The sequence below is a fragment of the Lissotriton helveticus genome, chromosome 2_2 (genome assembly GCF_964261635.1).
Source record: "Lissotriton helveticus chromosome 2_2, aLisHel1.1, whole genome shotgun sequence".
Lineage (NCBI taxonomy): Eukaryota > Metazoa > Chordata > Amphibia > Caudata > Salamandridae > Lissotriton > Lissotriton helveticus.
This window is the reverse complement of record NC_136060.1, coordinates 377396852-377468940: the sequence shown is the minus strand read 5'-3', so window position 1 is coordinate 377468940 and position 72089 is coordinate 377396852.

The window sequence follows — 72089 nt, the reverse complement described above, 5'->3', positions numbered from 1 at the left end:
CGGGGGACAACCTTGGGGGCAAGATCATCGAGCCGATCGGTAAGCCAACGCTGCAGAGTCTCCGTGTCGCTGTCCAGGTCACCCGAGAGAAGACAAGGGTGCTCCAGCAGCGCCTGCTCGAGCAAGTCGGGTGTTACTCTATGAAGCGCTCTCGAGGCCGGTCTGAGCAAGGTAGGCGCTCTGTAATCCGGACGCGCACATTCCAGCACCAAAAAACTAATCAACCAGTGGTCGGTCCAGAGCATCTGCAGGGTATCAACCTCCATAAGTGGAACAGATGAAAACACCTGATCCAGGGTGTGCCCCTTCTCATGTGTTGGCCCTGACACGCATGGAATGAGACCAAGCGGAGATGTAACATCCAGCAGTTTGGCCGCATCAGGGTCATCCGCCACATCCAGGTGGAAATTGAAATCACCGGCCACAATGCAGTGCTGGGTGGTCAGCGCCAACTCAGAGACGACTGTCTGTAGATCCTCCAAAAAGGAACCCACAGGACCTGGTGGTCTGTAGACCAGCAACCCCTTCAGGGCCTGACCCGGCCCTTTGCACTGGGTTCTACTATGAAAGACATCTGGCTAGAGTTGGAGGAATGGAAGCTAGTTAAAAGCCTGACAGACATGCTTCGTCCTTTTGAGGTCTTCACGCGTGAAGTCAGAAGGGAGGACTGTACTTTGGGCAAAGCTATCCCATTGTTGGGCATGCTAGAGCACCAACTGAAGGCGGTATCTTCAACGTTCCGAGATGATGCTGAAAAGCAAGACGCATATCAGTTGGGGGAGAGGTTATTAAGCCGCCTAGTTGACAATGAAAGGCTTAAAAAAATACATACAGAACAATATTACATTTGTGCCACTATTCTGGATCCATGGTACAAAAAGGCCGTGGCCAGCAAAGCATTCATTCCTTTTAATGGAGCAGATGTTTCAAAGTACAAACATTGGCTGGCCCTGTCAGCCACTCGGTTCGAAAAAGAGCGGCAGAAAATTGAAGGAACCGGCAGAAGTACTATAGAATCAGCAGGCCATCCGGCATCAAGTTCCACTTCTGAATCTGTGGCCGAAGGGAGTCACTTTCCCTCACAGCTGTTAACGACACCAGCAACCGTATCATCATCCTCACCTGCACCAGGCCCAGCCATAACATTGTCGGAAGCAGATTGGCTAACTTATCAAGGGTTTGCTCGTTCCAGTGATGCAAAGGCCACAGATGGTACGCAAAGTGGAGCAGCCCTGGAGAACCTTGAGTCGATGGTGCAGGCCTATCTGGATGACCCAACAGAGGTCTTTGTTAATCAGAACCCATTGCTGTATTGGTATGGGAAAAGGCCTCTATGGCGACTGGTCACCAACCTGGCTCTAAATTATTTGTCTTGCCCACTCGCAAGCGTGTCTTCTGAACGTGTTTTCAGTGCTGCTGGTGCCATTGTAACTTCAAAAAGGACCCGCCTCTCGCCCAAAAATGTGGAGAGGTTAATAATGATCAAGATGAATCAGCACTTCATACCACCAGATTACAAAATATGTGAATGCACGCAGGAAGAAGAGGACACCGACTTAGGTGACGGAAGTTCTTCTCTGTTAGCTGACCTACTCCCGTCTCAATTCACAGAGTTTGAGGACGAGCTCTACTTCCCTGACACCGAGCCCTGAAAATGACTTCCTTTTTTTCGTCCTTATTCACTTTTATTCCTGTGTGTCTTTCTTTGTTTTGCAATTTTTACCACAACACAATTCTAATCACCTAATCACAACAAGTCCATCAGCAGCACTGTCTTCATATTATTTCCTTATTGATTTGAAGGTGCCGCAGTCTGCATTCCTGAGGTTCACAAGTTCACAACTCAATCATGCTCCTCTATCCTCCTCCTCCAGACTGCCCCTATCCATTTCCCTCAAGGCAGATGGGTGGATTACGCAGAATCAAGAAACTTTGTCTTCGTAGACGAGTCCCCTCAAGTGGGACTGGAATTACTGACTACATGCTTGCTGATTGCTGACAGTTACCTCTGAAATTGACAGGAGAGGCTGCCCTGTGGGTCCTCACTTTCAGAAGAAGATGCGGACAAAAAGTGGAACAGGTAATGAATAATGGGAAGATGGCATGCAGTGGACAGCAATGGCTGTCTGGCTCTGATGAAAGCATTTGCTGTTTGTTTGTTGTGCATGAAATGAATCATATGTCTTCTGTTATTATTTAATCTTTTACACACTAAATGTAACTCAAGTCTACTCTGCTTTTTTCTACCTTGTTCAATTCAAATTGTACTTCAACTGCAGGGGCCACTACGTTGCATTTTCCAATATGCAAAATGTCCTTGGACTCACTGTTTGCCAATATACCATGATGATTGATTAAATAATATATATTTTTTAGGTCTCGCCTATCCCATTCCGCAAGGAATGGATAGGGGAGAATTTTAGTAGGCAAAATAAGTTCTCAAACCATCGGCGGATTTCCAACAGTTCACGTGAACACAAGCACACGCTTTTCCCCTACAAGAGCTTTCATTGGCTCTTCACTTTGTGCAACGCAGCTGCCTAGTCCTCCCACCCCCTCTCTCTCCAGCGCGCGCTCCACTCGCATCTGCCTGCTGCTCCCCCGCCCACCCCGCCACCCCCCACACAGCAATGCCGAGAAGCTTGTTTCTTTAACTGCCTGCCTCCGAGAGCTTGGCCTCGCACACCACATCACCACATCAAAGGCTTCTTCTCCCCTCACTCACACCTCATCCCCATATGCTCGCTCCTTCCCTCCCTCCCACTCTTTGAAATTACTTTGACGCCACATGCCGTGCCTTTCACGCGCACAACATGCCATGCCCGCTTTCACTTTCTCCTCCCCCCCACAGCAATGCCAAGAGCTTGTTTTAATTGTTAGTCGTGTATTTCATGGTTTTGTTTGTCCACTCTGAGATCAAGAGCCTTCAGCGATAGCCTTTCCGAGGGCACCCCAACCCAGCGATGAACCATTCCACTGCCCTGTAAACACTGAGCACGGAGCGGGAAAGGCAAAGCGTTGAGACAGAAAGCTAACATGGTTAATTAAGCCCCTGCGAGGTAGTCTATACACGGCCAGCATTCTTTGAAGGATGCATAACAATAGCCCTCCGTGCACTTCCTATTCGCTCAGGTCCCTCGTTCGTGCAAAGCGCGTGCTTGCTCGTTGGTGTCTGTAGTTTCTCATCCCAAACTGAGAAGGGCTTTTTAAATCCCTTACTGAATTTAGAAGCGTGCCTTCCTTCCCTTGTGTAACCAGAGACGTGGCTTTTAAAATAGATGGCTGTGTCTTATGGCTGTGGGAGGGCAGGAAGTGCGTGTCGTCATGCACCGAGATGAACTGCTGGCATGAATATACACTGCTCAAGTCCAATGAATCCGCGAGCCAATGGGCAAGGCGGTTTAATTCATTTTCTGCATTATGGGCAGTTTTCACACAACTCTTCACAACGCACACGTTGAAGTTCTCACACAGAGCAAGGGTGGAGGTTCTGGTATATTATGTCGGGTCACGTCATGCTTTGTAATAGTAACCTATACAATATATTTTCCCACCTTCATAATTTCATTTTTTCTTTTTATTTATTGAATCAAATCTTTCACAGCAACATAATGAGCAAACCATAGAAGCGGCAAAATAATACTTTAGTAATCATAAAAATACACAAAAATAACTTGTTTATGTTCCTTGGTGCCTCATGGCGCTTCACGGAGCAACTGCGCTGTGTGTGCTGCGGAGAGAATGTGCCTGAAGGAGTCACCCACATAGATATTCAATGACTGACTGGAAAATTGGGCTGCAGGGCTCAGGTGCAGTGCGTAATTTGTGACAATATACGTGTCAGGAGGGCACTTCTGCATGCATCACTCATTGGCCCTTGCCAGCGCTGCAGGCTGCAGTAGCAACACAACTACTACTAACCATCACACTCCTACAAGTGTGTCAATTCTGACTACTCCAGCCTCCCAAGATATAAGAGCAGGTATTAGTAATTTTTACTTTATACTGAATGAATAAACAACTGTTATGCATTTCTATAAATGAGTCAAACATGGCCACCATGTGGCAGACTGCCAGAAGGGCCGGTGTTGCAAATGAAGTGCCGGTGTGGAGCACCGGAAACCATCTGCTCAAATTAAACACTGCTCCGGTGCCTGTTTTCCTACCAGATGCAATACCTGTACCCCCTGCGTGGACGTCACAGTATGCATCTCTCTGGGCCCCCTTCCTGTACCATAACATAAGGCTTTCAAATAACTGCACGTTGCCAATGACGCGGTGCTCAATGTTTGGGTTTTCTTAAAGCTAACCCAATGCTTTCTGGGAGTTGTAGTCCTGGTTCACTTCATTTGTTACACTTGAAGTGACACCTAAAACAATGATTTGTGAAAGGGAAGTCTAGGGCCGGAGCTGCCCGATTGATGACCTGGGGTCATCTGATAATGGTAATCACACAGGGTGCAGCGCCTGGAGTTCTATTCACAAGCCTCAAAGCGGCAACATCACAGAGGTTGTGTCCCTGACGACCGCAGTTCACCAAAGGCTAGTGTCCCTTACCCCCCCACACACACACTCTAAGCCTCCTTCCCCCAACTAACCGACACCTCCCCCCCTTCAACTATTCGAGGTTTACTCTAAGGTGCGCGCACCATTAGTCCGCCTGCAGCTTTGGGAGCAATTTCGCGGCCGCTTTGATGTTCTCAGTGAGCTGCGCGGCCACTGATAACATCAAAGCGGCCGCAAAATGCTCACCATTTGCTTCCCCCTCTATTCTGTTTTGTTTTGCTTGGCCTCGAAATCTCCTCCCCTCGGTTTCACTTTCTCGTTATAACAACTGACCATCTTTCTTTGCCAAACGGTTTCCCATTTACTGTTTAAGAGTATATCTTTGTTCCACACTAAACTGCCCAAACACGTTCAAATACGGACTACTACGCTTTATTTACTGTATCCTCTCTCGCCTAAGGTTAATTCGTGATAGACAAGTAAGTGTTGCTGCATTACTCCATGGCAGCCGCTCCTGCTAACATTTGTCGGACGTTTTTAAAAAAAACTTACTACTTTTCTTTGACAAACGTTTCTCATTCATTGCTTAAAGCGTATATCCTTGTTCCACACTAAACTGCTCAAACATGCTTAAATACCGACTATTACGGTTTGTTTTCTGCATCCTCTCTGGCCTAAGGTTAATTCGCAGTCTAGAGCGGTCGCGCTCCCTCACGCACTTCCTGGCTGATCAATTGATCTATCACAGTTCAGAAGTAGTGTCCTCCTTCTTATTAATTTTTTTCTTGATATGCCTTGTATATTGGGTTTGATAATGTAAACATACAGTAGGTTGATCCTTCTAAATGAATAGGTGATAACTGTCATGTTAAAACCAGTTGTTTATTTATATCTATTGCGTAAAATATATGCACTCTCTTTTTTTAAAGTTACAGTTTCACATATATGTATAAATTAACAAATGTATTGCTTCTGACTTCACTGCAATATTCATTGGAAAGAGAATTACATCGCTATGGATACTGTTTTGGGGGGACCACATAATTACACTCCACATAATTACACTGCGCACAATGCAACATACACTCCAAATCCCACTCAGTGCCACATAATTACACCACACATAATTACACTGCGCTCAATCCAACATACACTCCAAATCCCACTCAGTGCCACATAATTACACAGCACTCAATGCAACATACACTCCAAATCCCACTCAGTGCCAGATAATTACACTCCACATAATTACACTGCACTCAATGCAACAAACACTCCAAATATCACTCAGTGCCACATAATTACACGCCACATAATTACACTGCACTCAATGCAACATATACTCCAAATCCCACTCAGTGCCACATAATTACAAGCCACATAATTACACAGCACTCAATGCAACATACACTCCAAATACCACTCAGTGCCACATAATTAAACGCCACATAATTACACTACGCTCAATGCAACGTACACTCCAACTACCACTCAGTGCCATATAATTACACGCCACATAATTACACTGCGCTCAATGCAACATACACTCCGAATACCACTCAGTGCCACATAATTACACACCACACAATTACTCTACTGAATACAACATACACTCCAAATCCCACTCAGTGCCACATAATTACACGCCACATAATTACACAGCACTCAATGCAACATACACCAAATACCACTCATTGCCACATAATTACACGCCACATAATTACACTGCACTCAATGCAACATACACTCCAAATCCCACTCATTGCCACAAAATTACATGTCACATAATTACACTGCGCTTAATGCAACATACACTCCAAATCCCACTCAGTGCCACATAATTACACTCCACATAATTACACAGCACTCAATGCAACATACACTTCAAATACCACTCAGTGCCACATAATTACACGCCACATAATTACACTGCACTCAATGCAACATACACTCCAAATCCCACTCAGTGCCACATAATTACTCGCCACATAATTACACTGCACTCAATGCAACATACACTCCAAATACCACTCAGTGCCACATAATTACACGCCACATAATTACACTGCACTCAATGCAACATATACTCCAAATCCCACTCAGTGCCACATTACACGCCACATAATTACACAGCATTCAATGCAACATACACTCCAAATACCACTCAGTACCACATAATTAAACGCCACATAATTACACTACGGTCAATGCATCATACACTCCAACTACCACTCAGTGCCATATAATTACACACCACATAATTACACTGCGCTCAATGCAACATACACTCCAAATACCACTCAGTGCCACATAATTACACGCTACACAATTACTCTACTGAATACAACATACACTCCAAATCCCACTCAGTGCCACATAATTACACCCCACATAATTACACAGCACTCAATGCAACATACATTCCAAATCCCACTCAGTGCCACATAATTACACGCCACATAATTACACTGCACTCAATGCAACATACACTCCAAATACCACTCAGTGCCACATAATTACACGCCACATAATTACACTGCACTCAATGCAACATAGTCCAAATCCCACTCAGTGCCACATAATGACACGCCACATAATTACACAGCACTCAATGCAACATACACTCCAAATACCACTCAGTGCCACATAATTACATGCCACACAATTACTCTACTGAATACAACATACACTCCAAATCCCACTAAGTGCCACATAATTACACAGCACTCAATGCAACATACACTCCAAATACTACTCAGTGCCACATAATTACACGCCACAACATTATACTGCGCTCATTGCAACATACACTCCAAATGCCACTCAGTGTCACATAATTACACGCCACAAAATTACACTCTACTGACTACAACATACACTCCAAATGCCACTCAGTGCCACATAATTACACGCCACATAATTACACGGCACTCAAAGCAACATACTCCAAATCCCACTCAGTGCCTCACTCTATCTATGTATGGCCCTCTACCTATCTATCGCCCTCGCTCTATCTAGCTATCACCCTCCCTCCATCTATCTATCGCACTTACTATCTATCTATCTATCGCACTCACTCTATCTATCGCACCACCACAGCATCACTCAGCACCACCACAGCATCACTCAGGGGCTCCACAGCATCACTCAGGGGCACCACAACATCACTCAGGGGCACCACAACATCACTCAGGGGCACCACAACACCACGATGCGCTACCACAGCATCACTGAATGCCACAGCATCACTCGTCGCCACCACAACATCACTCAGCCCCACCACAGCATCAATCTGTGCAACCATTCAACAACAACTGGTTCAAATATGTTCTCTCAGTGGTTCAAGCTTTATTACCAATGTCTCAAAAAGATGTTAACATTTCACTTCTGTTCTTGGATTTTGGTCATAATAAAATACAATGAACATAATCTTCACAAAAGTTATTTACAAAAGTTTAAGCTATTGACATTATAATAAATTACAATAACTTTTTTTAAGTATAAATTATTTAAAAAATTACAAGCCATTGTTATTTGTAATATCAATAAATCTAAGTCATGTAAATACAACACATATTGCGTTAAAAATGCTATAGGTGTCACATTTGCGAAAGTTACTATTGGCATTGTAAATGACAAAGCTATTAATTTCGCTATTTTCAAAACCACCACATAAATAAAAAATGTGTCATTTAAAATACCAATAGCTCAAACTTTCCTAATGCGAGACCTATTGCATTGCAAATGCTTGTTTTTTACAGTCACTCACTGGATGGATGGATCATCAGTGTCGGTTTACGGAAGAACTATGGGCAATTCGTGAGTGGCAAACAGGTAAACCAGTCTACAACAACTACTACAGCAGAACTACATGTCTGTCTAGTCGTGGTATGGAGTGGTCGAGGCAGTGTAGTGTTGTTATGCCAGGCAGAGTCCAGACAGCAGTTCATCCAAAATTGGGGCTATGTGGCTTGCTGCATACAATTAGATATGCTTTGTCTGTCTGTGACAAAGAGCCTAGGTATGCTACATCAGGTTGCTTCACTCAGTGGTGCCTGCCTTGACCATCTGCATGGCCCTGCTGCAAGCATGGGCCACAAATCCGTTCCGCTCAAGAATTTGCAAATTTTCGGCAATTTCATGAGATTCGCGGATTGCGAATTTGCCGGCGAAAATCCGCAAATTTCACGAGCGGAATAGATTTTTGGCCCATGCTTGTGGCAGGGCCATGCAGACAGTCAAGGCAGGCACCACTGAGTGAAGCAACCTGATGACACAGACAGACAAAGCATATCTAGGGTTTAGGGCTGTTTTGGAGGTTCAGTGCGGTTTACTAGGGTTTTTGGGTTGAATTCGGTAGGGTTCCCGGAGACTAGGGCTCAGGGCCCGATGCAGGCTCGTTCATAATGATGTTGGCAAGGTTTTAGGGGGGTTTGGCGTTTATTGGTGCAGAATTGGCCGAATTTTGGCCTTTTTTGGTGTTTTGCGGGCGCGTGTGTTTGGGTGAAAAGTCGTACACCTTCCAGTGGATTGATTTTGTTTTGCCTTGCTGAGATTCTTGGGAATCACTGGAACAAGTGTCCTGGTAAGTTTCAAGAGGATCGAAGTAGTGGAAGTGCTGAAAACAGCACTTTTTTGTCAAGGGGCGATTTGCCATGTTATTCAATAGGCGGTTTGGGGGCGCAAGGAGAAAGTGTGTTTGCGGTGATCCAGTTGAGCTAGGGTAACGGGGCTTCTGTGAGTGGTAGGGGGGGGAATTGGTAGTTGTGCAGGAAATTTGGGAGGAATCGATTGATGGGAAGGGTGTGTTTAGGCAAAGTCGAGGAAGGGAAACCGCTGCCGTAGGCACCAATGTTAATTTTCGATTATTGCATGTTTTTAGGGTGCAATTGGAGTGTGTTGTAGGTGGTTCTTTGCTTAGCTGGGATGAGAGTTGGGAATGTCTAGTTTAGTTTTGATTGCAAGTGGTTTGAAGAAAATCCATGGTGGAAAAGGGGTGTTTTGGGCCTAGTTTCAGAGTGCGTTTTGGCACGATTTTAACTTAGGCCTCTGCAAGGTAGCAGTATTGCATGTTTTGGGGGGCTGTTTGGGGGTGTTCTATATTTTTGGGAGTGGGTTGAGGAGTCTGGGAGCACTGCTGGGAAGGTCTAATTTTGATTGCAAGTGGTTTGAAGAAAATCCATGGAGGAAAAGGGGGGGTATGGGCCTAGTTTCAGAGTGCGTTTTGGCACGATTTTAACTTAGGCCTCTGCAAGGTAGCAGTAATGCATGTTTTTGGGGGGCTGTTTGGGGGTGTCCTAGATTTTTGGGAATGGGTTTAGGGGTTTGGGAGGCACGGTGGGAAGGTCTAATTTTGATTGCAAGCGGTTTGAAGAAAATTCATGGTGTATAAGGGGTGTTTTTTAGCAGTATTGCATGTTTTTGGGGGGCTGTTTGGGGGTGTTCTAGATTTTTGGGAGTGGGTTTAGGGGTCTGGGAGCACTGCTGGGAAGGTCTAATTTTGATTGCAAGTGGTTTGAAGAAAATCCATAGTGGAAAAGGTGGGTTTGGGCCTAGGTTCAGAGTGCGTTTTGGCACGATTTTAACTTAGGCCTCTGCAAGGTAGCAGAATTGCATGTTTTTGGGGGGCTGTTTGGGGGTGTTCTAGATTTTTGGGGATGGGTTTAGGGGTTTGGGAGGCACGGTGGGAAGGTCTAATTTTGATTGCAAGTGGTTTGAAGAAAATCCATGGTAGAAAAGGGGTGTTTTGGGCCTAGTTTCAGGGTGCGTTTCAGCACTATTTTAACTTAGGCCTCTGCGAAGTAGCAGTATTGCATGTTTTTGGGGGCTATTTGGGGTGTTCTATATTTTTAAGAGTGGGTTTAGGGGTCTGGGAGCTCTGCTGGGAAGGTCTAATTTTGTGTAAAAGTAGCATAGCAGTTTGGTCGTAGGTTGAGGGGAAAGGGGAATTTGGCCCTGTTTCTGAGGTGCATTTCGGCGCATAGGCTAACATTGCCGGTAATGCGTTATTGGAGATGTCACTAGAGACAACTCTTCTGGCACTTTACGCAGCTGTAGTGTAGGAAAAGCACTATAGATTTACCCAATGAGGTAGCACTTACTGGATTAGCCAGTAGAAAGTACTCCAGTAATAGTTATGCAAATCACAAAAAAATCTGCGAGTTTGCAGGAAAATCCACTTTTGTGATTTCGCGCGAATTTGCGGATCGCAGATCCTCAAAATTCGCCCATGGTTACTAACTACTATCCTTGAAAAGGAGACTCAGGGTACGCACTTTCGAAATGATGCTTGTATGTAATACTGTCACCTCTGAAACTGTAAGTGTTATTTTTGCACTACACAGCGTACCTTATATTTTCTTTTCCTTGGTGTTTTAATATCACTTCCTGTTTTTCCATCAACAATTGCAGGCTGGCTTTTACCCTGTGCCATGGAACAAACGATTAACTCAGGCTTACCATTAGCGATCTGCAATTCCGCATCAGGCAGGCAGTGGACAGTGTGTCTGGTCACCAAGATTTATCGACGGAGCGTCAGATGGAATGGAGGAGTATCGCGAATAAGAGGAATGGCTGGATGCATGCAACTTCACAAATTCAATAGGACAACTACAACATACAGTTACAGTATCCTCTTCACTTCTCCTTATCTTTTAAATGTTATTGTTGTGAACTTGAACTTCTACGAGTGTGACTCTGTGCGTTTGTTTGCTCTCTGCTTCAAATTCTTCTCTCCAGCTATTTGATAAGTTTCTTTGCTATTTTTAAAACTAATTTAATGTACTAATAAGTGTTTATTCTCTCTGAGGGCAGAGAGGCAAGTGAAATTGAGTAATTACTGCAGCCCTGTACTGTCAAATTGTTTCTTCATAGTTACTAGTAAGTTGTAGTAAGTACTACTTTTCAGTAACCTAACCATCCATTTAGCAAACAACTTCATGCATGCAGTAGTGCACTTCCTTTATGTCCCTTAAAAGATTCATGGATATCTTCGAATCCAAAGATTTGTTTTTCTTCATTTGTTGTTTGTCCATGCTGTGTTTTTTTTCCTCTCTCCACAAAACTTTCCCAAAAACCCCCATTCCCATCCAATTTTCAAACCCTAACCCTCTTCCCCCGGGCTGTGTGGTTTTTTCATTGAGTTGTGACTAACTGACAACAATAATTCCACACACTTGCTGGGGAGGATAAGGTCAAGGCAACAGAAAAATCATTCAAATCAGAATTTCATGTGCGCCATCGTGGATTGATCATCAACAACATCCTCCTCCTAAGTGACTAATCGAATGCTTAATGCTTACGTCACTGTGTCCTTTGCCTTAATACTATTTCTTATAGTAGCCATACTCCACGCAACTAGTACTTATATTTTGAATACTTTAGCACTGCTAAGGCTACAATTTATGGCAATGTTCTCTACCGTACTATCTATCGTACTGTTTCTAATGCTACGCTTAGGCCACTCAATGTTTAATTTCCTTTTTTTTCATATGCTGCTACTGCCAGTGTGTACCACTACTACTACCAGCACAACGATGATATTTCATCCGTCCAGGATTCAAGTCAACACCCAACCTTAATCGCCATTTGCCATGCAGCCAGCCCTGTGCCTAGCCCTATTTTATTCTCAAACACGAATCACAGGTAAGATAAGCATTTTGGGAAGGTAGAATAATGGGCTAGGACTCGGAGGAGAGGAGAGACTGACAGTAGTACTATCAATCAATCAATCAATCAATCATAGCATTTATATGGCGCGCTACTCACCCGGAGGGTCTCAAGGCGCTTGGGGAGGAGGGGTCCGCTACTGCTCGAACAGCCAGGTCTTGAGCTGCTTCCTGAAGGCGAGGTGGTCTTGGGTCAGGCGGAGGTGGGTCGGGAGGGAGTTCCATGTCTTGGCGGCGAGGTAGGAGAAGGATCTTCCTCCTGTGGTGGCTCTTCGGATGCGGGGGACGGCGGCGAGGGCGTGGTTGGTTGATCGTAGCTGGCGTGTGGGAGTGTAGAAGTTGAGGCGGCTGTTGAGGAATCTTGGGCCTTGGTTGTGTAGGGCTTTGTGTGCGTGGGTGAGGAGTCAGAACATGATTCTCTTGTTGACCGGGAGCCAGTGCAGTTGTCTCAGGTGTCCGGAGATGTGGCTGTGTCGGGGGATGTCCAGGATGAGTCTTGCTGAGGCGTTCTGGATTCGCTGGAGTCTCTTCTGGAGTCTGGCAGTGGTTCCGGCGTAGAGGGAGTTGCCGTAGTCCAGTCAGCTGGTGACGAGGGCCTGCGTGACCATCTTCCTGGTCTCGATGGGGATCCACCGGACGATCTTACGTAGCATGCGCAGGGTGTTGAAGCATGACGAGGAGACGGCGTTGACTTGTCTGGTCATGGAGAGGGAGGAGTCCAGGATGAAGCCCAGGTTGCGTGCGTGGTCTGTTTGGTTTGGGTGCGCTGCCCAGGGTGGGGGGCCACCAGGAGTCGTCCCAGGCGGAGGGCGAAGATCCCAGGATGAGGACTACCTTCTTATCTGAGTTCAGTTTCAGGCGGCTGTTCTTCATCCACTCGGCTACGTCTGTCATCCCTTCGTGTAGGTTGGCTCTGGCGGTGTCGGGGTCATTGGTGAGGGAGAGGATCAGCTGGGTGTCATCGGCGTAGGAGATGATGTTGAGGTTGTGTTGGCGTGCGATGGCTGCGAGGGGGCTCATGTAGATGTTGAACAGCGTGGGGCTGATCCTTGTGGTACGCCGTAGATGAATTCGGTGGCCTCGGATCTGAACGGGGGGAGGCGGACTCTCTGAGTCCTTCCGGCGAGGAAGGAGATGATCCAGTCTAGTGCCTTCTCTTGGATTCCGACGTAGCTGAGGCGCTGCTCTAGGGTGCGGTGGCAGACAGTGTCGAAGGCCGCGGAAAGGTCCAGGAGGATGAGGGCCGCTGTTTCCCCGTTGTCGAGCAGGGCTCGGATGTCATCAGTGGCAGCGATGAGGGCGGTCTCGGTGCTGTTGTTGGCCCGGAAGCCGGACTGCGAGTGGTCGAGGGATCCATTAGTCTCGAGGAAGGCGGCCAGCTGCTTGTTGACGGTCTTCTCGATGACTTTACCGGAAACGGGAGGAGCGAGATGGGGCGGTAGTTTTTGAGTTCGGTGGGGTCCGCTGATGGTTTCTTCAAGTAGAGCGCTGAGTTCGGCATGCTTCCAGCTCTCCGGGAAGGTCGTTGTGTCGAAGGAGGTGTTGATGATGTCCCGCAGGTGGGGCGATGACGGAGTAGGTCTTGTTGAAGACGTGGTGAGGGCAGGGGTCGGTTGGAGATCCGGAGTGGATGGAGTTCATCGTGCGTAGGGTTTCCTCGGTGTTGATCGGGGTCCAGACGCGGAGGGTGGTGGTGGGGGGTGCAGGTGCTGTCGTGGGGTGCGTCGGCTGGTGCACAGACATAATATCGACTCCAAAATATCGTTTGGACAGAATATCGAGTTTGAAATATCGTTTGGACAAAATATCGACAGGACAGAATATAGACAGCCAAAATATTGTTTTTAAGGTAAGTGAAGTAATATCAACTGTAAATAATATAGAAAGTGAAAATATCCAAGTATATAATCTAGATAGTAAAAAATATCGTTTTTTAAATAATATTTAATTATTTATAGTGTTTTTTTATGTTATAATATGTGTGAAAAGTGTCATTTTATGTTATAATTATTTTTAATTAATGATTCTTTTAAATTATTGTGTAATTTTATTCTGTAGCGGGTTGTGGGTTTATAGGGGAATAGGGTGGGAAGTAATTTAATTATAATTAATTAAATATGTAAATGTATTAATTGGTAGTAATATTTAATTAATTGGTAATTAAATAATATTTGTTAATTATTTAAAATGTAATTGGTAATTAATTTAATTTAATTGATTAATTGCTAATTGTGTAAATTAAAATAATTTATTTCCTGTAGCGGGTTGTGGGTTTATAGGGGAATAGGGTGGGAAGTAATTTAATTATAATTGATTAAATATGTAAATTTAATAATTGGTAGTAATATTTAATTTATTGTTAATTAAAAAATATTTGTTAATTAATTAAAATGTAATTGGTAATTAATTTAATTTAATTGATTAATTGCTAATTATGTTAAATTAAAGGGGTATTTTTAGGGTTCAGGGTCACTTTTTGGTTTTTGGGTATAGGGGTATTTTTAGGGTTCAGGGTCATTTAAAGCGCGCTGAGGCGATAGTGCGCCGGTAATCGTTTTGTCCTCCTGAGGCACAGCCGGGAGTCTTGTTTTAGAACCACTCACTGTTTTTAGGAACTTTAAAAATTGTAATTTGATCTTCACTCATCCTTGCTACCTGCACACGACTGCTGTGTGCAGGCACCTGTCCCTGTGGCGAAACGAGCGCTGGGAAGGCTTCAATTCCACACTCGGAAACACCATTTTCCCCACCCGGAGCAGGACACGCCCACTCCGAGGCCACGCCCCCTAGCAGAACGTATTTAAAGCGCGCTGAGGCGATAGTGCGCCGGTAATCGTTTTGTCCTCCTGAGGCACAGCCGGGAGTCTTGTTTTAGAACCACTCACTGTTTTTAGGAACTTTAAAAATTGTAATTTGATCTTCACTCACCCTTGCTACCTGCACACGACTGCTGTGTGCAGGCACCTGTCCCTGTGGCGAAACGAGCGCTGGGAAGGCTTCAATTCCACACTTGGAAACACCATTTTCCCCGCCCGGAGCAGGACACGCCCACTCCGAGGCCACGCCCCCTAGCAGAACGTATTTAAAGCGCGCTGAGGCGATAGTGCGCCGGTAATCGTTTTGTCCTCCTGAGGCACAGCCGGGAGTCTTGTTTTAGAACCACTCACTGTTTTTAGGAACTTTAAAAATTGTAATTCGATCTTTACTCACCCTTGCTACCTGCACACGACTGCTGTGTGCAGGCACCTGTCCCTGTGGCGAAACGAGCGCTGGGAAGGCTTCAATTCCACACTTGGAAACACCATTTTCCCCGCCCGGAGCAGGACACGCCCACTCCGAGGCCACGCCCCCTAGCAGAACGTATTTAAAGCGCGCTGAGGCGATAGTGCGCCGGTAATCGTTTTGTCCTCCTGAGGCACAGCCGGGAGTCTTGTTTTAGAACCACTCACTGTTTTTAGGAACTTTAAAAATTGTAATTTGATCTTCACTCACCCTTGCTACCTGCACACGACTGCTGTGTGCAGGCACCTGTCCCTGTGGCGAAACGAGCGCTGGGAAGGCTTCAATTCCACACTTGGAAACACCATTTTCCCCGCCCGGAGCAGGACACGCCCACTCCGAGGCCACGCCCCCTAGCAGAACGTATTTAAAGCGCGCTGAGGCGATAGTGCGCCGGTAATCGTTTTGTCCTCCTGAGGCACAGCCGGGAGTCTTGTTTTAGAACCACTCACTGTTTTTAGGAACTTTAAAAATTGTAATTTGATCTTCACTCACCCTTGCTACCTGCACACGACTGCTGTGTGCAGGCACCTGTCCCTGTGGCGAAACGAGCGCTGGGAAGGCTTCAATTCCACACTTGGAAACACCATTTTTCCCGCCCGGAGCAGGACACGCCCACTCCGAGGCCACGCCCCCCTAGGATTTTCAGACTACAAAAATGTGCATGAACCGGAGGCGCAGCGGACGAGCGTAGCAGGCGCGACGATTGCGCGCCGAAGGCGCGCATAAGGCAAGCTCGTCTGCGCTCGTCCGCGCCGAGTCCGGGACTTGGGCCACCCCCCTTGCCCCTCAGCCGTCAGCACACAGATGCTACACGCTAGCGACCCTCCACAAGTTAAGGCCTCCTGTTAACTCTTGCCTTCGGCACTCCCTCCAAGCCATGGACCTTCCATCAACCTGTCCTACTTGTTCTGCGCCCCTTAAACCTAATCTGCGCACAACATCTACACAGGAATTCCATATGCTCCTACTAAACTGTCGCTCGTTACCCAAGCATAGCGCCGAAATGGCCTTATTGATAGAGGAGCACACCCCGGATATATTGTTCCTTACGGAAACCTGGCTTACCAGTGATTCCAACCCGGCGATAGTAGAGGCCCTCCCCACCGGCTATCAAGTAACACGGCAAGACCGGCCAAAAGGGAGAGGAGGAGGCCTTGCTATCATCCATAAGGAGCAATATCATTGTCGACTCTCGCCTGAGACCATCTCGGACTGTGAGAGCATGGGTTTTAACATCGACCTCTCTCCTAACATCTGCTTTTCAGGCACTCTTATCTATCGCCCGCCCGGCCTCCCGAAGCAGTTCCTTCAAACTCTGCCTTCGAATGTGGCCAACAGAGTCAGCACCTCCTCTAACTTTACCGTGTTGGGTGACTTGAATTTACATTTTGACTCCCCCTCGGACCACACAGCCGCTATCCTATTAGAGGATTTAGCAGCTCTACAACTCACTCAACTTGTCTCCTCTCCCACCCACGAAAAAGGCCATTTACTGGATCCAATTTTTTCAAATTGTTCTGAGATCATAGTGGACCCAGGCATCACCTTACCCTGGACTGACCACTTTTTAATCCCCTTTAAATGGACCACACTTAAACTCTCTCCACCTGCCCCCACCACCAAACTCAGGCGAGCTTGGCCACGCCTTGAAGTTGATAAGTGGTGCATCAAAATGGCTAGCTCACAACCAGAGATTCAGGAGGATCCTGCCCTAGCAAACCAGGCATATACCAACTGGAACTCTCACACTCTTGACTCTACTCTCCCAATGAGTAAGACTGTACTGAAGCGGCCCCAAAAAAACGCCCCTTGGTACACCCAGTCTCTTAGAGAAAAAAAGCGTCTTTGTAGAAGAGCGGAAAGACGCTGGCGTTTAGACAAATCGGCTGATAATAAAACCCGGTACCGTGAAACCGTTAACGAGTACAAAACTCAAATAAAAGCAGCTCAGTCGACGTATTTCGCCGATAAAATCCTGAATGCTAGATCTAAACCCAAAGAGATCTTCCAGATCATTAAAAAGTTAACGAACCCATCCCCTGCGATGCATGTCGAGAAATCTGTCACCCAATGTAATGACGTTGCCGAATTCTTTTATCAGAAAATCAACAAAATGTACTCAACTTTTTCTTCCCCAAACATTGGCCCGTCTGGTCAACCTAATAACTTTCCTAGCCTGCCACATTCCCCCACTCCGTACAGTTTAACTCACTTTCCCCCACTAGACCTCTCCACTTTAGAATCACTAGCCCTCAGTGTCAAATCAGGTTCTCCGGCCGACCCTGCCCCTCCTGACATCCTAATGGCAGCATCCCATACCATCCTGCCCGTCATCAGAGAGGTACTAAACTCTTCCATCTCCTCTGGCACCGTTCCAACCGTTTGGAAGCAGGCTATGGTTAGGTCACTGATCAAGAAACCCAATCTGGACCCGTCTGAGTTGGCCAACTACCGCCCTATTTCTCTGCTCCCTTGGTTGAGCAAGGTTTTGGAGAAATATGTGAACCAACAGTTAGTGAACTATCTAGAGGACCACCACATACTGGATCCCACTCAGACGGGTTTCAGACTTAAGCACGGGACAGAGACCGCCCTCCTCATGGTCATAGAGGAAACAAGAAAAATCTTGGATCAGGGAGGATGTGGCAGTGATCCTCCTTGATCTAAGTGCGGCTTTTGACACGGTCAGTCATGATACCTTACTGAGCCGCCTGTCCTGTGTGGGGATTAAGGATAAAGCTTGGGCATGGTTTGAATCCTTTCTGGGGAACAGATCCTTCAGGGTCTTTGATGGCGATTCAGTTTCCTCCAGCAGACCTCTAAATTGTGGAGTACCTCAAGGCTCCTCTCTGAGCCCTGCTTTATTCAACCTATATATGAGACCGCTAGCTAGTGTCGTCCGCCCATTTGGAGTCAAAATCATCTCATATGCGGACGACACGCAGCTGGTGGTCTCACTGGCGCAGGAAGCATCTCGAACCGCGCCAGGCGGGCTCAGAGAATGCCTGAAGGAAGTGAGGAACTGGATGTCATCATCATCCCTGAAACTGAACGGAGAAAAAACTGAGCTCATGCTCCTAGGACCATCAGAGCTGGCATTTCCCCCTGCCCTATGGCCCCCATGCCTAGGACCCCCTCCAGCCCCAAAAAACACCATCAAAAGCCTTGGTGTGTGGCTGGACAGTTCACTATCTTTCAATGTCCAAGCCACTAAACTGTCAGCCACCTGTTTTGGCATTTTGAGAGTGCTAAATAAAATCTTCCCCCTCCTTCCCATGGAAGCCAAACAGGCTGCCATTCAAGGTCTCATCCACTCTCGTCTTGATTTCAACAACGCACTTTATCTGGGTGCTCCAGAATACACCCTTCGTAGGTTGCAAACTGTGCAGAACTGCGCAGCTCGCCTTCTACTTAAAATCCCTTATAGACACTCAGTGAGGACCGGACTGACTAGCCTTCATTGGCTACCGGTCCGACAGAGAGTTCTGTTCAAGGCGCTATGTATAGCCCATCAAGCCTTCTGGGACATGGGACCAGTCATCGCCCGTGATCTGATCACCCACTACATCCCAAATCGTAGTCTTCGTTCCAGCCAGACTCTCTTAGCAGTAGTCCCAAGAATAAAAAGATCTAGAACCGGCGGAAGGACGTTCATGTACAACGCAGCCAAGGCCTGGAATACTCTGCCATTTCATATCAGAGCCACTCAGAACCTTACTATGTTTCGCAAGCAACTGAAGACTCACCTATTCACATCCGCTTGCTAAAACCGTTATTTTTCCCCCTCCTTGTTCTCTGTAGGTCACGGTTATCCTAGCGCTTGGACGCCTTCGGGCAACAACTGCGCTCTATAAATCCCCAAGTTTACAAGTTTTTCGTTTTTGGGTAAAGGGGTATTTTTAGGGTTCAGGGTCAGTTTTTAGTTTTTGGGTAAAGGGGTATTTTTAGGGTTCAGGGTCAGTTTTTAGTTTTTGGGTAAAGTGGTATTTTTAGGGTTCAGGGTCAGTTTTTAGTTTTTGGGTAAAGGGGTATTTTAAGGGTTCAGGGTCAGTTTTTAGTTTTTGGGTAAAGGGGTATTTTTAGGGTTCAGGGTCAGTTTTTAGTTTTTGGGTAAAGGGGTATTTTTAGGGTTCAGGGTCAGTTTTTAGTTTTTGGGTAAAGGGGTATTTTTAGGGTTCAGGGTCAGTTTTTAGTTTTGGGTAAAGGGGTATTTTTAGGGTTCAGGGTCAGTTTTGGGTTTTTGGGTAAAGGGTTTTTTTTAGGGTTCAGGGTCAGTTTTGGGTTTTTGGGGTACAGGGGTACAGTGTAAAAATAAAGTCAAATTAAATTTACATTAAATTAATTTAATGAAATGAAATTAAATTAAATTATATTAAATTATTTTTAAATAATTTAAATTAAAAAAATTATTATATACTTACCAATACTTACGTTGTAATGGTATGCGTTGTAAAGGTATCTGCGTTGTAAAAACATGCATTGTAAAAACATGCGTTGTAATAGTTTTTGCGTTGTAAAAAGTTCGTTGTAATGGTAGTGCGTTGTAAAAGTTGCGTTGTAACGTCATATATCCACTGTTGCACTCTTTGGAGTGGGAATAGTAATTTTAACCCCTACGCTATCCAACGCTTTCCCTACTGTTGCACCCACTGGAGTGGGAATAGTAATTTTTACTCTTTTGTATTTGTACGTTAATAATATTGGCTATTATTTAATTACATTTTGTTACTATATATATATGTATTAAGAAATATGATTAAAAAAATATTATTTTTTTACTTTCATTAATTATTTAATTATTAAAAGTTATTTTAACTATTGTTAAGTATATTTTAGTAATTCATTTTTATATTAATGTAATTAAACATTGTTTTTATTAAAGTCGATATTTTTTACAACTATATTTTTGTAAACGATATTTTTTTTTTATTTTTTTTTAAAACCTTTATTGAAAGACACGTAGAAGTACAAGCGCAGGCCTACAACCACAGGGGGCGGCCGCAAAAGCAGGAGAGTCAAAAAAGGGGCAACATCAATGCGTACAATAGAATGAATACAGGATAGACGTGAAATAAAGACGTTAAACAGTCAGCGCCAGGATAAGAAAGGTTTCATTTTACATTTTATAGAGGAGGCAGCAACCATATCTACCGGGCGTCACGCAACATATACAGAAAAAGAGGGGGGGGGCGGGAGGGAGACAGCCCCCCACGCAATCAAATTACCGTAGTAGGGCGAAGCCCAAAGACATCCCACGCCCAGCAAAGGTTCAAAAATAAAGGTCAAATGTCAGCAAACAAATAACGTGGACGCCACATGTACAGCCCTCCCGCCCCGGAAAAGGAGAAAGTGCGGACACGTACGAAACAAAGGAGTGAAAACAAAGGGACATAGCCCACCCCCTGAAAAAGGAAAAAGGGACCATAGAACAAAACAAACTAAAATAACAAACACCCCCCCACCCACATCACTGTAATGGCTACGGCCTACCCCACTAAACAGCGTGCCTGTCGCCCAGAGTCACCCGAAATATAGAAGAAAGAGAAAGGGAATAATAACAAAGAAAGAGAAAGAAGAAAGAGAGAGAAGGAGAGGAAAAAGAAGGACAGGAGAGGAGAGGAGCCAGCGATCGAAACATGGAATACTACCCCGCCCGGAACAACGGATCACCAATCGAGGTCAAAAAGGATATTGAAAAAAAGCCCACACAAGGATGAAAAACAAGAACTAACCAAAATAATGAGGCCTGGAGATGCCATTTAAAAGGGTCCCACAGGTACTCCGGCACAATCACCCCTGTCCACTTTTATGAAGAGTCGAGCTTCCAGACTCCGCCACGGCCGAAAAGCAGAATGATACAGTGGGTCCATACCAGTCCAGGAAGGCCAGTGGGATCTCCGCAAAACACCGTCCCGGCCAACAAGAAGCAACCAGGAGAACTCGGCAGCAGTCAGAATGCAAAAGTACCTCAACGATCCACGTGGCCAAGCACAATATCTGGGCTGTCCAGCACGAAGCAGAGAAATCAGGATGTAGGAAACACTGCAGCATCGGCACCGGGTCCACATGATCCCATAGAATCAAACACCCAGCTGGAGATCCCAGCACAGCATCCGGAGAAGTTTCAACCATCACAATTCGGGAAGACGACACCGCGTCACAAAATGGCGGAGCAGCCATGGCGGAGATCCGCGACTCCAAGTCTCGGCATTTCAAGGACAGGTCGATCCCCAGAGCAGCCAGGGCAGACAAGACAGCACTCCGAGTAGGGGCCGCCCGAATCAAACGAGGGCTGGAGAGGACAAATGCAGCAACTTCCCTGTCTCCAGGAGAAAGACTCTCCGAGGGGCCATCCGCCATCTTAAGCACAGCGCCCGCCGCCATCATCGTAGGCGCCTCCAAGTCCACCAGGAGCACCGGCGGCCCCAGGGCACACAACCGGTCCGCGGCGGATGGCGCTCGGCGGAGAAAGGAGAGTCACCAGAAGAACGGGCGTGCTCCCCACAACACTCGGGGGGAGCCCAGCACCGGACCCCGGGCGGGACAAGCAACAGGAGTGGGCTACCCACTTGAGGGGTGCCGGACAGCGCGGCTTCTCTTCTTCGGGCCGGCAGGCAATCGGACATACGGGGTGGCCCACCCGCGGGGGTGGGTCCGCTCCAGGGCTTCCGGCCCGCGGCTCTCAGGCTCCCAGCATCGGGTCTCTCCAGCGGTTCCGGACCGCCGGTACTCCGAACATCTCCGGGCAAGCACAGCACTCGAGGCCCCGGCGTCAGGGCCGGGAAGGCCAGCAAGGCAACAAGGGCAGAACGCCGAAATGACTGCACGCCAGAGCCCCGGACAAGGATGGTAAGTGAAGGCTTTTCCTTGGTGACCAAATTCGGAACACCCCGAACAGGATGAAATACAGGATAGGTGGCGGGGAGGAAGAAATCACGGAGCGAGGCGGTTATGCGACTGTTCCGATCGCCATCTTGGCTCCTCCCCGTAAACGATATTTTTAACTCGATATTTTTGTACTTACCTGTTTGTAGATAGAAACTCGATATTTTGTCTCTCGATATTTTGTCAACGATATTTTTGTTGGTCGATATTCTGTCCCTCGATAGTATTTCAGTGATCCGCGTCGGCTCTGTGCTGAAGCTGTTGTGTATGTCCGCGATCTTGTTATGGAAGTAGGAGGCGAGGGAGTTGTAGAGGTCTTGTGATGGGGTGATGTCGTTGTTTCCGGCGCTGGGGTTGGAGAGCTCTTTGACGATGTTGAAGAGTTCCTTGCTGTTGTGGGCGTTGTTGTCCAGTCGTTCCTTGAATGCGGTTTTCTTGGTGGTGTGGATCAGTTGGTGGTGTTTTCGAGTGGCGAGCTTGAGGGTGGTCATGTTGTCTGGTGTTGGGTCTCTGCGCCAGGCTCTCTCGAGGGCTCGGCAGTTCCTCTTGGAGCTCTTGAGTTCGTCGGTGAACCATGGTGCTTTCTTGCTGCCGGGTCTGTTGGGCGGGGTCCTCAGTGGGGCGAGGTCATCTGCGCAGTTGCTGATCCACTTCGTGAGGTTGTTGGCGGCCTGGCTGGGGTTCGCTGAGCTTGAGGGGGGGGGGTCCTGGCTCAGGGAGGCGGCGAGCTGGTCGGCTGTGATCTTGTTCCATCTTCTGCGTGCAACCTGTTGCTGGTGGTGGTGTTCTTTTTGTAGCTAAAGTGGACGCAGCTGTGGTCCGTCCAGTGGAATCCGGTGGCATGGCTGAAGGAGATGTCCTTGCTGGAGGAGAAGACGGGGTCGAGTGTGTGTCCGGCGTAGTGGGTGGGGGTGGTCACCAGCTGCTTGAGGCCGAGGGTGTCGAAGTTGTCCAGCAGGGTGTTGGTGTTGCGGTCGTTGTTGTTCTCCAGGTGGAAGTTGAGGTCCCCGAGGAGGATGTAGTCAGCGGAGGGGAGAGCGTGCGGGCTGATGAAGTCGGCGATGTCTTCGCTGAATTGTGTGTGTGGTCCCGGGGGTCTGTAGATGAGGGTGCCTCTGAGGGTGGTCTTGGGGTCGGTGTGGATCTGAAAGTGCAGGTGTTCGGCGGTTGTGAGGGTGTCGTCGGAGTTGCTCGTGATGCGGATGGTGTTCCTGTGGATGATGCCGATGCCTCCTCCGGTCTGGTTGCCGCGGTCCCTCCGGATGATCTTGTAGCCGTCTGGGATGGCGATGGCGATGGCGATGTCGGGCGCTGAGGAGGCGTTCATCCAGGTTTCCGTGAGGAAGGCGACGTCTGGTGATGTTGTGTCGAGGAGGTTCCAAAGCTCGATGGCGTGTCTGTGGACGGAGCGGGTGTTGAGCAGGATGCACTTCAGGTGGTTGCTGTTGGTTCTCGGCTTGGTGGGTGCGGGTGCGGTGCAGGTCCGGATGCAGGAGAACTTGCAGGAGTGGCAGCTGAAGGGTCCGTGGGTGCGCCTCGGGGTGGCTTGGTAGCATCCAGGGATCCCGCCGGAGTTCGGTGGCGTCGTAGGTCAATCGGGTCGTCTTCCGACGGTGGGGGCCAGGGGTCCTGGCACTGGGCGCGGTCCAGGCGCGGACGGGCGCAGACGGGCTTACCTTCGGCACGCCCGCTGCGCGTCAACGCTGCGCGTACGCACGGTCGCCATTTATGGCGAAGTGGGAGGGAGGGAGGAGGAGCTGGGAGCGGGGAGGGCACAGAAGGAAAAAGGGGGCGTGGCCGCCCGCAGGCGGCTGGAAGCAGGGAGCGGGGTGGGGGGCACAGGGGGAAAGAGGGAAACGGCACAGAGCAACAATATGGGAGACAATATGGGAAACAGGCAATCTAAACCAACAATATGGGGGACAGTACAGAATGATGCAAAAAACGAAAGAAAGCAGACAGAGTCAATCACAATCACGATATTACGGCGGAGTCTTCGGGGCGAGTTCAGCGAGGCTGAGGTCAGCAGCGGGGAGGAACACACACGCTACAGCTGGTGGCCGTGCGGCGCGGGGGTGTCCTGAGGGCAGGTCAGGTAAAGTACTAGTAGGACAATTGAATTCACTAACTCTGTTAGTGGCACTTTTGTACATTTTTGGATGTTTAGATAATTCATGCTGGTAAGTTTGAAGAAACCATACGTACAGTAATCCCGCCCACCACAACACAAAACAATATAAACGCGTATACTATGTTTAAGTATGTAAAATAAATAAATATATTTCCCCTAACATAAATAAACTATCCCAACTCACCCCCCTCCCTAACCCCAACCAATGTCCAAAGTCCCTTTCCCCAACGCCCAATTCCCCCCCCCTCCAACAGTCTTTAAAAAGGGGCAAGGGGCAGTCACTTCCTCCGGCTGTGTCCTGTGGACAGTTGGTCTCGCAGCTCTTTGCGGAGGTCCCGGAGCTGGCGCTGTTGCTTCTCTGCCAAGCATTCAAGGTAGTCCACTCTCTTTCAGAGGTGGCGCAGACGTGCCATCCAGGCTCTGGGGGGGGGGGGCAGCTGTTGTTTTTGCTGCTGTGCGGTGGCGGCGTGTGGCTGTCGGGCCACGGCACCATTTCGCGGGAGGCTGCTGGCTGGTGGCCCCGGGGGCACTGGAGGAGGATGCAGTAGTTGCCACCTCCTCCTCCTCCTGCTCCCGAGGCCACAGCCGCCGATATTCGGCACAAATGGCCTATAGCTTACGGGCCCTGACCCGGACAGCCATCTCCTTCCGGGTGAGCTTTTTTTGTTGCAGAGCATTTATATGAAGAAAGAAAGAAAAATACTGTAGCCAATAGTCTGTAACATTAACTCAAAATAATTCAACAGAAAGTTGTCTCACAGTAACACTAGCAACTTGCAAGCACAGTATAACATTTTGGCATGTATCTTTCCGCCATCTTTGTAGGCCTGTGACATTAGTGGGAGTTTCAGGAATTCTACTAGCAGCACTATGGACTCACTACTACATAGTCAGAGAGTCAGAGACTACACCAGTCTTTTTCTCTTGTTTTGCAAAAGAAATTACTTGTACGTGAACTTGTGGTAGCCGGCAAAATGCCAGCTCACTCAGCTTGCAACCAAGAAAAACAGACACAAGCCATGATGATGCAGGCTCCCATTACTTTAGGCAGTACATGCAGGTGGGGATAGGGAAGCTCTTACTATTCTATAGGGGTGGCACTGGCCATACTCGGTTACATCATGGCTTGGATAAGGCAATCTTGGTACAACGCTGCGCACTCTATGCATCAGGCGCCCTTAGTTAGTAAAACCGCGGAAGTACGTGCGTGTGTAAATTTGTTGTGTTAAATTTTAAATAACTCACTTTGCAGCCCCGTGTTTTTAATTGCAATTACTGTGCTTACTTGCACCATAATCGGCATTTTCACCGCTGTTTTAGCGGGTTACTTTCAGGAGCACACGTCTTGTAGCCATCTTGGGGGTAGACAGGGACGCCTAGCGCCGCCATCTTGGTGAGCGCTCTAGCGCTCAGGCGGGCAGACGAGTCCCCTATTTAAACCTGTCATGGGGATGCGCAGCGGGCGCGCCGCAGTCGTGCCAGAGTCGAGCCAGAGTCCTGCCCGTCTGCGCTCGTCAGCGTCGAGGCAGCGGTAGAGGCTAGGTACTACGCTCCATGTGTAAACGGGCAGGTTCAATCCAGGGAGTGGTTATACTCTCTTAACAAGTGTTCCTCCGATTGTCACGACTCCCTATTACCAGATACATGGGACGGCCCAGCTTGTTGCATCCACTGTAAGACGAAGTTTATTCCAGTGTCATCTGCCCTAGACGACACTCAGCCCACTGTGCTACGAGGGGGGCTTATTAATGCCAGGTCGATGTGCAAAAATGCACAGCACATTAACGACCTGATTGTAGAGATGAATCTGGACTGGCTTTTCGTTACAGAAACCTGGCTTCGTCCTTGGTGTAACCCGGATATAGCAGTGGCTCTTCCACAACATTTTTAATTCAGCGACTAGACAGGCCCCTGCAACGGGGAGGAGGTTTGGCAATAATATATCGCAATACATTGAAATGTACGACGTACGAGTTGCCAGGCATTAAGGGGGCAGAGGCTATGACTTTCTGCCTTGGTATCCACGACTACTTTTCCTTCTCTAGGGCACTGATTTATCGCCCACCTGGTTCACCCACTGATTTTCTGGAGAGCTTTGGAGATGCGCTGAGTGATCTCACGCTTAGGTTTGCCCATTGTACGGTATTGGGTGACCTTAATCTCCATTTAGACTCCCCTAAGGAGCCGGGGACAAGTTGTTTTATGGACATCATTAAAATCCTTGGTCTCACCCTGCTAACGCTGGAATCTACTCATATTGCAGGTCATGTGTTAGACTGTATCTGCTCTAATTCAGACAGTCTGATAGTTAGATTCCCGTGTGCCCAAATTTGGTCAGACCACAAATTCATTCCGTTTGATCTTTCTTTAAAACATATGGCCCCGGCAAAATGTTTGAGAACAAGTGCTGCCAGTCATAAACCTGATTGGAAAAATTCACTTACCCGGTCAGACCTCCTGGAGAAACTTAGAGACAGTAAACCTGTATTAACTGGCCACAATCAGACTGACAACCTGCAGCTCAATGAGTGGATGGCGACATTCGGCTCGTCCTTGTCTCTAGCGAAGAAGTATAATAACCCAAGCTGTGTTAAAAACAGAAAGAGCGCCCCGTGGTTCTCATTAGACACATATAAAGCTGCCCGTAGGAAGTACCACGCCGCTATTAAGTTGGCGAAAAAAGCACATTATTTAGAGGCTATCACCTCTTCTGGCAATGGACAGAAGGAGATTTTTAAGATCGTTACCAGTTTTATTAACCCTACATCCCTGTCTCAAAAAATTCCCCCCACGTTATCTCTTTGCAATGCCATTGCTAACTATTTTGAGAAGAAGATCTCTGACATCGTGAAGGATTTTCCTTCTGTGCCATCTAACCCGTTGAAGTCTGAAAAGGCGAGGTTGGGCTATGAATCAACCAATACCATCTACTTCGATTCATTCATGCCCATCTCTTTAGAGGAGTCTTACCAAGCCATCCTAGCAAGTAAATCTGGATCTCCATTTGATCCTTGTCCGCCTATGGTTTTGCGGGCGCTGGTTGAGGAGGTAAATCCAAGCATTAACAGCATCATTAATTCATCTCTTGCCACGGCAGAAATCCGAGCAATTGGAAGCTCGCAGCGGTTACACCACTTCAGAAAAAGGCTTTACCGGACTCAACCACTCTTTCCAACCTGCGTCCCATTTCCCTGCTCTCTGTGGTGTTCAAGCTGACCGAAAAATTCGTTAACATCCAACTTACGAACTTTTTCGAGGAGAATAACATCCTGCACGCAAATCAATCAGGGTTTAGATCCAAACATTCGACCAAATCTGCCCTCTTGTTTACGGCAGAGACCTTGCGAATGGCTATGGACCAAGGGAAGAAGGCCGTCTTGATTTTACTCGACCTATTGGCGGCCTTCGATACGGTCTCACATACAATCTTGATTGACCGTCTTTGTAACGCAGGTATGGGAGGAGTGGTATTGACGTGGTTCAGGAATTTCCTTAACCAGAGACGTCAAGTTACGGTATTAGGCGAATTTAAAGTCATCAGTCCAGGGGTCCCCCAGGGCTCTAGCTTGAGCCCTGTACTTTTTAACCTTTACATGGCACCCCTGATGGATCTAATCGCCTCCTACCAGATTAGTACAATATCATATGCTGACAATACGCAGCTGATTCTGGTATTGGACAGGGAGCTGCCTGGAGCAGAGGAAAACCTTAAAAACTGCCTCACGGCCACATTTGAGTGGATGAATAACAATCACCTCAAATGCAATTCCGGAAAGACGGAAATATTGCCTTTCGGCCCTCAAAATCTGTTTTCCCCTAAGCAATGGTGGCCCGAAGATGCTGAAGCCCCTCCAAATACTATTTTGTCTGCTCGCAACTTGGGCATCAAGTTTGATGACCAATTGTCTTTCAAGCAGCAAGCGGTAGGTGTGGCTTGCATGTGCTTTCACATTATTAGATCACTCAGGAAGTTTTTCGACCTCCTTCCTCTCGCAGCAAGGAAAACAGTGGCAGTGGCTTTGATAACATCCAGACTGGACTACTGCAATAGCCTGTATGCAGGAACCAACAAAGCAGTGCTTCACAGGCTGCAGCTAGTCCAGCATGCCACTGCCCGTCTAGTACTTCGGTGGCCAAGAAAGTCATCTGCTTCGGCCGCGCTAAAAACTCTCCATTGGCTACCAATACACAAGCGCGTATTATTTAAGGTGCTTGTTATCACCTTCAGAGCCTTTCAGTCACAAGGACCAGATATTTGTCCAAGGGCTTTAAACATTATCAGCCAGCACGTTGCTTGAGATCGGCTAACCAAAACCTTTTGGTAATTCCCAGATTTAGACTGGTCACTAAAGGTGGGTTCAAGGGCCTGGAACAAACTGCCACTTCAGCTTCGACTTATGTCCAAGGAGAGCCATTTCAGGAAATCCTTGAAGACTTGGATTTTCTCCCTTACTGACGCTGCATGTAGGGCTCTAGTGTAGAGTGTGTAATGTGCTTTGTGTTGGTTCAGTCCACCAACCTATTCGAGCCAAGTTTGCTTTGAGCGCCAAGATGCTCCTTGGAGTGGTAGCCGTAACCAAAACTGGGTCTGGGCTCACGGGCAATAAGGACAAGCCTCACTATAAACTATAAACCAAAACAAGCACCTGTATTGCCCACTAAGTAGAAAGGGGGGCCTAAAATGTGCCACACGACTTACTCAAAAAATCAGTAAGTCTTTGGAACCATTATTTATTCCACAACAAATCTGTTATTTTATTTTTCAATTTGTATCAAACCATCATTAAACAATATTCACATATTTATATATAACAATATTTACACTCCACATTAAACACAATCATTCTCATACTTGGTACCACTTTCCACCATACATACATACCCTCACAAACAAAAAAAACATTTGACATTTAGTTTTCACATAACAAATAATTTTAAATAAATTTGATTTAAAGGAAAACAACACGGGAAATCCTGTAGAACATTTTAGGAAATGAATTGTTATTTCTAGAAATTATCCTAGTGTTGTATGCAACGGTCTACGCGTTTCGAAAACCCAATGTTTTGAGGGAATTCTCATCAGGACCACGTAGCTGTGAATTAAAAAGACAAGAAACGGTCAGTCTCCAGAGACGACCACCTGTGTGTCACTGCTCAACCAAATGAAAAGATAGACTACTCCTACCTCAAGGTGCTTGTTTTCTTGTACCTCAAGAATTCTGAAATTGAAAAGCAACACCAAGCTTAGAGTGCACGTTTGCTGCTCAACAACACTGCTGTTGAAATCATAAATGCTGGCCACAATTCAATAATCAAGAAAATACTCACATTCATCCATTTGTACCGTATTAGTAAGTTGGAGTGTGGGAATCTGTATGACAGAAAGGCGGGGGTTAATTATGGGGTATGGCATTGTTTGGTTGTGTGCAAAAGACGATGGAAGTTTAGACGCTTACTTTAAGTTTTTTTTGGAAGCAGCGTATATTGGGCATCCGCCGAGGGGAACCGTCCCGGATTAGAATCAGTCCCTGTGTGGGAAAAAGCAGGGGAAGGCTTTTAGAATAAATTGGATATAGCGGCCGTATTGCTGAATGCTCCAGCGTGTCCTTGGACGTGTTCGGTCAGTTCCTTACCCGTTGAGACTGTATTTGGAGAACAGCCGCGTTCCTCAAGTTCAATGGCTGCGAGCATCCACCGCCTCCTTAGATGGAAGACGCCTGTGTGATGGCGTCAGTCCCCAATATCGTGGCGCGCGAGAGTCCTTCCTACTCTTTGGAATTATGGGAAGTGTAGTTTGCGGTGCAATTTGAAGATGGATCGAACGGTCCCGAACTGTAGGTTTCACATGCGGGTGGGACATCTTAAGTGGATGATTCCCATTCCAGCGCGAGCGCTATCTATGCAGCGCCTGTTTTCTGTGCAGCCTGTGTTTTAATTACCCGTTTTTTCCATTTGCTTTAATATTGTATTTTAGCCTTATTCCTTGTTCTTACCTGCCTGGCCTCGCACACCCCCACCTCTGTCACCATACCTGCACTGTAATCGGCTGAAAGCACCGCGTTTAGCGGGTCCCTCGCCCCTGACTCGTGGCGGCCATCTTGGGTGAGTGGGTCCCAGCGCGCCAGCAAGTCCTCTCTCCATTTCGGTTGGAGACTATTTAGGAAGGCTTGGTTGAGCGCTCGCCCCATTCCAGCGCGAGCGCTATCTATGCAGCGCCTGTTTTCTGTGCAGCCTGTGTTTTAATTACCCGTTTTTTCCATTTGCTTTAATATTGTATTTTAGCCTTATTCCTTGTTCTTACCTGCCTGGCCTCGCACACCCCCACCTCTGTCACCATACCTGCACTGTAATCGGCTGAAAGCACCGCGTTTAGCGGGTCCCTCGCCCCTGACTCGTGGCGGCCATCTTGGGTGAGTGGGTCCTAGCGCGCCAGCAAGTCCTCTCTCCATTTCGGTTGGAGACTATTTAGGAAGGCTTGGTTGAGCGCTCGCCTCATTCCAGCGCGAGCGCTATCTATGCAGCGCCTGTTTTCTGTGCAGCCTGTGTTTTAATTACCCGTTTTTTCCATTAGCTTTAATATTGTATTTTAGCCTTATTCCTTGTTCTTACCTGCCTGGCCTCGCACACCCCCACCTCTGTCACCATACCTGCACTGTAATCGGCTGAAAGCACCGCGTTTAGCGGGTCCCTCGCCCCTGACTCATGGCGGCCATCTTGGGTGAGTGGGTCCCAGCGCGCCAGCAAGTCCTCTCTCTATTTCGGTTGGAGACTATTTAGGCAGCCATGCTTACGCGCAGCGGTCACGCGCAGCGGGGACGCCGGACTGACGCCGGAGTTACACCAGAGTTCAGCCCGTCTGTGCCCGTCCGGGCCCAGACGGGCTCAGGGCTGGTCCTTATGCTTGATCCATCTGAGCGTATCAAGGTATGGGAGGGAGGAACTTATGTCCTGGCGGACTCTCCACCCTACTACTTGCAATTTCGCCCAGGAAGGATCGCTCCCGTTTCTGCCGTGTAGGGTTTGCACTGGTGGTCAGAATACGGCTTCTGCTAAGTCAGTGATCTCCTTGGCGTTACTGAACTGTCGGTCTCTACCTAGTCATGCTATTGAGATCAATTCCCTCATCCTGGACCACGAGCTGGATGTGTTATTTCTAACTGAGACCTGGATTACCTCCAGCTCGGGCCCTGACATTGCCAGAGCACTTCCTCCTGGCTTTCTTATATTACATCGAGATAGGCCGGTGGGGAGGGGAGGAGGAGTCGCCATTCTCTATAGGGACTCATTAGTCTGTAAGGTTCAGGATGGAGGGGTGAGCGATTGTGAGAGCTATCAGTTCTCCCTCCGCTTATCACCTACTGCATCTATGGCGGGTTTGCTTATTTACCGCCCTCCGGGAACCCCAGGAAATTTTGTCAACTCTCTCCTAGAAACAACCGCACTCCTTGCCTCCTTGACCGGTAACTTTGTCATCTTAGGTGATCTGAACATCCACCTGGACGACCCCTCCAATTCCCTAGGAGTAGATCTGCTAGGTGATCTCAAAGCCTTTGGGATCAACCTGGCTAATTCGGGTGCCACACATGGGAAAGGCCACCTGTTGGACCCTATATTTTCCAACTCGGTTGGCCTTAGAGCACTTCCACCGCTGGCTCTGCCTTGGACAGACCACTTTATGGTGCCTGCCCAGTTGCAGTTTGACATCTTACCTGCGCTGGCCCCTAGGTTTTACACCATGGATAGAACCTGGTCTAGGCTCCCAGTTGATACTTGGGCGGCACAATTGGAGGCGTCACGGCCTCTCCCTGGGCTTAACCCGCTAGTTGCGGATGAGAATCTTAACACCTGGCTCACTAACTCTCTGGATGCTCTCCTCCCCAAAAAGAAACAACTTACTAGGGGTAAGAGTGTGGGATCTGCGCCCTGGTATACATCTGAGCTGAGGACATTGAGGAAGGGCTGCAAGAGGCTGGAGCGGACCTGGAGGAAAGATTGGAGCGAAACGAGCCGGAAAGAATATCGGTCGGCTCTTAGTACCTACAAATCTGCTATTCGGGCAGCTAAATCTGGATTCTTTGCGGAGAGAATTGGCTCTGCGGCCAACTCCTCGAAGGAATCGTTTAGGGTCATTAAAGAACTTCTGAAAACCCCCGAACCTCAGGTCATTCACGAGGACCCACGCGAGAAATGCTCCGAACTGGCCTCTTTTTTCAAAACTAAAATTGATAACATCCTTGCATCTCTTCCCCGGCTAACCGAGGATGTTCTCTCGGATGGTAGCCTAGGGCCTCAGCCCATGGTGCGATCTGCAGAGCTGGTCTCTCTTGGCCCTGTCACGGTGGAAGAAGTCCTTACAGCTCTGACAACCATGAAAAGTGGTTCTCCGAAAGACCCTGCACCCATGAAGTATCTGAAGCAGGTAGCCCCTATCATCGGTGGGCCAGTGACGGACCTTATAAACCTGTCTCTCACCCAAGGAGTGGTACCCCCTAGCTGGAAAGGAGCGGTTGTGAAGGCTCTTTTGAAGAAGCCTAACCTAGATCCAGCCGACCTTGCCAACTTCAGGCCTATTTCCCTGCTCCCCGGCCTTAGTAAGGTGGCGGAGAAGCTGGTGAATAGTCGCCTCTCGGGCTTCTTGGAGTCCAATTCTCTTCTGGGCAATTCCCAAACTGGCTTCCGCCCTGGTCAGGGGACCGATACTGCCCTGCTGGCAGTCGTGGAGAATGCAAGGAGCATTTTGGATTCAGGGGGATCGGTGGCAGTGATCCTCCTGGAACTAAGTGCTGCCTTTGACACCGTAGACCATCAGGTGCTTCTCCGACGGCTGTCGGGGGTGGGGGTCTCCGGGATGGCCCTCAAGTGGTTCGCTTCCTTCTTGGAAGGTCGGACATTTGAGGTGTGGGAAGGCCACGAGAAATCATCCTCAGTACCTCTCCAGTGTGGTGTGCCACAGGGCTCTTCGTTGAGCCCTACCTTATTTAACATTTACATGGCCCCTCTGGAGAGTGTGGTACTGCCTCTGGGTATTAAGATCATCAGCTATGCTGATGATACCCAGCTGGTGGTAGGTCTTCCCCAATTGGCTCACCATCCCGACCGGCTGCACACGTGTCTGGATAAGATCTTCACGTGGATGTGTAGTTCAGCGCTTAAGCTCAATGGCTCCAAGACGGAACTGATGCTGCTGGGGAACTCCCCCCCCTCTTTATCACCTAGCAGTTGGCCCAGCTGCCTGGGACCCGTACCCACCCCCAAGCAGGAGATCAAGAGCCTGGGGGTGTGGCTTGAGCAGGATTTGTCCTTCAAAACACACGCAAAAAAGATCTCAGGCGTGTGTTTTGGCCTGCTCCGATCAGCCCGGAAGATTCTACCTCTCCTTCCAGTGGCCTCCAGAAGGTTACTCATTCAGGGGCTTATCATCTCGCGGCTTGACTTCAGCAATGTATTGTTTCTGGGTGCCCCAGAATCCACCTTAAATAAACTGCAGCAAGTGCAGAATGCGGCCGCCAGGCTTCTGACGGATCTTCCTAGGCGTCAGTCGGCTCGCCCTGCACTGAAGGCGCTACATTGGCTTCCCGTCAGAGAGAGGGTGAAATTTAAGGCACTCTGTGTAGCCCACAAAGTTCTACTGGGGAAAGGCCCACCTATCCTTGGAGATATGGTTCAATCTTATAAGGCCTCCCGCTCCCTCCGCTCTGACCATCAACATCTGCTGCAGGTTTTGAGGGTGAGGAAGGCAAGAACCGGGGGCAGAAGATTTTCCATAAACGTGGCCACCCTGTGGAACTCCCTCCCTTTGTACCTGCGCTCGGAAGCGAGCTTTTTACGGTTCCGTAAACTTTTTAAAACTTTTCTGTTCCCAGTCTAATCTTTTTTGTTCTTAGTAGGGTGGCGTCTCTCTCTGGATGAGCGCGGGGATGCCTAATGGTAACCAGGCGCTATATTAAAACTCATTAATAATAATAATAATAATAATAATAATGATGAATATTGGTGCCTGTTATCTGTCGGAAAGTGGTTTCTCTGAAATATTCCCATTTACACGGTCAGGTGCGACTAAACCATTATGGTGCATTGAGTCAGATGTAAAAGGTGCATTGTGGTACATTGAGACCGGCGCAAGCGTTAGACCAATAGGTCCACTGTGTAGAGGCTGAAAGCTTGATAGTCTCATAGACGGTAGAGTTCCGACAGTTCATTGAGGCCTTCCGCTGTAGTGTTAAATTTAATAATTAGCATTGCCTCACTGCGGGCAAGTTTATTTTCGATGTCCCCGCCTCTCTGGTCCTTTTCGATCTTAGCAATCACAGTCCACTTTAGATCATTGACTGTGTGTTTTTCTGTGTGCCAGTGATTGACCAATGTAGCTGAAATGACATTCTTTTTGATTCGTGATTTGTGTTGCGTAATGCGACACCTCACTTCTTGGCTTGTTTTGCCAATATACAGTTTATTGCAAGGGCATTTCACCCCGTAGATGACATAGCGGGATTTGCAATTAGAAAATCTATCATGTTTCCAGAACACATTACCATGCTGAAATAATGACCCTTCTTCCGTGCTATCACAGCAAATGCACGATCCGCATTTGTGGTGTCCTTTCAGAGGTGGCAACCCTACGTAGGTGCAAACTGTCAGCCGATCTTTCTTTTTTAGTGCTGCTCTTACTAGATGATTGCCCACACATTGGTCCTTTTTATATGCGAATAGCGGTTTTTGTTTTAGGGAATCGTCGACGTTCTCTACGAGATTCCAGTTTTGTAGGATAGTCTCTTTTAGTTGATTGGAGTTGGGACAGAAGGTCGAGACGCACACTATTCGATTGAGAAGTAGTTTTTCTCTTTTTTCTAAAAGAGTTTCTCTGGGAACCCACCACGCTCTCTTCATTACCCTTTTTAACAATTTCTTCGGGTACCCTCTTGCTAGTAGATTTTCAGTAAGGTTGTTGGCATGGAAGAAATATTCATCCTTATGATGACAATTTCTCTTTATTCGAAGATATTGCCCAAATGGCAGATTTTCCCTCAAATTGCGTGGGTGATTGCTCTTAAAATGGAGGGCTTTATTGCGATCTGTTTGCTTCTTAAAGAGGGTAGTGATTAAACCCTCTTCTGTTGGTTGGACTTCAACGTCCAGGAAAGCCATCTTTATTTTAGAATGGTTCATGCTAAATTTTATTTCTTGCGTGCTTGAATTTAACCACTCATAGAAGTGTTTCAAATCGTCCTCGCTTCCTCTCCAAGTCATAAAAACATCGTCGATATATCGACTCCAACTTGTGATATTTTCCGAAAAAGGGTTGTTTTGGTAGATAAATTTCTCTTCATAGAGTGCCATGAATAATACAGCTAGCTCTGGAGCGAACGGACACCCCATCGCTACTCCACTAGTTTGAAGGAAAAATTCTCCGTTGAAATTAAAATAATTATTCTTCAATGCAAATGAGGCTAGTTGCATTATGAATTCCGTGGGGACTCGCAGCGGTTTTTCTCTTTCTTCCAGGAATATCTGGATGGCATCCAGACCATCGTTTTGAGGAATCCGAGTGTAAAGCGAGGTTACGTCAAGAGTAACAAGTAGATCTTGATTTTCCTCAAATGGTATTGTTGGTAGTTTAGAGATAAAATCTGTCGTGTCTCGTAAGTATGATTTAACTTTGGAAAGCATTGGCTTTAAAAAGAAGTCTACAAATTTAGAGATCGGTTCCAATAAAGACTCGCAGCCCAAAACTATTGGTCTTCCTGGGGGTGTGTTGACATCTTTATGAATTTTAGGCAGTACGTAAAAAAGAGGTATTCTTGGATTGATACATTTAAGATATTCATACTCTTTTTTACCAATGACTCCATTTTCAAAACCTTTCTCCAGGATTGAAAATAACTGTAGTTGCAATTCTCTAGTTGGATCATTAGGAATTTTTCTATAGCATCTGATATTGTTGAGTTGGCTCATTACCTCTGCGGTATATTTTACAGTGTCCCAGATGACGATGGACCCACCCTTATCCGCTTGTTTTATTGTAACTGTTGTATCTCCTTTGAGGTTTTCTAGGGCCATTTTTTCCAAGGATGAAATATTGAATTTAGTCCATTTTCTTTGTTGCTCCATCTTTGTGATTGACGAAAGAATTGTTTTTTCAAAAATCATGATTTCTTTTGCCACTTGATTTATTGGTGGGCAGAAGAGAGATTTTTTCTTAAGACCTGTGGTTTCTATTGGTGGATTGTAGATATTTTGAGAAAAGAAGGATTTCAACTTTAGTTTTCTACAAAATTCGAGGAACTCGGTCTTTAATTTTACAAAGTTAGTGTGTCTGGTGGGGACAAATGAAAGTCCCTTTTCCAATATGCTTATTTCAGCCTGTGTCAGGATTTTATTAGACATATTGAAGATCGGTGATACTACCAATTTTTGTAATTTTGTCGCCGTGTTGACATCTCCCACGGTTGGTTGTATCTGGGCCGGCCTCGTGGTTGTTGTTGGCCTCTCCCTAAAAAAGAAGCAGATGCTGTTGATGGACCGGCCTGTTGTTGAAAGGATCCTCTTTTATTTATATTCCTCCTCTGATTAGTCCCTTCGTTGTCACTTCCACTCGACGCTGATGAGGTGTCCGAGAAAGTAATAAACTTGCTGTTTGATCTTCCTTGGTTGTCACCTAGGTATCTCCTCGAGTCTGGTCTTGTGTAAAAATCGGCTTGTAAGTACGGGTACACTTTTTCGAGGTTGAAGTTTTTTTTGTCCTTTTGGAATTGATTTTCTTTTTGATTTATAGTAAAATCCTTAAATTCGAGAATTTCTTTATCAACTTTTTCTAGCAATGCTTTAGAGTCTGTAATCAATTGATTGTGCTCAATTTCGTTTTCCAAGGTTTTTATTTCTTCCAGTTGTTGTATGGAGATTCTTTGAGCAGTCTCTACAGTTAGAACCATGAGGTCCCGGCTGCACTTGTTCTCAATGTAACTGTAACCCTTTTTATAGATGGGGTCATCTGTGAATATAACCGGGATATTCCTTATTTGGAGTCCTCCTGGAATTGTGCCAGCTTTTAGGTGTTGGAGCAAAAAGTGACCATGTAGGTCCGTCCTGATTTGCTTCTTTTTTAGTCTGAGTAGTTTCTCGGTTTCGTTTTGATTTCTTGCTGTTGTACTTAAAGTAGTAGACGTGAACACTGGTGGTGTCTCTAATAATTTCCTAATGTGATCTTCACTATACGCAAATGTTTGGTTCTCTGACATTCTATAATCATTCACTCTCTCAAACCACAATTCTACAGGTCACAACGAGCAACAAACCTGATTTCCACTAACATTTAACTACTCCCTAGGGGGTTAGAAGGAAGACCTCGCAGAGAGGTTTCTGCTAAAGTGCCGAAACCAAAACTGGGTCTGGGCTCACGGGCAATAAGGACAAGCCTCACTATAAACTATAAACCAAAACAAGCACCAGGCCTTGACTATCACAAAAGGAAAATGAAGATTATTCATTTCTGATCATATATCCTGCCGATCACATGATCTTTGCTTATATGATGGATGACCTTAGGTGCTTTGTTTTGATAGATTGAGTGAACAACAGCGATAGTCCACCCATGACACAGCTGAAAGAAAATTATTAACATAGGGAGTGAGTGTGGTACCCATAATTGCCGGAGGAAGGGACTTGACTTGATATAATGTCAACTATACAATACGTACACAATATATGCTGTGCTTGCAAAGTAAACTACTGTACTGTTAGTCAAGGGAGTATTTCTGAACAATCACAACTTCTTATATTTGGATTTCCTCAGCTTTGCTACTCTGGCACGGACATGCTGTTCAAAGTAACACTCTTCATCCACTGAGCGTCTGCTCTACTACATACACCTCTGCTATCTATGAGGAAGAAGAAGATACCATCCAGGCTTCCAAGGTAAACATCTATCATTCTTCTTAATGTCTCAACGATACCAAGTTTACTTTTTCTCAACAACCAACTAACACCCTTTTCATTTTATTTGGTAAACCACCGTCTTGACTTGCATTTGAGTTTGACCCAAATGATATATTGCAATTCACACCACACATGCATTTTCTGATTCACCCACACAGGCAGTCATCTTTTATTTCTCCTACAACCATCCTTGCTTCAAGCAGCCATGCATCTGATTCCTTCCTATCAACCACCTCTGCCTGCATTCAAAAACACGTATCATTCTTTACAGTCATAAATGTTACGACTCGCTCGTCCTTCCTTTCACCCTTCTTTCCCTTTTCGTTCAGACCCAGTCCGTCATCATGATTGCAGACCACTAAAAAATGTCCTACTACTAAATAACAAGTCATAAATAATATACTCAACCTATCAATCCACCACTATCTCTTCTTAGTGGCAGCAGGAGTACAAAGGAAGGACTAGACTTGAGTCTCTAGTCTCTCTAGCATTACACAGTTCTGCTCAAATTGGCACAAAGTTGCAAACAAGTAAGCATAGTAGCAACGCCACTGAGCTGGCGAGCACATTCAATCACAGAAGCTATTTAAACATTAATTTACTTGCAATGTAATCGAATCGGCAGCATTCTTGCTCTTGGGGAAAAACATATATTAGCAATATAACACAGAGCGGAAGAAAACAAAGTAGTTATTAAATAGCTACTCACTAAGGCCAAGGATCTCCACGCCTAGCAGGTGGAGCAGGTCCTGCTCCCGGTCGAGGAGGTCAGCCCATTGGTGCGTCGCTTGCTCATAGGTGCGCCGGACCCCCGACTCCCTACGCATGGCCCGGCAACCTTATCCCACAGCTGGCGATGCTCCCGGAGGCCATACCCTGAAACGGGCCTGCCCCCTGCTGCCACGGTCTTCGGGAGGTGGCGCTGCACATAGAAGATGAGTGCGGCCACCTCCACCGCACTAAAGACTTCCCTGGCCTGTACATTCTCTGTCCTCAAGCGCCTGCAAGGGAGCCGGCTACGTGGTGCGGGACCCTTCCCCTTTGACTTGCCGGCTCCCTTTGCCATGGTCCTGGGCGAAAGAAGAAAAGAATAGGGGGAAAATAAATAAATAAATAAAAGAGCGAGCTAAACAAAAAAAGTAGTTATTAAAGTAACAAAAAGTTGAAAAAAACACAAAATATAGATGTAGAAAAATAGAGTGATAGATAATGAGCAAAAAAGATAAAAAAAAAGTTCAAAGAAACAAAGGATTGCAAAGATTAGGGAAGGATTGAAATAGCATGCCCAGAACCATAGCAATGAATGAAAAACAAGATGGCCGCGCCCATTGAGGACCGTGTGGGTAAGTTCGCGGGCTATATTTCCCCCGCGAGCATGCAAAAACGCGTGCGACCACGTAATCGCGCCCCGCACGCAACGCGAGAATGCAACTGGTGCCCGGAACCGGAAATACGCAACGCGAAGACTTGAAACAAGATGGCCGTGCCCATGTACGACCGCATGGGTAACTTCGCGGTCATTGCGCTGAAAAAAATCCTGCGAACACGCAAAGCGCCCCGCAAGCACGCAAAAAATTTAAAAAACGCAAATTTGCACAAATTCGTGGATTTTGCGGACCGCAAATTCGATTTAGCGCGAATTCGCAAATTTCGCCCATACTTACTGTCAATAAGCGTCTCAAGTTTTGCAGTGTTACTGACTGTAGCCCAGGTGGAACATATACATTTATCAATATTATGGCTTCTCCTTCCCATTCTCCATGCAATGCCGTATAGCAGCCTATTTTATCCAGGGCTCGAGTCGGGGTACCACGCGGGTGGATGGCGTCCCCCCACTTATTTTACCGGGAGCTCGATAACTATAAACTGCAACTGAGTGCAAGCCACTTTTTGTGACGTCATCGTCCCCCCACTTCTTCTTTTAGGACTTGTGCCCTGGTTTTATCGGAACATATCTGTATAACATGGAGTGCCAGTGCTTTCTTGAGCAGAATTACCACGCCCCTGGAACCTGATGTGTATTGCATGTGACAGGACACTTCCCAGGTTTTCATACTGTATATCCATCATGTGTGTGTGTTTTTTTTTGTTGCAGATTTATATACCGCAAACTCGACTTGAAGGTTTTGGATCACTTTACATGAGCACCAGTTACGTTACACATTCATTTTTTTTGGTAGGCACGGGTAGATTAAGTGATTTGCTCAGAAATCACAGGATGTGGAGTCAACCCGATGCTCAAACCTTGGTTTCCCAGCTCCAAAGTCGGCAGTCTAGCGGTGAGACCACATCCTCTCCCCATAATGTTTCTTGGAGAAACATTATGTCCGCTTTATATCTGGTTAGTGCCTTGGATACCAGACCCCTTTTGTTTAATTCCCCAGGGAGTTGATGTTCCACGGCAACAATGCCAGGCCCTGCCGCTGTGCCAGAGACCCTGCATTTCTCCTCTCCGCAGCTCCAATACTATTCTAGTAATATATATGTAGTCGCTGCACCATCAGCCTGATGCCTGTGTGTGTCTTGAACTTTCCCTCCATCCCTCCTCCCTACCTTACCATGCCGTGATCCTTGAACTAACCATGCACCCCCAATTCACAGTAAGTTTGATCCCAAAACAAAAACTAAATTTCAACTCTTTAGTGTGTCATGTGCAGGGGGCGCTACTACTTGGCACTGTTACTGCTATAGAGAGTGTCTCTGTGTCCTCTTTGTCTCTCAGCATATTACTTGCATTCCAATATCGCATTCCCGTCTAGCACCCCAAAGCATGTTTTTTGCTTGCTTGACACCCAGATAGGGCCCTAGATGATCCTTGCGAGCACAATCAAGGATGAATGTGGCTGCCCGCGGTGCATGCAGTGTGTCCCTTAAGAGGGCAGCCACCTTAGTGCCGTATTCATGCACATCTCCACGCACCATTCTCTGGGACCCCACAGGAGTCCCCAATTTCCGGCGTCACTGCATCATCATTTCTGCTGCTCAGTGGCAGGTTGGCAAAGGTGCTGTTTGGCTCATCAGGTGGAAGGGCAGCTTAGGTCCTCTTCCAGGGGATCCTCATCAATAGTCATAAGCACTGAATATTCCCGCCCATGTGCGGGACCCCGGAAACAATATAAAAATGTATATATGTAAAAAACACATATATCTCGCTCCACATATATGTACGTACATATATTATTTTTCTCACACCAATGCAGCTCCAAAACTGAGGCTAAAACAATGTAAACCCCTGTTCATGTACTGCAATTAGTAAGGAAACAAAAAACACATTAGGTCAAATATCCCTTGAACTTTGTGCTTTAATGAGTAAAACCACTCATAAATCCTGACAATTGCTTATAAATAGACTTTGTTAGTCCTCAGGCTGCATTGTAAAACAATAGCAAAAACTGGCACCGTGCCGTTAAGGCAGCCATGACCCCAGGCTTCCCATCATGCCTCAGGGGTGACAGTTAGGTCAGTTGTTCTTTCCGGCTTCTTCAGTCAGGACCCTAGTGAAACAGCTCCCTTTCTTTTTGACTTTCTGTAAAAAAATATTCCTATAACCTACAACTTTTTACTTTCACTCGACGTCTTTTAGACCTAGGGTGTTACTGCTACCTTTTTTAGGCTTAAAAAATGTGATTTTTCTGTCAAAATGCCTTCCCTCTTTGACAAATGCCCTTCATGTGGAAGGAAGATGGCCAAGACTGACACTCATTCAGTGTGTATCCTGTGCCTACCAGTCTCTCATTCTTCAAAAACCTGTGAATACTGCCAGGTTTTAACATCCAGAACTCTCAAAGACCGAGAGAGAATTCGCATTTATGGACTTTCTGAGAGAGGAAGATCTCCCAAGAAGCAGAAAAGTCGGAAGACGCGGTCGACGTCGAAAGAAGTCCCGACTTGTTCACCTTCGGCGTCGGGATCGGCGTCGAAGAAGCAGTCGACGGCGACAAAGAAGACGTCTTCAGCGTCGAAAAGCAAGGTACCTCCGCTACAGACAGAGTCGAGGGGTGGATCGCCGTTGAAGCGGAAGAACTCGACGGCGAGCCAACTGACGTCGAAGCAGCATCGTCATGCTGTGACGTCGAGGCATTCTCCGTCGACGCCTGACCACCGGCGTTCGGCATCGAGACAACCTCCGTCGTCGACTGGTCGTGGTCGTTCGCCGTCGAAGGAGCCTCTGCCGACACATCGTCGATTGACGTCGAAGCAGCCCACGTCGCAGTCAGACCAGCGGCATTCGGCGTCGAGGCACCCTCCGTCGCCGCCAGAGCATCGGCAGTCGGCGTCGAAGCAGCTCCGTCGTCATCGAGCAGGCATCCTTCAACGGCGAGACGGTCTAGGTCGAAGGACAGTCAACGACACTCGAGGTTGAGAAGATCGGCGTCGAGGAGATCACAGTCGACGTCGAGAGAGCGTCTAGCTGATCATCGTTTGTCGTCGAAGCAGCCGCCGTCGACGGATCTGCGGAGATCCAGGGAGCGGGGTGACTCGCATTCAGCGATTGTCTCTCCTACAAGAATACAGGAGAGGTCGCCTTTGAAGCTGGTGGTGCAAGAGATGGAGAGTGAGTCATTGGACCAGTCTCAAGCCCTAAGGTCTCAACTGGGTTCCCCAGGATCAGCATCGGCTGCGGAGGTGGAACAATCACCCATACAGGATCCTCCCGTCAAAAGGAGAAGGGTCTCGGAGGAGAGAGGTCGGTCGAAGTCTTCCTCTAGAAGGTCACTGGTGAGCCTGTCCTCATCCTCCTCGGCATCTCGAAGTGGCAGATCCTCGGATGGGGAAGTCAGCTCTTCGGTTAGGGAGAGGTCCAAGTCCCCTGCAAAGTCGCAGCAGGATCAAGCGGATCAACCTCCTCCACGCGACGTTCGCCAGTGAAGGATCGCACCCAGAAATCTCCTCCTGTTCGTCTTTCCCCAAGGTGGTATAGACCTCTTCACCACTGGGCCAAGGACAAGGAGACGGCGGATCGGTTGAGGGCGTATCGAGATCAAACCTCCCGCCGCAAAGAACGGTCTCGGTCTAGAGTGCACTCAAGTAAGAGAAGATCTAGCCACAGAGAGCGATCTCGTTCTAGAACGCGCTCAAGTAGGAGAAGATCTAGGTCCAGGCGGACTCATAGCTCCTCAAGTTCATCGAGGACCCGTTCTCACAGGAATTACTCTCTGACTCTAACAGACAGCCCACACTCGAGAATATCTCCAACGGAGGATATTTTCTCGTTCCAAGACATCTTGGGCAGGGGAGCCTGAGGCTAGGAGTGCCTATGACAGCTCCGCAGGTCAAAACGACGGTCATCTTCTAAACCCTGCAGCACAGAGCGGCACCCAAACCTTTATTGCCGTTGGTCCCGGGTATCATGGATCCGGTGAATGAAGTCTTCCTGACTCCGGCTACAGTGAAGTCAGTCCCAGCGAGGATTCTCAAGAAATATCGTTCTCCCGAAGAGGATCCTCTGTTCCTCAAGTACGACCCACCACGGCGGCTAAAAAATCCAATGCGGTAGCCTCCTCATCCACGGTACCGCCGGATAAGGACAGCAAGTTACAAGACTCATGGGGGAGAAGAGTGTGTAACACCTCAGCCTCTTTCCTCAAAGTCTCCAATGCGGAAGCTCTACTGGACAGATATGATAGATCTCTGTGGGACTCGCTTCAGAGGTTTTCTACAAAACTGCCTCAGGAGGATAGAAAGGATTTTGAGGAGATTCTGATGGAGGGCAGTTAAGTCTCCAATCAGATTATAGGGGCGGCGGCAGATGGAGCTACTCTGGCTGCGCATGGTTATGCGCATGGAATCACATCGAGGAGATCCTCGTGGTTGCGCCTAACAGCATTGAAACCCGAGGCTCAAGCCAGAATACTAAACCTTCCTTTTTCGGGCACATCTCTCTTTGGGGCGAGTGCTGATGAAGAGATGCAGCGGATGAAGACGGAGTTAGACACCCTTAAAGCCGTGGGGCTTGAAAAGAAAAAGAAATTCCGGAAGAAATTCCGTTCTGACAACAAGGGCTCTTCGAAGCAGAGGGTTCAAACCCCTCACTGGCAGAAGGGCCAGAACCAGCAAGGCCAACAGAAATCGCAATATAAAGGCAAGCGCAATTCTAAAGAAAACGGGAATCAACGCCAAGGCAACAGCTTCAATAAGCCTCAGCAGAAGCAATGAGTCTTCACTTCCCCCAGCGCCGTGGTCCACTCCAGTGGGGGGAAGCATTGCACATCACAGGACAGAGTGGCAGGCCATTACAAAAGATCAACGGGTGTTGTCTACGCTGCAGAATGGGTACTGTCTTCGTTTTCATCGTCTACCTCCACTCGTTCCTCCGATGCCAACGTCAAGCCACCAGCTACAAATGCTAAAGAAGGAAGTAGCGACACTCCTCGAAAAGCCAGCCATCGAGACGGTGCCAGTGGCTCAAAGGGGGAAAGGAGTCTATTCGAGGTATTTTCTGGTCAGAAAAAAGGGCCAAAAGGCGGAATACAGGCCCATTCTGGAGATTCCGGGTGAGGACCTCCCTCTTCCAGTTCAAAGTCCTACTGTTTGGGTTGAAGTCGGCCCCCAGGGTGTTCACGAAGTGTGTTCAGTGGTAGCGGCAGCTCTACGCCGCAGGGGGGTCTTCGTATACCCATACCTAGACGATTGGCTGTTGAAAGGTCCTTCTCCAGACAACGTAAGGAATCAATTCCAGACATGCATAGAACTCTGTCAGCGTCTAGGCCTGCATGTCAACTACAGCAAATCTGTCTCCCAACCCACTCAGAAGATTCACTTCCTAGGAGCTCTGCTAGACTCCGAGGTAGGAAAAGTGTTTCCTTCGGAGGAGAGACAATATTCGATAACGCTCAAGTGCCAGCAAGTTCTTCGCAACAGTATTCAGAAAGTGCGAAAGATAGCCTCCCTCTTAGGGTCGATGGCTTCATGCATCTTCTTAGTACCGAACGCCAGACTTTGGATGCGTCCTCTTCAGCAGGATCTGGAGGACAAATGGGACTAGCAATCAGTTCGCTGGGACGATCAGATCACTTTGTCGGAGGTAGCTCGATCTTCCATCCAGTGGTGGAAAAAGAAGCAGAACATGCAGGTGGGAGTGCTCTTCCATCAGCCTCCTCCTGTGTAAACGATCATCACAGACGCATCTTTACAAGGCTGGGGGGTGCACATGGGGCCTCTCCAAGTGCAGGGTCTGTGGTCGTCCAAAGAAAGCACGTACCACATTAACTTGCTGGAATTGAGAGCAGTCCACCTGGCTCTCAAAGCGTTCCTTCCCTCGCTTCAGGAGGAAATGGTTCTAGTACAAACGGACAACACCACCACAATGTACTATTTGAACAAGCAGGGAGGAACACGCTCAAGGACTCTATCACTGGAAGCTCTGCGCATCTGGCATTGGCTTCTGGCTCGCAAGTTGTCTGTTCAAGCAGTCCACCTCCCAGGAGAGCAGAACGTGAGGGCGGGCGCATTAAGTCGGCACTTCGAAGACAAAGAGGACTGGGTTCTCAACGACGAAGTGCTAGAAGACATTTTCCAGTCTTGGGGTCGTCCTTCCATAGACCTCTTCGCGGACGACGTAAACAGCAAATGCCCAAGCTTTGCCTCAAGGTTCTACCGACCAGGAACGAGAGGGAATGCTCTTTTGATCGACTGGTCAGGGGAATTTGTGTACGCCTTTCCACCCCTTCCGCTGATCCCGAAGGTGGTGAGCAAACTGAACTACTCGTGCACAACAATGATACTGATTGCCCCCGACTGGCCGAGACAATGGTGGTACACGGACCTACTTCACCTGTCAGTGTCTCCTCACAAGAGGCTTCCATGCAGGCCGAACCTGTTATCGTAGATTAACGGGAGGATTCACCATCCCAACCTTCCGTCACTGAACTTGGCAGCATGGCTCCTGAGGTCATTCAGTACGGCCATCTAGGACTGCCACAAGACTGCATGTCCATTCTGAGAGAAGCACGACATCCTTCCACAAGACACTCTTATGCATGCAAGTCGAAGAGGTTCTATATGTGGTGCATGCAGAATGGTCATAATCCGGTGAAGGGTCAGGAAGAAACAGTTCTTCCCTACTTGTACTTGGCTAAAGCAGGGTTGAAGTTTAATTCCATTAAGGTGCATTTAGCCTCTATAGCTGCTTATAGGCGATCACCTTCACAAACCTCTTTTTTCCAGTTGCCAGCGGTAAAAGATTTCCTGCAGGGTCTGAAAAAGATGTACCCTCATGTACGTCCTCCTTCTCCCCCCTGGGAGCTGAACCTAGTACTATCAAAGTTGATGGGCCCTCCGTTTGAGCCCATTCATAAAGCTACTTTGCAGCATATTTCTTGGAAAGCGGCTTTTTTGGTAGCGATTACGTCAGCCCTTAGGGTGAGCGAGATTCAGGCTCTCTGTACCAAGGAACCATATACAGTGTTTCATTTGAATAGAGTAGTACTGAGAATGCACCCTTCTTTCCTGCCGAAAGTGGTGTCAGATTTTCATGTCAATCAGTCGATCTCTCTGCCCACTTTTTTTCCCAATCCCTCTACTCCAGCTGAGAGGGCTTTACACTCTTTGGACCTGAAGAGGGTTTTAAAGTTCTATCTGGACAGGTCCAAGTCTATTCGGCATTCTGATCAGTTATTTATTAACTATGGATCGATCTGAACTGGTCATGCAGCATCGAAACGTTCCATTTCCAGATGGATCGTTTCGTGTATCAAACTTGCTTACCAATTGGCGCAAAAACCTCTGGGGTTTACCCCTAAAGCACATTCCACTAGAGGTAGAGCTGCCACGGCGGCTTGCCTGCATAATGTGCCCATGTCTGAGATTTGTAAGGCGGCGACCTGGAGGTCTGTCCATACATTTACCAGACATTACTGTCTAGATTCTGACACAAGAGCAGATACCCAGGTGGGCAAGGCCTCCCTGAGGAATCTGTTTAACAGCTGAGTTATCGGCTGTTATAATTTGGTTGGGTCATGTACTTCTCATTTACCTGCAGGTGGTTGATGGGCTTGCTGTTCTATTCAGTGCTTATGACTATTGATGAGGATCGCCTGGAAGAGAAGGATAAGTTACTTACCTGTAATCCTAGTTCTCTTCCAGGGGTATCCTCATCAAAGTCATAAGCAACCCACCCGCCTCCTCAGGTAAATGAGAGTCGGTACTATTACAATCTTATGGTTGAGCCCTGTCTTCAGGGTTATGCAAAGAACAACTGACCTAACTGTCACCCCTGAGGCATGATGGGAAGCCTGGGGTCATGGCTGCCTTAAAGGCACGGTGCCAGTTTTTGTTGAAAATTGTTTCATTTTCTATGCTATTGTTTTACAATGCAGCCTGAGGGCTAACAGTGTCTATTTATAAGCAATTTTCAGGATTTATGAGTGGTTTTACTCATTAAAACACAAAGTTCAAAGGATATTTGACCTAATGTGTTTTTTGTTTCCTTACTAATTGCAGTACATGTACAGGGGTTTACATTGTTTTAGCCTCAGTTTTGGAGCTGCATTGGTGTGAGAAAAATAATATATGTACGTACATATATGTGGAGCGAGATATATGTTTTTTTTACATATATATATTTTTATATTGTTTCCGGGGTCCCGCACATGGGCGGGAATATTCAGTGCTTATGACTTTGATGAGGATACCCCTGGAAGAGAACTAGGATTACAGGTAAGTAACTTATCCTTACTCACCGCTACCTGTCCTGGGATCGCCCATAAGTTAACCCACCATGTTGGCATACTTCATGTATGAAAATAAACCTGCAGTAAAACTGTTCCCCCAAAACTGGTGTGGACTGATTATTTATTGCAGCACAACCAATTACTGCTAAGTGGGGGAAGGTTGCCAATATCGGCACGATGGGCCTTATTACAATGACGAGCGGATGGGTGGAGGTCAGAGAGACCGACCACCACGGATCCGACAGGCTGAAGGAGCCCGCCGGTGGTGAAGCAATGGTGGCGGTGCCCAGGATTAGATTGGGATCAAAAATCGGCCTGGGCACACCAAAAAAAAGTGGCCCACATTTGCGTATTGCCTTTCGGCAAAACACTGCTTCAGCGAAGTTGTATGAAAAGAAAGGGGGTGGAGGACATGTTGTATTAACATCACTTAGATAAAAATAAATGCACAGATTCACACTGCTAAGCCACACATGAATGCAAGTGAGACCACTTCTGCTCAGGCCCCCTGCCCCGCTTAATCAACATACATTATTGGGCCGGCCCAGCGAGAGAAAGGGAGTGATACCTCTGCCCATCTGCCTCTAGAAAGGCCACTCTCAAGCTTCCACTGGGCCGCTGGCGGCATCCTAACAGCACAGACAGCCCCCAGGCTGCCCAAAAAAGCCACCCACAGCTGGCACACGGCTACCGGACCTTCGGCCATTTCCCGAGTGCCCGGGCTACCAATCTGACCCTGGCGATGCCTGCCAAGCACAGCCGTAGGTATTACAAATGCTCCTTTCCGCTGGCCCATTCTTGGTGGTGAATCTGCCATGAAAAGGCAGGCGGAAAGGGACATTGGAGTCACAAAGCGGGCCCCTTTCCCCCAGGCGTCCAACATGGGCCTATGGTGCCCTCCTACATATCCCTGCACCATGTAGCAAGCACCGCATGGTGCCTGCCACGTAGTGCAGGGATATGTTTATGGTCTATTTTTTGTACTGCGGTGTGTGCTGCAGCCCACAGCACCCGCCGCAATACAAAATATAGACATTGCGACTGCTGTGGTGGCTGTCGCTTCCTAATTCGGCTTGCGGTACTGCCGACTTGTAGTCGGGCTGTCCCGTTTCCGAAAGGCTGGTTGTTGGACGTAAGCCCGACAACCATCCTAATGAGGCCCTAATTATCTTTCAAGCTATTTCTGGTAACTTAAACAATGTCCTCTATAGTCATCTGGGTTACAACCGGACGTTGCCCTCCTTCATCCTCCGGCTCTGTTCCTGTGCCCTCAGACCTTCTTCCTTCATCTTCCAATGCCAATGATCTCTATTTATTGCTGCTGAGGGCATTACTGTGCTAGTTGCTCCGCACCCATGCGCTTTAGTCAGAGAGGTAGTGTTTTTATTTTTATTCCTTTTCGTGGGTGAAGTCATGTCGCTTTCTGACTCTTTGACTTATTATCCTTCGAAGCCGCAGAAAAAGTTCACCTCCTGCTCCAGTGGATGCCCGGGCCGACCCTCAGCTTTAGCACCGGGCCACAGGGGGCGGGGAGTCCATACTGTCCGAATGGGGCTTCTTTGTTCTTTACTTGGGGGCCGTGCGGTGCCCCAGGCCCCCAGCGCACTGCAACGTGGCACACCGCAGACTCCGCAGCTTCTACTCCTCCGGCTGCCTCTCTCCACAGCAGTCAGGGTGCGCCGGACGCCATTTTGACCTGGGTTGCTTTGCCGTCTTGCTGCTCCAGGAGCCAGAGGTATCTTATTCATGGCGCAGCACCTCCCAGCTAACTCCGTCGGTGCCCAGGAGGCACTGCTCCTCTTCATCCCAGGGGTTTGGCCAACTTTTGCAATCAGGATCTCTGGCTTTGGGTCCATGTTACTGGCAAGAGTGCAGCAGCACACGTCCTACACCATGGCCAAATAAGCCAACCCATTATCACCCCACCTACCCCCTCACTCACACACAAAACCAGATCAGATGGGTCTGGAATGTGGATGCTCCCATCTTTATGACAAGAACTAGTCAGATTATCTGGATTCAGATGTGGTGCTGTTGTTTGGGTGGTGCACATATCATCAGAGCCCGAGGCTAGTGGAGAGGACCGCTCCTGGTGCCTCTGTAACTTTCCTAGGGTTACTTGCAACAGGCACAGGAAAGCTTCAAGGGGAAGAGAGGAAGGGAGGGAGTGAGGCCGAGAGAATGCGATCAGAGAAAGAGAGACAAAGCAGGAGAGAGGGTGTGGATGGATGAAATAGATAAATTCAGCTAGGAGAGGAAGGGAGTTGGGCTGATTTGAGCATTTTTACCAGGCCTGCATTTAATTCCTCGGTCCAACCCTGCTCTAGGGTACAGCACACAATACAGTCACAAGGTGGAGACTGTTTCTCCTGAGATTAGAGGATTCTGCTTCTGGGTACAGCCCACCAGCCACAGGGTATTGGTGCTTTTGAGTGTAAGGGATACCCACTCTCGGGTACAGCCCACTACGCAGTCACAGTGTGAATATGATTGTCCGAATCTTTAGCAAATTATTTCTTCTGGGTACAGCCCGCAATACAGTCACAGGATAAAGATAGTTGCTCCTTAGATTAGATCGGGTGGTGTTACTTGCTCATGTGAATAGAACATTGTACTCCTGAGTAGTCACAGGATGGACATAGTTGCTCCTGGGCTTTAGTGGATTATTGTGCTGGATACAGCCCACAATACAGTCACAGGATGAAGATAGTTGCTCCTAGGCTTTAGTGAGTTATTGATGCTGGATAAAGCCCACAATACAGTCACAGAGTGGAGACAGTTGCTCCTGGGATAAGAGGATTCTGATCCTGGGTGCAGTCTACCACACAGTCAAAGGATAGAGAAAATTGCTTATGAGATTAAGAATTCCACCTCTGGGTACAGCCCATCAGTCACAGGGTGGAGACAGTTGCTCCTGGGTTTAGGGGATTCTCACTCCCAGGTAAAGCACATTACACAATCACAAAAAGTGTCACTCCTTGGAACCCCCGCCACCCCCACAATGCAGTCAACTCTTGAAGATAGTCACTGCTTGACTAGACAGGTTGGCATTTGTTGCTCCTGTAAATAATGGATTCTTCTCCTGGACACAGCCCAGCACTCAGCACCCAGTATAAGGGTGGAAAAATGTGCTCATAGACTTTAGTGGATTATTGATCCTGCTTACAACCCACCATATTGTCACAGGGTGGAGAATGTTACTCCTGCGGTTAGAGGATTCTGCACCTGGGTGCAGCCTACCACCAGTCACAGAGTGAAGACTGTTGCTCCTGAGTTTAGGGGATTCTCACTCCCAGGATAAGCCCACTACACAATCACAAAAACGTGTCACTCCTCGGTAGCTCCCCCTCCCCCATCACCTTGTGAAGATAGTTGCTGCTTGTATTTGACAGGGTGACATTTGTTGCTCCTATAAATAAGGGTTCTGCTCCTAGGTTCAGCCCAGCACCCAGGCATAGGGTAGAAATAGTTCTCCTAGACTTTCGTGAATTCTTGATCTTGAATGCAGACCACTATATGGTCCCAGGGCGGGGACAGTTGCTCCTGTGATTAAAGGATTCTGTTTTTGAATATTCCCCATCACGCAATCACAAGGTGGAGATAGTTGTTTAGGGGATAACCTTCCTGGATACAGCCCACCATACATTTGCTATACCCTTTAGGATGCCCTACTAGACACAGTGACAACGACTCTATTAAACCACTCCAACCCTTAGGAGCCCTCAACATAAGAAGAAATTAACAGCTACTGAAGTTGTCACATTCAGCCTTCCAGTGCTTAACCTCCTACAAATCAAATCTGACACACTCCACTGATCACTCTCTGGACAAAATATTTGCCCCACCAGGACATGCTTTGGTAATTGATTATTTCCCAGTCGTCTGGAGCAACCACCACGTCATAACCTTCAATATTAATGTACCAATTAAAAACACAAGTCAAAGATAGCAACAGGTCTCAAGAGCATCTCCACAACAGACAATGGAAACATTGGAACTCTTAGCTCTCAACTCAAAAAGAATTTCAATTAATATATGATATCAGGATGTACCCACCTTTTGTTACTGGATTTCTACTGGACTACAAAAAGCAGATACCACTAAATACTTCACCATGGACTGCCCTAGAAAAAGCCATATGGACTAATTGTAGGAAGTTGGCTCTGTATATGGTATACCACTAAGTAGTTATATTGTGTAAAGAGTCCAGAGATTCCCCCAGACGTGTACAGGGCTCAATGCAAACCCAAACTGCTCTATTTGTGGTAGTGTGGACGAGCAGCCTTATGCCTTATGCCTAACACAGAGGAGTGTAAGACATTTGTTGTGCACACAATGACCAATAAATGACACACAACTCAAAAAAGGAGATACACACCAATTGTATAAAAGTAAGCTTTGCTCAAGATTTATTTTAAGTCCAAGATATTCGCAAAAAGGTAAGTACGTTTTTAAATAGAAATTCTTTTCAGTTTCAAAAGTGGACACAGTGCAATTTTCAGTTTTTGCAATGTTAGCCTATGGAGGAAAACAATAATGCGGTTTTACAGGTAAGTATACCACTTACAATTCCAGTCTTCGGGTTGCAGGGTCAGTGGAGGGCAAGGTTCAGGTAAGCATAATCACTGCACCATCATTGGCACAAAGCGGCCGGGTGCACATGTCAAATCTGGAGATCAGGCCCAGTGGTACCCAATGGAGACTTGGGTGCTTGAAGACACACTGCTTGCAGTTCCGTAAAGCGGTTGTAAGGCTAAAGCTTTGGAGGTTTAAGCTATCACGGAGGGCACAAGGCAGCACCAAACATACACCACCAGCTGCACAAGATTGGCCGGGTGCAGGGTGCAAACATGGTGTGGGGCGCCCAATACAATTCAATGGAGAAACTCGGTTTGGAAACAGGCTGCAGGCAACAAACTGGAGGCTTCACAAGGAACACCAGCAACAGCAGAGGTAAGTTGGGATTCTGAAGGTCACAGGGACCCTGTCAGTCAAGCTCCTCAAGGCCCAGGGGCTTCAGGTGCCAGGGTATTGGGGATTTCTTACCGGACTGTGTGCAGTCAGGGGAAGCCTTTGGATTCATACTGCAGGTGTAGTCATGAAGTCCAGGAGGGGTCAGCCAATGCTTGACTTGGACTTAGGATCGCTGGGGAACCTTTTCTGGATCAGTGAGACAGGTGGCCAGGGATGGCAGATCCGGAGGGCACCAGAGTCCTTTGTGTAGATTTCTTGTGGACAGAGCCGCTGTCCTCAGGAGCTCTAGTCATCTTCAAAGTCAGGCAGTCCTCCTAGGGGTTGTGGAGGGCACTGGCTGCAGGCCAGGTGTTGTTATATTCTCAGGATCTTCGAGAGATGCAGTCAGGCCGTCAGGGCTTCGGCCAAGTCAGTGGGTGCCTTCAGTCTTCTCTGCACGGGATCTTCTTTGTCCTTTTTCTTCTTAGGTCGGCAAGAACTAATTTAAGCTTCTGGGGGAGCCACTTAAATACTAGATTTAGGGGGATTACAGGGGAGTAGAAGTTATGGACCAATGGGTTCCTTACCTGTGGTGTCGTCACCCACTATTATGCCACCCTCCAGTGAGAGAAGGCATTGCCCTAGCCCTGACTGGATAAGTCCCACAATCTTCAAGATTGTGGGCACTGAAAAATGTGCTTTTCTTCGCCACCTCTGCCTGAGGGGTGAAGGTGGTGAAGGTGGGGCACACATCCTATCCTGACTAAGGGCCATATGTAGGTGGCCAAATACCGGTTGGTAAAGCCAAAAATCTGTAGATTTCGGCTTTACCGACTGGTATTTAGCCATGTGAGATGTACATATTACCGAATGGCATCGGTAATTACGACTCGGTAAATAATTACCGATTCTTTATTTACCGATCGGAGAACACCGAAAAAATGAATACCGAATCGGAAATAACGATTCGGTAAAAAACCCAAAATGCGATGTAGCAAAAATCGCTATTACCGAATTTGACCAAATTCTGTAATAACGATTCGGTATTTACCACTTATCCTGAGCAGGTGGTAATCAGGTGCAGTGTATAAAAACAGCCCGAAAATGCAACTGTGTGAACACAATGGCGGGCCTCTACCTCATAGCAAGGCGGCTACGCTTCAGAGCAGTTGAAGTGAGGATCTGGATTCGGGAAGAGGGGGTGTACAGACTGCGCATCACATTGTTTTAATTGACTGAACCTGAAATCCATGAAAGGTACAGACTGCACCCACACACCATCCTTGACCTAATACGGGAGCTAAAACCCTATCTTGTGCATCAGACACCAAGGGCGCACGCAATCCCCACCCATGTCCAGGTACTCTGTTGCCTGCACCTCCTAGCATCAGGAAGTTTCCAGGTTGTGATAGCCACAGTGGGTGGTGTGTCACAGAGCTGTCTATCCCGTTTTTTCAACACCTTCCTGGATGCCATGATGGACAGAATGGAACATTACATTACCTTCCCCAGTACACAGGCGGAGCTGCAGAGGGCAAAGCTGGAGTACTACCAACTTGCGCGTTTCCCACACGTCATTGGCTGCGTCGATGGGACCCATATACCAATCTGCCCACCTGCAGCAACTGAATACATTTACAGAAACCGCAAATCCACCCACTCCATAAATGTGCCGGTGATATGTGATGCCAAGTACATCATAACTGACATCGTGGCAAAATTCCCTCGTACATATTCCGGAACAGTGGTATCCATACACGTCTGGCTGCTGGTGAATTTGGAGAAGGATACCTACTAGGTAAGTCAATGTGACACACCCTGATGTACACCCTGGCTCAAGCTATTGGTCACACAAATTAATGTCACTTTCTTCTGTACATAGGTGACAGCGCATATGTCCTCCGGCCTTATCTACGCACACCATATCTCAACCCAACCACCCCAAGGGAGAGGAGATACAATGTGGCACATAAGAGCACACGCAACGTGGTGGAGCGCACATTTGAAATGCTTAAAAGCAGATTCCGTTGCCTCCACAAAAGTGGAGGTGCACGTCTGTACAGCCCCATCAAATGTTGCAAGATTATTGCTACATGTGCAATGCTACACAATCTGGCCACAAAAAAAGGAACAGCAGTGGAACTAACTGACTCTGAGGACGAGGACGAGGACAACCCTCAGCCAGAGCCCTGCGCAGCTGGTGTTGCAGTTGAACATGATGGGAGACAGAGACGGGCAGAGATAACTACAAACTATTTCTGAGTGAGTAACAAGACAGAGCCAGTAACAGTTTTATGTTATGGTGTTTAATAAGCACACCACCGGCATTGTAAGCAGTGTCCATTTGGACATGGGTTACATCACCCATCGAATGTTTGGCTATAGGCAGTGGTCCCTACTTCCTGCGTCCATGCGCAGCATGTGCACGTTCCCTGGCAACACTGTCTGTAGTGTCAGACTGTTCCTGCGCAGCGCCGTGGCGTTTGCTGCGCCTCCTGCCCTCGGTGGGAGAGGGCTTAATGCTACCACGGCTGGTAGCCTCCTCACTGTCTCCCCCCTTCCATTGTGGCCGCCTTCGCATTCTGCAGGAGCTCTAATGCAGAGGTTATAGAAACCGTGCCCCTGGCCACATCCCTGCTGCAATGCGCCATCTCCTCCTGCATGGCGATAGACCTGCGACACATCAGTGAGGTTGCAGTGGCCAGCCGGTTCACGGCCTTGGTATAGGCCTGGAGCCTCTGCCTCTCCCTGCGCCTGCCAAGACGGTCCTGCTCCAGCTGGCTGCAGAGGTTGTCCACAGAGGTTGCTACTCTCTGCATTCCCTCACGCATGTTTTCCCCCATTGCACTGATGCCCTTTATCATCCTGTGCATGTGCTTGTTGATGTGTGCCATCTCCCTGTGCAGTGATCTCATCTCCCTCCATTGCAGGCGCTGGACCTTCAGCATGTTGCCTTCCAGTCCAGCAAACACACTTTCACCCTGTTCGGATGCTTCAGGACTGTCCAGCCTTGCCCTGCGGCGTCTGGATGAACTGTGGGCGCCCTCAGATGGAATAACAGCCTTCTCCCTGTTGCCTCCCTCATGGATTGGAGTCTGTTGGCCCCCTGTGCCCTCCTCCGACAACTACTCCATCTGCTGGAGGGTGGCCACGGCATGCTTCCTGTGTGACTGTGGTGGTGGTGGTGTTGGTGATCGTCGCAGTGGGGACTGGGTATGAGGGGATGGCGGCGTTCCCTGGTGCTGTGGTGATGCGTGTGATGGAGGATTTGGTGGTTGTGGTTGCGCGGAGCTTGTGGTCCCTGCAGGCATGCTTTCTTCCTCATGTTGCCTCACCTCTGGCCTGGCTGTCTTTGCTCTGCTCCCCTCTGCATCACTGAGAGATGTCTCGCCTGTAATGACACAAATGTAGATATACTCACTGCTCTGTCTGCATTTGAATTGCATTAAACATCATGCCTACAGATCACAGTGATTGTCCTGACATTGCCAATAACTTTAACATGCTATTGTGTTTGCTAGCCTGACTGTCCTATACATCAGTTCCCTCTAACTACATCTCCCAAAATGCATAGCAGGTAATGGGTAAGACATGGAGTGGAGTGGGAGCCCCTATACCACTATGGGGATTGGGCTTGGGGAGGGGGTAGCACAGCATGCTGGGCATGCATCTTACCTTGTTTCCTTGCTGCTCTGGCAGAGCTGTCTGCGTCTCCCACGCCACTCACACTCTCCGGCTGGAGGGTGGACTGCACCATCAGTACCAGTGGTGTTGGTGCTGGTGCTCTGTTCTTTCCTCCACCTGTTTTGCCAGCCTGCCTCTGCCTCTCTGCAATTCTTGCTTTTGCTGTCTTCCTGAGGTCGTACCACCTCTTCCTGATGTTCTCAATGGTACGCTGGGTCACACCTATGGCATTTATTTTGTCCTGAATGCCAATCCAGATCTGCCTCTTTTGAGACTCGGGCACATGGAGGGACTGCTTACCAAACAGCCTGGGATAGTCCTGACTGACATCCTGGATCAGTACCTCCAGCTCCTTGTCACTGAACTTCAGCTTTCTTTTCCTCTCACTTCCCTCCTTCTCCCTGTCCTGGCTTGCCATTTCAATGCTGTTTTCTTTTTTTTTATTGTTTGTAGCTGTGAGGCTCAGTTGCTGCTGGCTCCTTAGCTCACCTGCCTGCCTCACAGTGAGCTCCAGGTCCTGTGCAGCTGCCTGGGTGTGGCCACTTCCTGTTTGGGAGGTGATTGAGTGACACAGGATTGGCTGATTCATCGAATTACGAATTTTTTAATTACCGAATCGGTATTTACCGATTCGGTAATGAATTCTATAATTCCGAATCGGTATTGGTTTTTGGGTATTTTTTTTTTTACCGAATCTGTATTTTTTACCAATTTTTAACGAATCAGTAATGTTTACCGATTTTTTATCTACATCGCATTTACCGAATCCTTAATACCGAATCGGTAAAATTCGGTATTATGGAATCGGTATTCATGTTTTACCTACATATGGCCCTAAGTTGTCCCGCCCAAAGTGAGAGTATGAACTGGGGGCTGCTATCTGCTGCTAGCAGCAGAGGCTGGGGGTCGCATTTCAAAGATAGCAGTCTATGATGCTTCCCTCTTTAGCACTGTATCCATCCTGGGGAAGAGGTGTGACACCTCTGCCCAGGATGTGCTTTGTTTCTAGTCCCAGAGAGCAGAAGCTCTCGATCCAGGGGCCTAAAAACATGTCTTATGGTGGCAGGCTCCCTAAAGCCAGTCTGAGACCACACCAGGATTCGTAGGTTTTTTAGGGGGCCCCTCTGAGGTGCCCTCTGAGTACATGTTTCAAAAAATCTCACACTGACATCAGTGTGGGTTTATTGAGAGGAGTAGTGTGGTACCAAACACTTCTGTGTTCATTGAAGCCATCATGGTGCTGGGGAACTCGAGTTTCCAGCCCATATACTCTGTAAGGCTACCCTGGCACTTTCAATATCAAGGAATAGACCTCAATATTGTATGAGCATATCTGCTCATGCAGGTATGTCCACACCTGAAATATAGTGCACCTGCCTTATGGCTTGCAAGGCTTGCTAGAGCAGTGACTTACCCATACCTCTCACCTCTCATAATGCTCACTAACACATTGGTATATCTCCTATCCGTAGATATTAACACAATACACCACAATACTTCAATTGGAATCAGGTAAGTAAGCACAAAATACAGTGGTCTCCAGGGGGAGATCAAACCATATACTAAAAACAGAGGGATGCAAACTGCTGACGGAGTCGGGATTTTAACCAGAAGACTCCGAGGCGTTGCGGACACAAGGAACCACCCAAGGTAAGTACCCAGGAACCCCATGGAGGTTGTGTGCAGAGTGGAAACACAGCTGTGTGTACAATAGAAGTCAACAGGGAAGTAGCAGTTGCAGTTTTTAAGAAGAAGGACCCTCACCGAGAAGGACCCGAAGAATTCCCTTTGAGGATGGAAGGTTTGAGAACCCCCCACCCGTGGATGCCCAGGAACCAGCTTACCTACACCATGGAAGCCAGGTGCATAGAGGTGAAGAGACGTCGGAAACCTCCATAGACGACAACTGGAAGACTTTGAAAAAGATGCCTCTGGAGGAGACTGTGAAGGATTCCAGTGGAACCCAACAGAGAATTCGGGATGTGACAAACCTGCAAGCCGAGGGGGCAGAGTCTATGCCACTCGGAAGTTACCAGGAGGCCCAAAGACACAATGCCCTGAAAGGCTGTTACCAGGCATACAGGGGGCTTCCGCAAGGGAGCCCTCCCAGTACATGAGATCATACTTCCAATATTGGAATCAGTGTTGGGGTTTGATTCCAACATGTTTGATACCAAACATGACCAGATTCGATGCAGCCACTATATAGTTAGACTTCTTGTAATGACCAATGTCCACTACACGTATTAAAATGGCTGACCGCACTTACAAAGACTGGAGAATCAACTCCAGGGTTTATAGGGGCATTCTGCTCATGCAGGAGCACCCTCACACTTATAACCAAGCACCCTGCCCTCAGGAATGAAGAGCGTGCCATAGGGGTGATTATAGGTATAAAGTGCAGTGACCTCAGATAGAAGGAAACTTATATCTGTTGTGAGAGGTGCAAGCACCAATTCACACAGGCTGCAATGAATGACAGGCCTGTAGTCAAAGTTTAAGTGGTCTCCCTTGGGTGGCACAATACATGCTTCAGCCTATGGGAGACCCCTGGTGTACCTATGCCATGGGTACCTCAGTACCACATACTAGGGACTAACAAGGGTACACCAATACCCAATTGTGGATCTACAAAAGACATTACCATGGTCAATTTAGGGAGGACGCACAGTGACTGGGGTCCTGATTAGCAGAATCCCAGTCAGGCTACATCAAAAACAGACTGACAGCAAGCAAAAAGTGGTGGGAACCATGAAAGCAGATCATACTTTCCTACAGCATGGCACACAGGCAGTGTGCCATGATAACTTTGCCATTTTTGTCTGCACCAGGGCATACATGCTGCAGTTGCAGCCTGCGGGGCCTAAGTGAGCGGACCATAGGGGACCCTCTTCAGTCCCAATGTCCTAGGTACCCAGGTACCATTTATTACGGACTTACAGGGGGTCAGAAAGGCCAATTGTGGAACAACTGCTCGAGTTGTAGTGCTCCTAAGTGGAATAGCTTCAGGATACCTAGTGGTATAATCCACTACCACTAGAATACAATATGTGTTCCCTGAGGCTGTTTGAGGGTCCTGGGGGCCAACAATGGCAACCCCTACCTTTTCAAAGGGTACCCCAACCACTGGAAGTAGAATTAAGGGGGGGGGCTTTAGGTGGCATCCTGCCTTACTACTGGCTTGGCAGGAGACACAGGACTGACAAAAGTCCTTCACTTTCTGGGACATCCCTGGCCAATAGAAGTGATTGACTAATCCACACCAAGTTTTATCCTTACTAAGGTGCCCAGCATGGGCCAAAGTGAGGAGAAACTCTTTAAACTGAGGTACTACCACTCTCCTGTTTACACCAGGTTTGGGGTCTCCGGCCTCAGTGTATAGGAATCAATCCTCCCAATAGACCCTGTGGGTGCCACTGATATCACCCTTTCCTGTGCAGCAGCTTGCTGCCTCAGGCTGTCAAGAGTGGGACAGGTGTCTGGTCACTGGCATAGATCCTTCCTAGAGGGTCCCCCTGGTCCCAAGAGCTCTGCCATATAAAGCACAAGCTCCTCAGGCTCAGTTATCTCTGAGGATAATAATTCTTTTTACTGGGAAGAGTGGCTCTGACTTGGAATCTGTTTAGAAGCTGGTCCCACAGTCTTCTTGCCTTTTCTCTTGGAGGGCTGGCCCACTTTTTCGGGATCCAACACCTCTGTTCTCACTCTGAGCTTTGCTCTCGTTTTCACAAACCCCCATTCTGGGAGCCCTAGCATCTTTGCATGGGGGCTCCAGTACAAGGGGAAGTCTCCAAATAATTTCCAAACAGACAGTCTACATGGTGGTTGGGGACACAACCACTTCCTTTGGTCTAACTACTCCCCCCCCAGGCAAGATACATAGCCATGGAATGGATCTTTGTGACATTGTCAGCATTGGTGACTGGATAGGTCCTTCCAGTCAGGTACTGATCTGAGTGAACCAGCTGCTGGGTCACCATGGTGACACTAGCACCAGTATCTCTCAAGTCCTCTATTCTAGTTCCATTAATCAATGGGTACTGTCTGTATTTGTGCCTTTAGTGGGCCAGGCAGCACAGGATAAGTCTACCCCTCCCTCAAAGACTAGAGTTGCCTCAGTGGGGTCACTGACAAGGTCAGCCCACAGGTGGGATCCCATCTGGACATTAGTAACTGCATTTACTGCAGGTTGTTCAGAGTAATTTTTCTTGTTTTTACAGCTAGGGTCTCCAGTGCGGTGCTCCAATGGCCTATAGTCTTGGGCAGAAAAAAGTTTAGGTGTTCCCTGGGTTTTGATTTCTCTAGGGAAATCAATCATTCACTCTTCTCAACATACTATCTCATACCCTTCAGCCTATTTGTGTTGTACGCTATAGTGAAACCACAAAACATAAGGTATTCAGTGTACAGAACATCAAGATTTTATTATAAAAAGTCTTCAAAAATTTTTGGGGGGATACATTGTGAAACATGAATTCGTTACAATTTGTTAAAAACCAATTTCTGTCAATCAAGTGGTACCTAGATCCTAGTGTTTGTCAGTTTTTATAGACACAGAAATCAAGGGATCAACACACTATCAAAGACATCAATTCCAACAACAATATTCATAAAATGATACTAATAAAATTATACAATCAGTACATCCCCAACGGGGTAGTCGACGCGTTTCGGTGGTTGTGGCGCTATGCCCCACCTTCCTTAGGACAATTTTGATGTACACAATTGTCTGTGAATAAAAGATACCAATGTCAAAGTTCATTCACAGTACATTTACAGTTTTTTTTCCCCCTTGTGTCTTACACAGTTTGTGGTCCCACTATGCATTAAAACCAGTATCGTAACCCTTGGGACCGCCATCCCCCTTAATCTTAAATATGGGCTTGGGCGTACTGACTCACTCGACCATGCATTCACACATTTCCCTCCTCATCGTCTTCATACATTATAGAAATAGCATACCTTTAAAAATATCCTTTTTCTAATTTGGATATAAGTTCAAAGTAAAACTTTGTAGCGGCTCACTGTAGTCACGCTCTGTAGGCAAAGATATTCATCATATTAGCTCCATGGTTGTATCCAATATTTACTTTGGATACCAAATTGAGCATAATTTAATCAGGGACTGCCCTACCTTGAGTTTATGCGCAAGATACTTGATTTTGCTTGCGATGTTCTGTCTTATTCGTTTTCCTGGCAGCTATGTTCAGAGTTGCCCTGTTGGGATGCATTTAGTCGCATATTTAATTCCCCATTCTCCATTAATAATAAGTTATTATCTAAATTGGTATATGTAACTACACACCTTAGTCAAGATAATCAGGTATTTTCATCGGTGAAATCTTCTTTACGCCTTTTCTGCTGATATCGGTTTGTGTAATTTCTAGAAACCAGAATAGTTTATTTTAAACACTCATTTTCATCAATTAATCTGACCAGATTGCTCTCTAGGGCCTCGCTCACCTCCTTTCTTAAAAGTTTTTCTGGCGTGGTTATTCCCAGCTCAACCTTTGCTTTTCTTTCGGTTTGTTTCCTGCTTCCCAAATCTTTCAAAGAGAGGGATATTCACATTAGTCAGCTACCCTCTTTTGCAGATTTTTTATGTTAATTTTTTTCTCCAAGTCTCACCTTGTGGTGTTAGTTCAAGGTCCACCGCTCGGTTAAACCCTCGTTGATTCTCTTGTTGTAAGGACTTCCTTCAATTGTCCTTCTTGAGTATGCCTCTGTAAAAAATATATATATATATATATATGTCAGGGTGTTACCTTCCTATCATATTCAGCCTAAGCGCTCATTCATATATTCAGAGTTATGCCTTCGCTTTAGAGTCGAATGGGGAGGGAGTCTCATCTTTTAAAAGTCTTCTGCTTCCTCGATTATCGATACTATCCCCATATTCTTAAGCGTCTCAGCGTAAGTTGCTCATTAGGCGCTTCCTCTTGGATATTACAAAAACACGCACTGTTGAGCGTGGGATTCTTCTACGCCCACATAATGCAACCTTTTAAAATATAGTCGGGTGAGTCTCTCTGTATTAAACCCTGTGACTCATTTCCCCTCATGTGTTTAAAATATAAGTTTTACGCTTTTCCCAAGCCTGTTTCCAGACTGGGCTTAAGCGTCTCTCCACACGTTCCCGCATTAGCGTTGGCTGTTCATGTTACCACGCGGGTTGGCAAATAGGCGCTTACTCATCGTTTTAAATGCGCGCATTCTTTTTTGTTACATTATTTTCACTCTATTTTTACTACATTCTTTTTACAACCGCTCCAAGTTTTCTTTACCCCCTCAGCGAGCGGCTACCTGTGTGTTTACTTACAGCTTCTTTATGTCGTCTGCGCGCTATGCCTATTAAGTTACGAGTGTTCAACCACTACGCGCCATTCAAACAGTTTGCTGCTCACCTTTTCGCTAGTTCGATGGCTCACCCCGATGTATTTCTTCTTCTGATTATCAAGAGGTCGGAACCCTTTTCCGAGCTCTTTTTAAAGGGAAATGCCGGTTTGCCGTCTGCTTGACAGCATCCACGTGGCTTCCGCGTTTTGTAAACATAAACGAGGGTTTTACTTCAAGAGTGACTGCCTACAATCATGGGCGCCATCTTTTAGTGGTGTCTATGCTAACAATGCGCTATGTGTAGGGTAAATCAAGCACATAGTTACAATGAAACCCATCTTTTCTTCCTTCCATTTCACATGTATATCTATGCTATTTATTATAGTGGAATCTTACCCACCACTGCAGTTTGTTATGGCATATTATCAAACAGATGTGCTAAGCTTCTCGTTTTTTTCCCCTTTTTTTATTTTTTATTTCAGCGGGATTAAGAAATGGTGGATGTCATTTATTTTATTTACACCGTCAAGATTGTTTGATTTACCCATCATTGGTCGGCAGGTCCTATCAAGGAAAGTTATTAGTACTTAAGGTGTATTTATCGGTACAATCTTTCCCATTCCTCCCGGTTATTTAGGCCCTCAGTGTGGCTTCTGAATTTACACATGAAAAATTGTTCTCTGATTTTTCGTTTTTTCTCCCAGTTCTCACCTCTTCTGGACATAGTTATTTTTTCAACAACACACCACCTAAGGTCCTCAATCTTATGTTTCTTTTGGGCCCAATGATCTGTTAGTGGGGCATTACACTTATTGGTCCTGATCGCTGAGCGATGTTCATTCAGGCGGACCCTTATTTCTCGTCCGGTTTCACTAATGTAACCTAAGCCACATGGGCATGTAATTAGGTAGATTACATTTCTGCTTTTACAATTATACATGTCTTTATAGGTATGCGTTTCGTCATTCAGAGTGATTTTTTGACCTGGCATTATTAGTTTACAATTTACACAGCAGCTACACGGATATGTCCCAATGATTTTGGTACCTGTAGTAATGTTCACTTGTTTATTTTCAGGTTTGTCTCTATATGTTTTCAACAGCATATTTCTAATTGTTCTGTTCCTTCTGTATGAATATAGGGTTTTTTCCATGGTCCCTACGTTAGAGTCTTGTAAGTAGCTCCAGTTTCTATTAATTATATTCTTAATTGTGTTACTGATCATAGAGTAGTTTGAGACAAACACTATCTTGTCCATTTCTCCTTTCTTTTGATTATTACTTTCAAAGAGTGAGTCCCTATTATAAAATTTGGCTCTTTTATATGTTTTTTTGATGATACCATTGGGGTAACCTCTATTTCGCAGCTTAATCTTAAGTTTGTCCGCATGGATCTCAAAATCTTTTCTATCAGTACAGTTCCTGCAGAGTCGCAAGAACTGTCCGAAAGGAATGTTGTCCTTTTGACATCTTGGATGGTCACTATTATAGTGGAGCATGGTGTTGCGGTCTGTAGGTTTTACATACAGATCCACAGCAAGTACATTCCCTTTACTTTTAATAGTGATGTCCAGAAATGCACATTCCTCTTGGCTCATAGTTGAAGTGAACCTGAGATTGGGATCCCCACAGTTCAACCATTCAATGAATTCGATTAGTTCACTTTTTCCTCCATTCCAGATAAAAAATATGTCATCTATGAATCTTGAATAGTTTTCTACATTCTCATAGAATGGGCATGCCTCATTGTATATATGCTTATCCTCAAAGGTACCAACATAGAGGCAGGCCAGACTTGGAGCACAGGTAGCCCCCATGCTGGTACCTTTGATCTGACAGTACAAATCTTCCTCAAACAGAAAGATGTTATTTTTTAGGATTATCTCTGTCAGTTCTACCAAGAAGGCTGAGTGTTCTGACACATCTCCATTTTCATCCCTAAGTAGTTCTCTGATTGTCTCTACTGTGGCTGATTGGGGTATGTTTGTATATAATGATTCGATATCGAGGGATACCAACCATTGTCTTTGATTATCAAATCTTATACCCTCTATCTTCTTGATCATTTCAGTGGTATCTTTGATATACGATCTTTGTTTCGATACCAGTGGTCTAAGAAATGTATCCACATAGATACTTAGTGGTTCCGTCATGGAGTTTAAACTAGAAACAATCGGTCTCATGGGGGTTCTCTAGGCTCTTGTGCACTTTCGGCAAACCATAGATCGCCGGTATGACAGGATTAAGATTTAATAAGAATCCATATTCATCAGCACATATAATTTCATCCTCTTTTGCCAAGTCCAAGGTTCTTTTTATACTTTGTTGTAGGTTGTCCCATTCTCTCTGTGTGGAACGTCTATAATGTTCCTTTACTGACATTCTCTCTCTGTAGTCCTCTGTTTCTAAAATGACAATACTACCGCCCTTATCCCCAGGCTTTACAGTTATACTCCCACAATTTTCTAGGTTATTTAGGGCGTCCCTACAGTCTTTTGAAAGATTATTGTTGTATATTTTAATCTCCTTTTTAAGCAGATCATCAATGTCCTTCTCAACTGCTCTCTCGAAAAGTTCTACATTTTTGTTGACCATAGCTCTAGCTGGGGTCCAAATTGATATAGGTTTCAGTCCTGATCGGTTATCTTTCTCTACCGGTTCTGTATTAATAAAAAATTGTTTTAGCCTCACTTTCCTGAAAAGACTTTTGACATCTTTTTGGATCTCATAGGCATTGGGTTTAGCTATAGGGGCATATCCTAGACCTACACTCAACACCTTTTCTTCATCTCTGCTTAGTACCTTTTTGGACAAATTTATTATTGGGGCAGCCTCCTTACTCCCTAATCCCATACTTTCTGACTGCGGGTTTTCATGTACATTGGTCTGTATTGCGGAGCTTGTCGAGAGTAATTCCCCCGGTCTCTCTCTCTCGGTGCATGATTCCCTCTCTGTTGGTGTTGCCCTAAAAAAGGTCTTTGTTCTCTGTTTTGACCTTGATTGGTGTCTATTCTGCCCCTTATTTCACCACGAGTTTCCTCATCTGATTCAGTGCTTGCATAAGATGACTCAGAGAAACTCACATTTTTCCTCTGTCCCCTTGGTCTGTAGGGGTACCAGGTTTTTTTCTGGTTAGTTTCCTGTACTGGGGTGTCATAATAGTCTTTTTTTGTGTAGGGATAAACTAATTCTACACTATATCTATTCAAGTCTTTTTGTAGTTTATTGGTCTTTTTACCTATCAGATAGTCCCTATAGCCATCAACATCTTCTGATATCTCGCTTAGTTTTTTCTTTGCTTCATCAAGGGCATTACTGTAACTGTTTTTCAGTTCTATCTCCATTTTATCGAGATCTCTTCTTTCAACTAAAATAAATTCCTGTGCTGTTTCAATGATTAAAAGCATCCAATCCCTACTGCATCGGTTTGCTATTAGGGTCCAGCGTTCGATGAACTTTTCATCTTTTACAAACAGGCCGGGTTCATTTTTCACCTGTAAGCCAATAGGAATGATACCTTTTTTACAATATTCTATTATGAATTCAGAGTGCAGCTCAGTGCGTACTACTTTCTTTTTTAAATTCCAGAAAGTATTCAATTTTTCTGAATTGCTGTCTGTAATGATGGATGCACTTGTGTTTTTGGAGCTGCCTATAATTTTGGAGAACTGATCCTCAGTAAAACCATAGGTTTTAATCGCGTCCATCTCAATTTAGGACCTTCTCAATAAACAACTCTCCGGCTAACAAGCCGTACTTATATGTTTTAAAAGGAAAGAGAGTACCCTTCTAGTTAAACCCACAGGAACAGGGTAATTTATGCAGAAAAAAGTTTAGGTGTTCCCTGGGTTTTGATTTCTATGGGGAAATCAATCATTCACTCTTCTCAACATACTATCTCATACCCTTCAGCCTATTTGTGTTGTATGCTATAGTGAAACCACAAAACATAAGGTATTCAGTGTACAGAACATCAAGATTTTATTATAAAAAGTCTTTAAAAAACATTTTGGGGATACATTGTGAAACATGAATTCATTACAATTTGTTAAAAACCAATTTCTGTCAATCAAGTGGTACCTAGATCCTAGTGTTTGTCAGTTTTTATAGACACAGAAATCAAGGGATCAACACACTATCAAAGACATCAATTCCAACAACAATATTCATAAAATTATACTAATAAAATGATACAATCAATACATCCCCAACGGGGTAGTCGACGCGTTTCGGTGGTTGTGGCGCTATGCCCCACCTTCCTCTAGACAATTTTGATGTACACAATTATCTGTGTATAAAAGATACCAATGTCAAAGTTCATTCACAGTACATTTACAGTTTTTTTCGCCCTTGTGTCTTACACAGTTTGTGGTCCCACTATGCATTAAAACCAGTATCGTAACAAGCTTGGGGACCAAGCCTTCTTGGGATCCCAGTTCTTCCCCTGATACCCACCCTTTGGTTGTGAAGAGTCTCTGAGCCCACCCTCCTGAACAATGTTTTGGGGACTTGAAGAAGACTCTTTGGTTTCAGGATTATGCTCTTTCCTTTGGGGGGCTTTTTGGCTTCTTTCTTTTGGTCTCCCGTGCCAGTGGTAGTTTTGGTCAACCTTGTCTTGACCCAGTGGTCTGCCTTCTTCTCCAATTCCAGTGGAGAGAGTGGACCTAGGTCTACCAGAAATTGATGTTGTTTCTCTTAGTGACAATTACTTAAAAGGAGCTCCTTCATCTTCAAATTATACAACCCTTCAAAGTCATGTACATTGTTACCATCTTCTCTTGGTGATGATTACTTAAAAGGAGCGACTTCATTATCATATTATACAACCCTTCAAAGTCATGTACATTGTTACCATCTAACCAACCTCCTAGTGTTTTCACTGAGTAGTCTACAAAATCTACCTAGGTCTGGCTCTGGGTTTTTCAAGCCTCTCTGAAGCTGATCCTATACTCCTTAGTACTAAATCCAAAGCTCTCAATAAGTGTGCCCTTCATGAGGTCATAGGAAGTAGCATCTTTCTCAGTGAGTGTCAGAAGTCTATGAAAAAAGCAAGGGTATGCAGTTCTTGAGGTGAAGGGGGTAGGGGTGAAGAGGAGGAAGGGGGTTAATTTTGGAAATACCAGGTGTTCGTAAGGTGAGGAAAAGATAGAGATGTAATAGCTCCACTTAGGAGCAAGAGCCCTCTCACACCCTGAAGGATGTCATGCTTCATCATCGGGCAGCTCCTTGTTCGGACCCCACAGGGGGGCTCTTTACTGGAGGTCTTCTCTGATTGCCGACGTGAAGCTGAAAAGTCGTGGTGGTGCGTATGTGTAGTGAGTAGAGATGGGAAAAGGTGAGTGTGAATTAAAAGTAGCTATTGGATTCCCCCGAAATAATTTTATTCGCTGGGTTCCTATGCTATGAGTAAAAACAACAAGACTAAAGAGTTGTGGCTGAAGAGGGGAAATTATTCCCGCTTGAGCTCAGGGTGATGTATGTGGTGTGAAGGTGGTTAATATGTTTCATGCCCAATGTCGTCCAGAGCGATCTTGGCATTTCTTCAGGACTGGGGAATGCTCATCTACTCTAGAGTGGACAGTATGGGTATAGGTAATGGAGGTCCCGTCCCCTACAGTCTGGACTTGTGCAGTAGTCCCGTGTGAAATTAAAAAACTGTAAACATGGTAAAGTGATGTGTATCTTCTGGAAAACACAGAGAAGGGGGGTCTATTATCCCCAACTGTGACGTCTAGGGTACTCACAATATGCCGAGAGAAGAAGAACTCAACTAAAGGTTCTCTGAAGCACAGGGCCTACCCACGTGTGTCTGTCACCGGGAGTCTATCTGACACCAGGAGTCTATCCCTGCACTTCCCTGAGAACATTTTCCACAGAATGGCACTTCACAGCTTCCCTTGGACCTGTCTGCCAAGACAAGCCGTCAGAAATGCAATAAATCACTTATTGATATCATCACTCCCAAATAATTTAGGGACAATCCCTTTGAGGATTTTAGAGTCAAATGATTCTACCAGTACCATATTTATTTTTTTGCTGCAACCAGATATGGTTCCTAGACCAATCTCAGTTCTTTCTTTTTCCATGGCCATGAGCTAGGTTTGTAGGGCTATCATCCTGGCCAGTTTCTGGTGATCGTCATCTCCAATGTCTGCCTCATCTGGAACACGACTAGGGTCACTCTCAGTAGTGCTGCTATCTGAGGGGTAGTGAGGGAGTTAGTTTCCTCCTCCTCCACTACCTGCGAATCATCAACCTCTTCCCCACTGGGGGTAGGTCTACCTACCAGGGCCTTGTCATTCTCTGCCAGCAACTGCTAGAGATGGGCTTTTGTGGGTTTAGGACCCATGGCAAGTTTCCATGCTGTGAACAATTCTTTGAGTTTGGTTACTCTCAGATGTGCTCAGGGGGCAGGTTGAGCTCCAGGCTGGTTCCTGGAGTGTCAGTCATGGTTTTTAGAGTAGTTGGGGTCTTATTAGAGACTTACAAAAAATGCTAAGGACCACTAAGGCCTACCGACTTTTAAGGTTTTTAATGCCTAAACAGTCAGTGACTTACCCAAGGCCCTAACACTAGTTTAAATAATTTTGGGACAAAATCGAAAATTAAAAAAATATTTTAACTAAACACAATTTTGGATTTCCTCTTGTGAAATCATTTATCGCTCAACTGGTACAACAAATGTTGAGTCTTGCACCTCACCGCTGCACCACCAATGTAGGAAACTGACTCTGTATTTGGTATACCACTACGTGGTTATACCGTGAACAGAGTTTGGAGATTCCCCCAGAAGTGTACAGGTCTCAATGCAAACTCAAAGTGCTCTATTTGTGGTAGTGCGGGCGAGCAGCCTTAGGCCTAACACAAAGGAGTGTAAGACATTTGTTGTGCACACAATGACCAACAAATGACACACATCTCAAAAAAGGAGATCCACACCAATTTTATAAAACTAAGCTTTGCTCAGGATTTATTTTATAGATCTTCGCAAAAAGGTAAGTATGTTTTTAAATAGAAATTAATTTCCATTTCAAAAGTGCAAGTCTTTGCGTTTTTACAGGTAAGTATACCACTTACAATTCCAGTCTTCGGGTTGCAGGGTCAGCAGAGGGCGAGGTTCAGGTAAGCACAAACACTGTACCTTCAGCTTGAAGGTGAGTAACGTGGTTGCAGGGGTCAAGCTTTTGAGGTTTTGGCAAGCACAGGGGGCTACAAGGCAGCACCAAACATACACCACCAGCGGCACAGGGGCGGCTGGGTGCAGGGTGCAAACAAGGTGTCGAGCACCCAAGACACTTCAAAGGAGAAACTCGGCTTGGAAAACAGACTGTAGGCGACGAACTGGAGGCTTCACTAGGAACACCAGCACCAGCAGAGGTTTGTTGGTATGATGTAGGTCACAGGGACACAATCAGTCAAGCTCCTCGAGGCCCAGGGGCTCAGGTGCAGGAGTGGCCTTTGATATCTGGTTTTTCTTGCCAGTTGCGGTAGGGGTAGCCTTTGGATTCACACTGCAGGCAACATTGCGGAGTTCAGGAGGGGTTAGTCAATGCTGGGCTTGGACTCAGGATCATTAGGGAACCTTTTCTTTGGTTCGGTGGGCCACCTGGACATAGACTGAAGGCATCCGGTGGAGAGTGTCCAGGGATTGCTGATCCGGAGGGCACCAGAGTCCTTTGTGTTGAATTCTTGTGGACAGAGCCTCTGTCCTTGGGAATTTGGGTCTTCTTCAAATGTAGGTAGTCCTTCTAGGGGTTGTGGAGGTCGCTGGGTGCAGAACAAGCATCGATTTCTTTGCAGGATTTTCAAGGGCTGCAGACAAGCCGGTAGGGCTGAGGCCAAGTCAGTGAGGCATCTTCAGTCGTCTCTGCACTGTGCCTTCTTTGTCCTTTTTCTACTTAGGTCAGCAGGAACTAGTTTCAGGGTCTGGTGAGCCACCTGAATACTAGATTTAGGAGTGTTACAGGGGAGTAGCAGGTAGGGGCCAATGGGTTCCTTACCTGGGAGTCTACACCCACTATTATGCCACCCTCCTGTGGAAGGGAGCATAGCCCTAGTCCTGTTTGGATAAGTCCCATCATCTTCAAGATGGTGGGCACTGAGAAATGTGTTTTACTTCACCTCTTCTGCCTCAGTGGTGGTATTGGGAAGGGGGGCACACTTCCTATTCTGACTAAGTTTTCCCACATGTTCTCCTGGCCAAAGTGGGGGTGTGAACCGGGGGCTGCCATCTGCTGCTAGCAGCAATGGCTGTGGGTTGCATTATAAAGGTGGCAGGCCTTAATAGCTCCCCTCTTGAGCACTGTGTCCATCTTGGGGGAGGAGGTGTCACACCTCCGCCCAGGATGTGCTTTGTTTCTGGTTCCAGAGAGCAGAGGCTATTGACCCAGGGGACCTGAAACCTGTCTGGTGGTGTCAGGCCGCCAAAAGCCTGTCTGAGACCACACCAGGGTTGGTAGGTTTTCAGGGGACACTGCTGAATTGCCCTCTGGGTACATGCTTCAATAAATCCCACACTGGCATCAATGTGGGATTATTGAGAGGAGTAGTTTGGTACCAAACACTCCTGTGTTCAGTAAAGCCATAATGGTGCCAGAGAACTCGAGTTGTCGAGTTTCCAGCCCATGTACTCTCGAAGGCTTCCCTGGCACTTACAAAATCAAGGAACAGACCTCAATATTCTAGGGGCATATCTGCGTATGCAGATAAGCCCACACCTGAGATATAGTGCACCCTGCCTTCGGGGTTGTAAGGCCTGCTAGAAGGGTGACTTGCAGTGCTAGTTGGCATGCCATGTTGACTTTGTCATTTTTGTCTGCACCAGTGCATGCATGCTGCAGTGGCAGTCTGCATGGCTTAGGTGAGGGGTCCCTAGAGGACCCACTTAATTCCCAATGCCCTAGGTACCCAGGTGCCATTTACTAAGGACTTACAGGAGACTGAAGGGGCAATTGTGAAACCGTTTTAGGGAAGAAGCACTGGCACAGGGGAGCTAGTTGGCAGGGACCCTGTGCATTACAATCAAAACCACATCATTTTCCAG